General features: G+C 42.7%; 1 protein-coding gene across 1 annotated transcript; it reads left to right on the top strand.

Annotated features, from left to right (window-relative positions):
* The first annotated feature begins 24229 nt into the window (after nucleotides 1-24229).
* On the top strand, nucleotides 24230-67192 carry LOC148507444 (galactose-3-O-sulfotransferase 4-like). Its single transcript, XM_088446102.1, has 3 exons — nucleotides 24230-24252; nucleotides 24741-25035; nucleotides 66344-67192. The coding sequence occupies exons 1-3, from the start codon at nucleotides 24230-24232 to the stop codon at nucleotides 67190-67192; spliced, it is 1167 nt and encodes a 388-aa protein (XP_088302228.1).
* Nucleotides 67193-72089: the final 4897 nt, after the last annotated feature.

Below are 72089 nucleotides of genomic sequence, written 5' to 3'. Positions count from 1 at the left end.
GAACAGCTCCTCGATCCCTTGCACTGGGAGATGAGTCACTGCACCATGCGGGAGCCGAGGGAGGCAGAGCTCACAGCAGGGTTGTGGATAGATCCCCTTCTGTAGATGTGCCTACTGAAGGGGATCTATATACACAACCCTCACAGCAGCAAGTGAGGACAGCCAGGTGCGCCGCTGATATACACCGCAGCGGGCACCCGGCAAACAAAACTTGTAGCAGCGGCCGGGTCAGCATTCTGCGCTCAGTGTGGCTGTGGCCACCCGCACCCTACCTACCTATCCTTTCCAGTGGGTGCCCAGCAAACCATAACCTGTCTGTCCACAGCACTGCAAAGTGCATGTATTGCTATGTTGGCACTGCCAGTTGGTGCCCCCTGGCGGCCGGTGCCTCTGGCAAGTGCCATCCTGGCCAAAGTATAGATACGCCCCTGACGCTGCCCTGCTATGCAGAGCAGCATGTATGCAGAGGTAGAATAGACGCTGTGCGCATGCGCACAGCTTCTATTCTGAGTATGGGGGGAAGCCCCATTAGTGACATAAACGGGGGCGTGTCACCTGAACACCCTCCTTTAGGATTAGGCCACACCCCTTTTGGACACGCGGGTCCCAAATCCCTCCCACCAGATGTTGGGAGGTATGCCTCCTCTACCCTAGTGGGCTTTTGTTAGGAAGTTTAATAAGAATAAAAATATACAAAAATACAAATATGATCAATATTATAACATATTGATATAATTGTAGCTTTCTATATAGTTAAGTTTCACCATCATAATGGATATCAGTATGGACATATAGATTTATTGATTTGAATATACTCTTATATGGATATTATACTCTACTTCTTAATTGTGAAACCTATTACCATCAAAGTGATTATTGTTATGTAAAGAATATTAATAAATATTAATTATCCAATCATGTGATAACAAAACTCTTGTCACACAATCGGAACGTGGAGTTCTGGGTACCGTAGTCTTTTTAATAGATATTTAATCAAATTGGCTGATAGCCATGTGACACTAGTATCACATGACATGGAGTGACGACTGCCGGTAATTGTAGTTTATATTACATCCCTCGTGAGACCTATCACCAGCTTCCATGTGGTCAGGTGATCTGAACACACCGAGCCATGTGTGGAAGGTCAAACACATGACCGGCAGTGATTGCCAACATACTGCGGCGTGCCTGGAGATTCCGGTTTATCACATCCAGTTAATACCGCGGTGTCACATGATAGAAGGTCATGTGACACCATTGGGATTCTTTCTGTTCCCCATAGCCAATTAGATAACAGAATAAGGTCACATGACATCCGGACTCCACGTAAATATACCATTTCTCCATAAAGATTGTAGAATTGTTCTAAACGTGTTATTAATAATAACATTTTTTGTGTTGAGGATTAATAGGATTGTGTTCTTCTCACTATATATAAGCTTTTTAATCATGTTTGATGGACAGTTTTTCTATTAACATGTATCACATCGGTTACCAATCAACCAATTACCCTAGGGTATTTAAAGCACTTTTTGCTACATAGATCCTATACTCCTGAAGAAGCTGGGTGTACACTTACCCAGTGAACCGCATAGAGACCACTTATTGAATATTCCTGTCTAAACATTGGACTATCATTTGGACTTCCTCATCCTTATCTAACTGAGCGTGGCATTTGAGACTAATACAGGTGGATTACAATATATACAGCCTTATCTTTTGCTCTTTGGATACTATAGACTGTGTTGAAACCTATGCTCATGTTCTCATTGCTGCTCATTCAATCTCACTAATTGGATACAGTGGAAGGAGTCCTAAGTCCCATTTATACCATTATTATACAGGAACAGAAACTTTATTTAATTTATCTTGCTAAGGATCTACCCCTTTGGAATGTACTATTACTTATCATTTGGTATAATATATACCTATTTTGATATATTTTATCTACTTCCTGTTTTTTATTAATAAATGTTATTTTATTGTCTAAATATCACCGTCCATCATTTTACTTAATTTAATTTATTTTATTTTGTTTCAAGCACTGGGTTTTTGTATTTATTGTTAGCTGGGGCTGCAGTACATAAAGGGGGGATGCTGTGTTGTCCTGTCCATCAAGGGGCTAGGACTGCAGTACATCAAGGGGTGCTGTGTCATCCTGGGGTTCTCTGTCAAACCAGGGGTGCTCTTCCCCAGTGTTAAAAAAATAAAAGTTAAATAAAATTATCATTCCACAAAAAAAATGGATCTGTATTGATTTTTTTAATAATTGTGCTACTGTAGCTAGTAGCTATGCTATTATTGTTTGGTGACACTGCCGACCAGACCCCAGTTTATAATCCACAATATTTGTGACTCTGCAGGTGACTCTGCAGGTGGTCCATCTGCACTCCTCAGGGGTGCTTTGTTGTCTATAAAGGGGTTCTGCGTTGTTCATCAAGGGGCTGCTTCCAGGTTGGGAATTGCTTATCTAGTGAAGTGGAATTTAGATGGGATTTGGTAGCGGGGACACAGGACCTCGATTAACTGTCTAAAACTCACTGCATTATTGGCAGATATTGAACGCACATCTGATACCAGCATATATGTTATGGTGTCAGTGATCCACTGTGTGATTGCCGCCATACTTGCTCCCCCTTGTAAATGATTGTTTAACAGTCAATTGTTTTTAAAGTGCTACTAGCAGTCTTCCTGGTCCCCTTCTGAGATGAAAATCCACTCCCAGCAGCAGCAGGCATAGCTGTGAGAAAGCTACTAGGTAGCGAAACGCGTGTCAGCAGTTATGCTGGTGTCTAACATGTATTAACAAGACAGGAGTATAAATTATGTCACAAGATCATATCGCTATCTGTGTACCCTAGAATAATACACTGTGTGTACAGACTGAGTGACTTAAAAACATTGAAACACTGAATAACTAACTGAATGTGTTATCCATCATAGCAGTAAGGAAGCGCTGTGATCAGTGTATCACTGTTTGCATACAGGGTGAATATCACACTGGGGAAATACTGTTATACATGGATAATATGAATGCAGATCAGAAAGTTGTATTTATAGACGTCAGAGAGGAGATAAAATAGGATGAAATGTCTATGATGTAGAGAGATATCTCTGTGTCCTGTTATGGTTAAACAAGTCACACAAATAAGCCTGTGTAAAATGTGTTAATCACTTGTGCAATAAACTGATTTACAAACAGCAAACTAGTAATATATATGTGTAAAGGTGCATCAGATAGCGATATAAACACTGATAAGAAGGTTGGCACACACGGCTAACGTGTACATAACAACTACACACTGTATACATGATATCTGTGGAATATCTAAATGATGTATTAAATGCTATTAGAAGATAGATCTGCAGTGGTCTTTGTACACTGGAATCAGGAGAGGAACTCCATATGTAGTTCAGACAATATATCAACATTGTACTGGAAATTACAGTTAGAAGTTTACAATCACTATAAAAGACTAAAAGCTGCAACATTATATGCAACATTTGTATCTCTTTTAGCATTGATGTGGTTAACCAGTTAGATACGTTTTTACGGCTAACACATTATACTGAATTGAATATATATATATATATATATATATATATATATATAGAATATAATTTCCTTCTCTTCTTTGTGCTTAAAGAGGATTAATACTTCTTGAACTAAATGATGAAATACTATAAACAATATGTGGCATATAACTTACAATTTACAATTATAAATAATAGGACACCAGCTAACAAAGTTTTTAAAACACATCTTTATTTTCATGTATACTCTATTTTTATATTTATTTCACTTGCTTCTCATATGCATCTGTATTAGACCGGAAACTAATTTTTTATGTAGTGATTTATTAAAAGTTACATTGTAGATTATATATTTATATTATTACCTGAGTGCACCAGTATTAATAAAAATCCACTCCCAGCAGCTGCAGCAACAGCAGCAGGCATAGCGCTCAAGGATTCTTCAGGGGCAAGGACTGATGTAAATGATTTAAATATTTTTTGTAAATGCCTCCCCTCCCCCCTCATAAATTTGCTTTGGAATAAAAATAAATTAAATTAACTACTAATCAAATCTTCATTTCCCCTCCTTCAACTGCATACATACTCCAACTCCCTCAGGCCTTTTGAATAATAAAAACATTTGTTTCCTTATGTGCCATGTGGGAAGTTGAACTGCCACAGCTGCTGCAATCTTTGACATGTGGTTGCTGAATACCAAAAATGTTTATGGCCACAGCATCTCCTGCATGTCCCTTTAATTTAAAAAATATTCTGAATCACTAAGTTGATTTTGTGGGCAAAACATGGGACATATTGTTCACCCATGCTCTCACCTCCTCCCTCATAAATTTGCTTCTGAGTAAACAAATTTAATTTAATTTACTACCAATCAACCCTTCATTCCCTGCCATCAACTATATACATATGAAAACATATGTTTCCTCATGTGCCATGTTGGAAGTTAAACTGCCACGTGTTTGTGCCACCCACTGCTGCCACTTAGCTTAGTCAGCCAGCTAGCTTGGCGCAAATTTGGGGCCTAAACTGGATGAAAACAATATTATGAGCTCTGAGGTGGTCAAAATTCACTGGAAACTAGTAGAAATGTATTTTATTGAGGTTAATAATACTGTAGGAACCAAAAAAAAAACAAATTATGTGATTTTAGCAATTTTTATCAACTTTTGAAAAAAAATACAGATGCAAAACACGCAAGGGCGGTTTTGGCAAAACCAAATGCAGATCCAACACACAAAGGAGATACAGTTACAAAACCAAAACACGGGGGTTGGCGCACATCCCTAGTTTTTGAACATGGTTCCAACCAATTTCAGACCCCGTTTACACTGCACCTTCGATCTGGGTGATTCCTGGGTCAGCTCCATTTACACTGAACCTGGGTCTGCCCTGCTAAACTTGTGAAATCATAAAAAGTGAAAGGTGACTACTCCACAGCCACCAATCAGCTCATTTTAGGCATGACCCAGGTCGGGTAACCCAGGTCATGCTATTTACACTGCACCGTTACCCAGGTTCATCCTGGGTCCAACCCTAGTAGCTTTTTTCAGAGACCTTTTTCTACTGACCAGGTTATTTTTCAGAGACCTTTTTCCACTATGCCGCTACCCGGGAAATCCCAGCAATAAACTGGGTAATTGCAACAGTGGAAAAGGGGTATAAGTGACTGTGAATAAAGGATTTTTTTTTCTTGAGACCCAAATAAGGCCTTATTACTTGTTTTTAATCAGAATGCTTTCAAAATCAATCCCCTGAACTAATAAGTGTTTTTTATAAATGAGAAATTGGCTGCTGGCTGCATACTAACAATTAATGCATGATTAACATGTTGTGAAAAGGAATTAACAACCATTGCGCTTTATTTTTATGGAAGTTTTTTCATTAAGATAATTCTCACTACCTGACAGGAACAACACAATTTTATTGCCAATTTACAATTTCCTCATTTCAATTTGCATAAATATTAGAGATGTGCGCTGACCCCCGTGTTTTGGTTTTGGATCTGTATCTCCTCTGGTTTTGGATCTGGATTGGTTTTGCCAAAACCGCCCTTGCGTGTTTTGTTGTTTTGGTTTAGGTTTTGGATCTGTATTTTTTCTAAAAAAAATTATAAACACAGCTAAAATCACATAAAATGGGCCTGTTTTTGTTCCTACAGTATTATTAACCTCAATAACATTTATTTAAAGTCATTTCCAGTCAATTCTCCCGACCTCACAATGTAGTTTTTTCATCTAGTTTAGGGCCAAAAGGTTGCATCCAGCTAGCTGGCTGACTAAGCTAAGCGGCAGCAGTGGGCAGCACTAACATGTGGCAGTTCAGCTTCCAAATTCCAAAACGGATATAGGCCCTCATTCAGAGGCGGTCGCAAGAAGCGATCGCTCTCTCTGAATGAGGGCAGCCGCTTGATTTTTTAAGTGCGGCCTCTTGGTCGCTAGCTAAGCTGTGGGTTAACATAACACCCACAGCTTAGCGACCGACCAGGGTGATGGTCACAATGGTCAAGACCATCGTGACCATAGGGGCTTGCGATGAGACCGTAAGGTTGGGTCTCGGCAACCACTAGCCCCAGGGAGCATCCTGCTCTGATCAAGCAGGAAGCTCCCCACTGACATCACTGCTGATGTCAGTGTGGCCGCCCACAAAATGGCAGGCTTTCCTTAAGGAACGCCTCCATTTGTGAAACCACCACCCCATCCCACCTACAAAATGGGCCGACATGTCGATCAACATCGACAGCTGGCCCTTTTGTAGTGAGCTCCGGAGCAAGGGCCTTAACATCGACCCGGTTGCGAGCGTTCAGCGCTTGCGACCGGGTCTGAATGAGACTCATAGTGTGTTATACAGTGTGGGTTGAATACAACAATAGTGCACTTACTGTGACAGCAGTGTTGGCAGTGCAGGGATGCCCTCGGTGTGGGAGTAGCGGCAGTTTGGGGTCGCTGACGGCATCCTCAATATGTGGCGCAGTAGTGCGGGTTGCTGGCAGTGTCCTTAGTGCAGGGTGCCAGTAGTGTCAGCAGAGCGGCAGTGCCAGTGGTGTCCTAAGTGCACTAGTGCTGGCAGTGTCAGCTGTGTGAGGATGCCCTCAGTGTGGGGTCGCTGATGGCATTCTCAATTCTGTACATGGGGAAGTAGTGCGGGGGTGCTGGAAGTGTCCTTAGTACAGGGTGCCGATGGTGACAGCATAGCAGGGATGCCAGCAGTGTCCTCAGTGCATGTGTGCAGACAGTGTCGGTAGTGCAATTGTGCCGGTGGTGATCCTCAGTGTGGGGGTACCGGCAGTGTTGGCAGTGTGTAATCACTGACGGCGGTCTCAGTACGTGGGGCTGCAGTGCAGGGGTGCTGGCAGTGTCCTCAGTGCAGGGTGCTGGCGGTGTCAGCAGAGTGGGGGTGCCAGCGGTGTCCTCAGTGTGGGGGTCCTGATGGTGTCAGCAGTGCATGGCTGCCAGTGGTGTCCTCAATGCAGGGTGCCAGCAGTGTCAGCAGTGGGGGTGTCAGCAGTAGGGAATGCTGCCAGTGGGAGTTCAGCAGCAGGGGTTGCCAGCGGTGTCAGGTAGTGGGGGATGGGCAGACGGCATCTTCCTTACTTACTCCTATGCCCACATTCCTTGGGCTTAACGCTGATTGGCTGAAAGCCGTGACAGATGGCTCTCTCAGTCAATAAGCGTTAAGCCTGCTCAATGCAAAACCTCAGAGAGGGATCCGTGGCTCGGATCGCCCTGAATCCCCGAAATTCATGTGGGTTCGGTTCTCTGAGAACCAGACCCGCTCATCTCTAATAAATATATTACACTTTCAGATTCAGGTTATTTAAATGATATGTTTTATGGCTACCTGTGCAAACATTTTGCACCGGTTTGATCAATTTCAACATTAAGTAATATACTGTTTCATTTGAGTTAAGAAGTAAGATTAAAACTATTAACATCGACTATTATCTCAACTATTATCTCTTACAATATACTAGTGTATGTCAAGCATTAGCAAAACTCTATTGTGCAATGTCAAAATAGATGCTGCTATGATTGAAATATAAAAACTATAATCTTTCCTAAAGCTGTTTATAAGTATTTCTCCTTGCGGGATGTAGTCATTAGACTAGCGGACTAAATGCCACTGGTCTACAGTATATCCCGACTGTGGAAGCCCAAAATGGGACTTAAGATAGGCGTACAAATACCGATGCCTATCTTAATCCCGATGCCTGATTGCTGAAGGATGCTGGGCCGAACGAGGTAAGTCCAGACATCCTTAGCAGTTAGCTGCGGGGGAGAGGGTTAGGTTTAGGCACCCCCAGGGCGACTTAGGGTTAGGCACCCCCCGATGAGGGTAGAGGTTAGGCTAGGGGAAGGGGGGTTAGGATTAGGTGACACAGGGGGAGTTTAGGATTAGTCACTCCCCCTGGAGGGTTAGGTTTAGGGTGCAAGGAGGGGGATTAGGTTTCGGCTCCCCTGGGGGGACTTAGGGTTAGGCACCACCACAGGAGTTTTAGGGTTATGTACCCCCAAGGGAGGGTTAATGTTAAGAGGGGGAGTAGGGTAGGGTTAGGTGACTTACCTACGCCATCAGGATTCTCCTTCTTTTGGGCTTCCACTATCAATATTTCACCCGACAGCTATTAAGTGGCTGGGATTTCATATCAAACCCCTCCTTGCTATGGTCACATGTTTCCTAGATGAACACTACACTCACACCCACACACACTCCAAAATACCTGTTTATAAGTTTAAACCAGGGACCTCTATAAACAGGGCCATAGAGAGTTGGCTCAGGTGAAGAGGGCATGGCCTTATCGTGGTAGGCGTGGCCATGTCCCTTTAGAAAAAAAAGCTATTTGCTGTGCCACACGCTGGGGAGGGGGTGCTGTGAACCCCTCACCCAGGGCCGTAGCTAGGGTAGAGCAGCCGGTGCCATCGCACAGGGTACCATAGGTCGGGGGTGCTGTTTAGGCCAGTCAAATTTCTGTTTATTATCATGCTTACTTGTAGCTTCCTCTAATTTCATCCCCAGCATCTCCTGGCCTCCCATATCTCTTTCCTGGCCCTTCCCCATGAGTCCATTCCCATTTTTGGGTGCATTATGTCCCTTTGAAAAATGAGGGGGGCGCTAATGCTCTTTCTGGCACAGGGCACCAAAAAGTCTAGTTACGGCTCTGCCCTCAGCCCAGCGCTAAATCCAGGGGGGCATGATCAGTTGGAGTATTCCCCTATAGGTAGAGATCAGCATAGAGTACAACTGTATTAACCCTATAGGATAAATAGTGTCTAGACATAAAATCCATCTAGTCTCCAGTGAAAGCTGTTTTCCAGCACGGTCGCCAACTCATACTGTTTGAGGGACAAAGTCAGTTATCTTATATTGTGAAGATGCCAATGTATGGCAATGTATGGCCATGCTGTTTAAAATGGCGTGCTACTGGCTGTTCAGAGTCACTGCCTTAGAAAGCCATGTGGATAGTAGAACACTGCCATGCTCTCTTTATAGCTCTTAGTTGTCTGTCCTACATAATATAGTCTACAGGGGCATATAATAATTAGAGATGAGCAGTTCGGTTTTAGCTCGGTTAAGGTCAAATCTGAAGAAGGAATCATATTGGCTATCATGTGTTTTGCATAGCCAATAAGAGAAATCTTAACTTAAGCTAATTTGGCAAAAAGAAACAAAAAGCTCATCTCTTATAATAATGCACACTACAAAATGTGACCACATGTGGTTTTCCATGCCTGCAGTTCGTAGGCGATCACAGTCACCCCTATGGGAGCAATTCAATTAAGATAAAGTTGAAAAATATCGGGAAGTTGGTCTTGGAGCTATTCAATTCACCTCGCAGTTTAGTCCAACTAGTCTGACTTAAGTCGGAGAATGCTAGTTCTCGGAATTAACCACCACAGGTCCCTCTGTACGTTCTGGAGGCTCGTCTTTCTGGAAGAGTGGATAATTCATTTTGATGATTATCATCTTATCCACATTTTGTGGAAGCAACCTCCTACCCCTTTCACTGACAAGGTTGCACTAAATACTCTTTCGGAGGACACACTGGAGGGGGGGCAACTTAAGTAAAATAGAGCCAGTTTAAACAATGGCCTCCAAATTGCCTGTTTTTCCTGCCAGTACATGTACGGACTGTCTGACATGCCTACTTGGATGCTGTCACCGATGTAATCCTCCACCATTCTTTCAATGGTGACAGCATCATATACAGTGACAGTAGACATGTCAGAAATTGTTGGTAGATCCTTCAGTCTGGACCAGATGTCCAAACTTGGTCCTGCCTGCCCTACATCACCGCCAGCAGGTTCGTTAGGATATCTAAGTTGTATCCTGGCAGCTCCAGTTGCGGGAGAAAATGAAGTAGGAGCTGTTGCCGTGTCACGTTCCGCTTCAGCTGACAGTGTTTTCACCAGCATGTCTTTGTACCTCTGCAAGCTTGTGTCCGCCGAAAAGAGAGACACCATGTAGGCTTTAAACCTAGGATCGAGCATGATGGCTAAAATGTAGTGGTCTGATTGCAACAGATTGACCACCCTCGAATCTTGGGAAAGCGAATGAAGGGCTTCATCCACAAGTCCCACGTACCAAGCAGAATCGCTCCGTCTTAGCTCCTCCTTCACTTTCTCAAACTGCTTCTGCAAAGCCTGATGAGGGGAATGACCTGACTCAAGCTGGCAGTGTCTGAACTGACTTCACGTGTGGCAAGTTCAAAGGGCTGGAGAGTCAGGTGCATACTCAGAATGTAAGCTTTCATGAGCAGGGATCTCTTACCTCATGTGCTTCTCTTTACATTTTCTTCTACTCTTTACTCCCCATGAGGGCACCTAGCACGTGACTGCAAACTCCCAGCTGCTTATTGTGAGTGTTTTAATCGCTATTGCAGCAATGTATATAAATCGTGTCCTTGTCCTGCACTGTAATGTACTGCAAGTTACTTGTTTCTTGTTCACTTACTAATTCTATGTACTATGTAAGGTGCTGCTGAACACTTGTGGCACCATATAAATAAAGGATAATAATAATAATAATAATAATAATAATAATAATAATAATAATAATAATACCCCCTCCTTTGCCTATGTCAAAGGTGGATGAATAGGCTTGAATGGCCTTTTGCTGCTCCTCCATCCTCTGAAGCATATGGAGAGTTGAGTTGAGTTCCACCGCATTACAACCTCTTGCTTCAGGTGATGGCAGGGCAGATTCAAGAGTGTTTGCTGGCACTCCAGTCTTCGGCACGCAGTCGCTGAATGGTGAAAGTGGCCCAAAATTTTTCGGCCCACCCAAAGCGTCTCCTGCACGTCGGTGTCATTTTTTAAAACATTCTGCACCACCAAATTTATTGTGTGAGCAAAACATGGAACATGCTGGAATTTGCCCAGATGTAATGCCCACACAATATTGGTGGTATTGTCAGATATCACAAATCTCCAGGAGAGCCTAAGTGGGGTAAGCCATTGGGCAATGATTTCCCTCAGTTTCTCTAGAGGTTGTGCCTCTTAGAGAAACCGGTAATACACAGAATAGCCTGCCTTGGAAAGAGCTGGCATTTCTGAGATGTTGCTACTGGTGACACTGCTGTTGTTGCTGTGTAAGGTGATACATCTACCCAGTGAGCTGTCATAGTCATATAGTCCTTAATCTGCCCTGTTCCACTTGTCTACATGTCCGTGGTTAAGTGGATATTGGGTACAAGCGCATTTTTTAGGACACTGAGGACACTTTTTCTGACGTCTCTGTACATTCTCGGTATTGCCTGCCTAGTGAAGTGGAATCTAGATGGGGTTTTGTACCGGGGGCACACTACCTCCATCAATTGTCTAAATACCACTGCACTAATGGCAGATACCGGATGCACGTCTAACACCAACATAGCTGTCAAGGCCTCAGTTAATCGCTTTGCAACTTGATGACTGCTGTCATACTTCATCCTTCTCGCAAAGGACTGTTAGATAGTTAATTACTTATTAAAAGATGGTGTTCCAACTTCCTCTCTGGGATGATGAATGACTCCCAGCAGCAGCGGCAGCAATGCAGGATTCTCCGGAGGAATCCTGGATAGTAGATGAGTTAGTAATGCCAGTGACATGGCCTGCAGGACTAATTCTGATCCTGATTGAGGAGGAAATTGATGAGGAGATAGTTGCTGGTGTGGTTTGCAGGCGCTTGGATACAACAGGACCAAGGGATTTAGGTGTCCCTGGACTGCTTACGGTCGTAGCCACAGTTTCTGAACTTGACAGTAACTTTTTGTGAATGCACTGCTGGTGACGTATAAGGGAAGATGTTCCTAGGTGTTAAACTTCCTTACTCCTTCTTATTACACCTTTACATAAGCAACATATGGCAAGACAGTTGTTGTCCGGCTTTGGAGAGAAATATTTCCAGACCAAAGAGGTGGAATATTTGGTCTTCTGCCCTGGCATGACCATGATGGGCTTACGTTTCTCCTCAGATGATTTAAATTTATTTTTTAAGGTCATTTTACTGAACATTGGCTTTTTGGATTTTACATGCCCTCTACTATGACATTGGACATCGGCCTTGGAAGACAACATTGATGGCATTTCATCATCTATGCCATGACTAGTGGCAGCAGCTTTAGCACTAGGAGGAAGTGGTTCTTGATCTTTCCCTATTTTATCCTCCAATTTTTTGGCCTCCATTATTTTTATGGGGTGCATTATTTTTATGAAGTAAATAACCCCTGTAGAAATGATTTGTATGAGCGTACCCCTATAGCAGACAGGGCAGCCCCTGTAAAAATTATTTGTATGAGAGTACCCCTACAGCAGACAGGACAGCCCCTGTGAAATTATGTGTATGATCCTACCCCTACAGCAAACAGGGCACCCCCTGGACAACACAGCACTACTGCCAGCCAGCCCCTATGGACAGAACAACAGCCAGCCAATATATGGACAAGGACAACAGTAGCCAGCCAGACCCTATGTATATGGACAACAGTAGCCAGGCAGCCAGCCTAGCATTTCACACAGCACTACAGCCTGACAGTCAGACCCTATGGACAGGAGAACAGCCAGCCCCTATTTGGACAAGGACAACAGTAGCCAGCCAGCCCCTATGTATTGTCAGGGCCAGATTAATAATTGGGCGGGTGGAGCTACAGCTATCGCCCAATGGCTTACCCCACTTAGACTCTCCTGGAGATTTGTGATATCTGACAACACCACCAATATTGTGTGGGCACTTGAAGGATCCGGAGCACCGATCATTCACCATCCCCCCTCCCCACATCGGCCTTCCGAAGCTACACCCCAGACCGTCTGAAGCTCCATCCCATGGTCATGCATGCAGTCTCTGCATGCAATCCGAAGCCCTGCCCCCATGACGATGAAGCCCCGCCCCCATGTAGTGCTAAAGCGTCCCTGTGTGTTCCCTAGAAGCTCTGGTCCCTGAGTCATCCCCCAGTGCCCCTACCTGCCTCCCTCAGCAACTGAGTTCTGGGCACAGACATGATGAGAAAAGTCAGCCCTGCAGGTGAAGCGCAGAGGCTGAGCTGCTACCACCACCAGCCATAAAAAAAAACCAGCATGCATGCACACCCAAAGTACCTTCCCACAGGTTGGTGTGTAAAGTCTGGCACATATGTATGTGTGTAGTTGTGTATGTATGTGTGCGTGTATATATATATATATATAATATACTGTATACATGTGTGTATGTGTACTGTATGTATTAGTGTGTGTGTATATATATGTATATACAGTATATATGTGTGTGTATTTGCATATATATATATATATATATATATATACAAACACACTGTATATGTGTGTATGTATGTATGTGTATGCATGTATGTATGTGTGTGTGTATATGTATGCATTGCTTGTCCGTAATAACAGGGTGACTCTCAAAATGTTGGAAACCCAATAAACGACCATTTTAAATTTATTTGAAAATGACTTGAATGCCTCCTGATTTTTATCTATCTATCCATGTATGTGTGTGTCTATATATATATATATATATATATATATATATATATATATGGGGATGTAGTCGGCATCTCGGCGTGCGGGATGCCGACGGTCTTAGTACTGGTGCCGAAATCCCAAAAGGTGGGGATCCCGGCACCAGTATCCCGACCGTCGGCATCCCAAAGTTAAGTATTGGTGTGTAGTGGGAGGGTTAGGCACTAGGGAGAGGGTTAGGGTTAGGCCCCGGGGAGAGAGGGTTAGGATTAGGGTGCGGGGAGGAGTAGGTTAGGTTTAGGCACTAGAGGAGGAGGTTAGGTTTAGGCACTGGGGAGGGGGTGTTAGGTTTAAGGTGCAGGGAAGGGGAGGTTAGGTTTAGGCACTAGAGGAGGAGGTTAGGGTTAGGCCCCAGGGTGGGAGGGTTATAATTAGGGTGCGTGGAGGGGGAGGTTAGGTTTAGGCACTAGGGTAGGAGGTTAGGTTTAGGCACTGGGGAGGGGGTGTTAGGTTTAAGGTGCAGGGAAGGGGAGGTTAGGTTTAGGCATTAGAGGAGGAGGTTAGGGGTAGGCCCCAGGGAGGGAGGGTTAGGATTAGGGTGCGGGGAGGGGGAGGTTAGGTTTAGGCACTAGAGTAGGAGACTAGGGTTAGGCCCTGGGGAGGGAGGGTTAGCATTAGGGTGCGGGGAGGGGGAAGGTTAGGGTTAGGCACTAGGGGGAGGGTTAGGTTTTGGCACTGGGGAGGGAGGGTTAGGATTAGGGTGCGGGGAGGGGGAGGTTAGGATTATGCTCTAGGGTAGGAGGTTAGGTTTAGGCACTGGGGAGGAGGTGTTAGGTTTAGGGTGCGGGAAGGGGGAGGTTAGGTTTAGGCACCGGGGAGGGTGGGTTAGGGTAAGGGATAGAAAACTACTCACTGTTAGCCTTTATGGGTATTGGGATTCTGGCTGTCGGGCTGCTGCTGTCGGTATTCTGACCAGCGGCATGCCGACAGCCGGGATATCATACCCAACACTATATATGTGTTGGATATGATATCCCGGCTGTTTTTTATATATATATATATATATATATATATATATATATATACAGTCAGGTGCATAAATATTGGGACATTGACAGAATTTTCATATTTTGGCCTATATTCACCACCACAATGGCTTTGAAATGAAACAAACAAGATGTGCTTTAACTGCAGACTTTCAGATTTAATTTGAGGGTAATTACATCCAAATCAGGTGAACGGTGTAGGAATAACAATGGTTTCTATATGTGCCTCCCACTTTTTAAGGGGCCAAAAGTAATGGGAATATCACACATTGGCTGCGGTACAAACAGTATGGAGGGAAGCGGGAGTGAAGGATGGAGGAGTTAGGCGGAGACAGGGCTTTGCTGCATTATACAGATCTGCCAGCAGCTAGCTATCTGATTTATCCCATTTCAGGGACCATAGTGTATGGCTATAATGTCCTCTGTATTTTGTGTTGGTCGTTGGTGCACTCTGTATTATATGGCACTCATGGCAATGTTCTTTGTAGTGTAAGGTGGTCGATTGGACGCTTAGGGGCATATCCAATTAGACGCGGGGTTTCACCCGCGTTTAATTGCCGGGCAAAAGTCCCGCGATGCTGGGATTAGCTATTCAATGAAATAGCTTTTTCCCCACGTCATTAAAACGGGAGTCAAGCGTGAGAACTGCGGAATCAGTGTGTTATACCCTCTCGCACGAGGCCGAATAGGCCGGCTTCACACGGATTTTACCTCGCACTACATGAGGTGCGAGGTAAAGTCTCACAGCGGAGATCTAGGGGACACCTGCGTGTGGAATCCCCGCTAATTGAATCCCGACTAACGCGATAATTAGCCGTGGGTGATACCCCACGGCTAAATGGATATGCCCCTTAGTGTATTATATGATGGGCAATGATGCACTGTATTATATGGCACTCACCGCGATGCTCTCTGTTTTATATGGTGGTCTACTGTAATGCTCTGTATTATATGGTGGTCACTGTGATGCTCTGTATTATATGGCTGTCACTGTGATATTCATTGTAACAGAGGCCTTGAGTTATGAGTTATGACCGATCTGTGTGTAGTTTATATGTCCCCCATTTTCGTTTGTATGGGTTTCGCCATAGCACTTGTCACCCCCTGCAACGGCACACAATAGGCCCTCCTAAATTTCAGCTCCAGGCCCATGTGGACCTTAATCTGGCACTGTGTATTGTATATGGACAACAGTAGCCAGCCAACCAGCCCCTATTGTCAGCATCAGCAACAGCTCCCATCTCCCTCCCTCTTCACAGTAGCCAGTCAGCAGTACATTATTATTTTTTTATTTTTATAACTAACACACAACACTGAGCTCCCAGCTCCCTTACACTGCAAAATCCACAGCCGGAATTAAAAATGGCGGTGATTACGGGACCTTTATGGAATCTAAAACCTGCGAGAATCCAACAGCGGGATGATGACGTTTTGCCTCGTTCCAGGAACCAAGCAGGTTCCAGGCTCGGATCAGGGGTGCTCGGGGGGGTTTGGATTTTGGAAATCTGAATTTGCTCATCCCTAGTCCAGGTTATAAATATATACGTTACGCAGCCTAACCAGCGATAACATCCCCATGGTTTTTGAGCCATTTGCACTTCAGCTCTTTCCCAAAGTTGGAGATATCTGTTCTCACCATGTGCGAAACAGTCACTGTGACTGGGAATCGTGCACTCGTACAGTAGCACAAAGACTGAGCGCTACTTTGAGTGACAGATAGTGCCATATGTGGGTGGTAACATGGGAAGGTGCTTGTGAATGGGGGAGTGGTTCTGCGAATGCAGGCATGTCTGGGCGTCAAAACTGCGTTTTATGGGTGTGCATAGTTTGCATGGAAGCATCATTGTATGCTTCAATTGGTTGTATTTCAGCCTGCAGTGATTGCAGTGCTTGCGGTGGGGTAGGGTCTACAGTACCTCAAGTGCTGCATGCTGCTCCGATGGTTCTCGATGGTTCTGATTAATCATACACTTCCTGGAGATGACATGTGCAAAGAGAGAAAATTATATACCGGCGTGCTTTATACCGGCATGCTTTCACTCTGCCATCGCTCTCTAAGACATAGAGGGCATCCTTACACCACAGTGTGATCACGGAATTTGCATACCCGGCCCCTATTGGATGCGAGAGATTGTGGCTTAGCGTCCGGGTCTTAATTGCCCCCACAGGCAGAGATGCAGCTGGATATGGAGAAGGGAGCAACAGATCGAGCCGAGGAGGACCTGCTCATGCTGAAAGCAGGTAAGTGTAATCCACTATATGCCACCTGAGAGTGGCCTATAATAACACCATCAAATTCTGAAAATACATAATTTTCGGAATTTGATGAACAGCATAATTTCCATATCCCCATACTAATGTACTAATGTATGGGGAGTGTGGAAATTAACGCAGACGGACTTAGCCAGAAGATATCAGTGATATCTCCTGTGTTATTTATCTTCATGAATACTAAAATAATGGTAATTAAGGAAAATGTTCTTAGAACCGTTATTTTAGTGTTAATGAAAAGACCCCTATAAGAGAACTGTTCCTTTTGTGGAAATTGCATATAAAGTGTAGGCTTGTTTATTTTAAATAATATTGGTCAGTCTGTGGCTTACCAGCTTATAGCTGTATCTGGGTGACTTGAGGGTGGAAGGGGTAGGACTGCTGATGCTTGATCCCTTCCTCCTCTGTCTGCCACTAGTAACTTTGGCTGTACCTGGACTGGGGACTTTGTAGATGGAATAGAAGTCTGATCTTTTTCTATGCTGCCAGAGGTCCAGTAAGGGTTGATCTTCTTGGTGGGTTGTGGATCCATGATCCTGTGCTCACTCTGGAACTTGGTGGATCACAGACCTTGGAATGCAACACCCGACTTGTGGATTCCCAGAGTACTCCTCTTCCGGTCACTAATGATTCTTCATTTAGCAAGGTGTTACCTACGCATTTCACTCCAAGGAGCTTCGACAGGGATGAGTTGATATTATTTTATATAGATAATGACCAATTTTGATTGGTTAAATCTTTAAAAAGGATACAGTATAATAGTCTGGCTATTGATCCAAATAACTAATGGATGCTATATGAACACTTTTAAAGTGTAAAGGCTATTGGAAACTAAGATCCGTATATAAACAGTGGATAAAATTAAGCAAGAAGCATATAAATAAGAAATCAAAATATATAGGAATATATATAAAATTAGAATAACAAATAAAATGGGATTTTGGTACCTACCGGTAAATCCTTTTCTCTGATTCCACAGGGGACACTGGAGGTGCTTACACTGGGGTATAGAGTCGTTGATAACTGGAGCTGGCACTTTAAATAATTTAGAAGTGTGAAGCTCCTCCCCCTCTATGCCCCATCAGCCCTCAGTTTAGAAAATGAAGACCGAGAGGAGATGGCGAACAAGCGGAGTAAAAAGGGAGGGAACACACAATAATCAAAACATACAACATATGGAACAAACCTAACAGGCAGGCTAAGGGCGCAGAGGAGGGCATCCAGTGTCCCCTGTGGAATCAGAGAAAAGGATTTACCGGTAGGTACCAAAATCCCATTTTCTCTTTCATCCACTAAGGGACACTGGAGGTGCTTACGCTGGGAATGTCCCAAAGTTTTCCCCACGGGCGGAAGCGCTCTGCGGGGTCTGCAGAACAAGATGGCCAAAACGGGATGCCAAAACCGCGAACGTATCAAATTTGTAAAACTTGACAAACGTGTGCACAGAAGACCAAGTGGCCGCATGGCACAACTGTGACGTGGAGGCTCCTCTACCGTCCGCCCAGGATGCACCCACAGAACATGTGGAATGAGCCGAAATGGACGAAGGAGGCAGGCGTTCGGCACTAACATAAGCCTGATGAATAGTCAATCGGATCCAACGTGCCAAAGTCTGCTTAGACACTGGCCAACCCCTCCGAACCGCATCATAGAGGACAAAAAGTGATTCAGACTTATGGAGGGAAGCAGTCCTGTCAAAATAGATGCGGAGAGCTCTAACCACATCCAAGGTAGAAGAACCACCAGAGTCCTCCACCAAAGACGGTACCACAATAGGCTGATTAATATGAAAAGCCGACACTACCTTGGGAAGGAAGGCGGCTACCATCCGGAGTTCCGCCCTATCAGCATGAAACACAAGGTAAGGTGGCTTATAGGACACAGCACCCAATTCCGAAACTCTACGAGCCGAAGCTAGAGCCAAGAGAAGGACCGTCTTCCTAGACAAGTACTTAATATCAACCTCTTCCAAAGGTTCAAACATGGATGACTGAAGAAACAAAAGCACTAAGGCCCTGATTCAGAGCCGGACGCTCTGACCAGAGCGCTCGCTCTGAATCAGGGCCCACCTCCATTAATATGGAGCGTCCTCCTGGACACTCGTATAGCTGTGGGTCACCACCCACAGCATATACGAGTGTGCAGGATGATGGTTGCGATGGTCTTGACCATCGTGACCATCGAAACTGCGAGCAGAAGCCTGCGGTTGAATTTTTCAACCGCAAGGCCAGGAGTGATTTTGGCTCTATCAGAGCCAAAATCACTCCCACTGACATCACTAGTGATGTCAGTGGGGCCGGCTTCAGACGGTAGGAAGTCCCTTGGGAACGCCTCCGTATGGCAGGCACGCCCCCGGCACGCCCACCAAAGGGGGCGTGCTGTCAGTCAACATCGACAGCACGCCCCCTTTGATGAGACACTCCGAGCGAAGGAAAGTCCTTCGCTCGTAGGGTCTCGCGCATGCGCATGACGGAGCTCCCTCCATCGTGCGCATGCGCAGTGCGGACCATCGACCCACTTGCGAGTGGACAGCCACTCGCGAGTGGCTCTGAATCAGGGCCTAAGTTCAAGTCCCAGGGAGCAAGCGGAGGTACAAAAGGAGGCTGCACCCGCAAGACCCCCTGAAGAAACGTCTGCACCTCAGGAATGAGGGCCAATTTCCGTTGAAATAAAATGGAAATGGTAGAAACCTGCACCTTTAAAGTTCCAAGACGAAGGCCTGAATCCAGACCCGTCTGAAGGAAAAACAGGAACCAGGACAACCGAAAAGTCCTAGATGGAAGATCCCAACTGGAACACCACGAGATATAAGAACGCCAGATGTGGTGATAATGTGCAGCAGAGACTGGTTTCCTGGCGCGTAGCATGGTGGGAATGACAGAGTCTGGGATTCCTCTGCATCTTAGGATATTGGCTTCAAGAGCCACCCCGTTAAACGCAGTTGCGCTAGGTTGGGGTGTACTAAAGGACCCTGCTGTAGCAGATCCGGGCACAGAGGAAGGGGCCACGGATCGTCTGACAATAGGGACCGAAGGTCCGCGAACCAACTTCTCCGAGACCAGTTCGGAGCCACGAGAATGACAGAGGCTGACTCATGTTTTATCCTTTTTAGCAGTCGAAGAAGAAAGGGAATCAGAGGAAAGAGGTAAACCAAGTCGTAGTTCCATGGAACTGTGAGAGCGTCTACTGTCACTGCCTGTGGATTTCGAGTTCTTGACACATATACCGGGAGCTGACGATTCAATCTTGACGCCATGAGGTCCACCAGAGGACATCCCCATCAACGTATCAGCGCATTGAACACGTCTGGAAGAAGCTTCCATTCCCCAGGGTGGATATCCTGTCGGCTTAGGTAATCTGCTTCCCAGTTGTCCACACCCTGGATGAATACCACCGACAGGATTACTGCCTGGCTCTCGGCCCACCTGAGAATCTGAGTTACTTCTCGCATGGCCATGCGACTCCGAGTCCCTCCTTGGCGGTTGATGTATGCGACGGTCGTCACGTTGTCGGACTGAACTCTTACCGGACGAGTTCTTAGAAACTCTGTCGCTTCTATCAGAGCATTGTAGATCGCTCTGAGTTCCAACACATTTATGGGCCACTTTTGTTCTAGAGGGGACCATCTACCCTGTAAATGATAATCGAGTACTACAGCTCCCCATCCTCGAAAGCTGGCATCCATTGTTATGATGATCCAGTCCCACACTCCGAATCTCCGGCCTGCAAGAAGATTGTTGGATTGTGTCCACCAGAGAAGGGCCACTCTGGTAGCTGGGCTCAGACGGATCTGGTGATGTAGGAGCAGATGAGACCCTGACCCCTGTGTTAGTAGGTCCAGCTGAAACACCCTGGAGTGAAACCGCCCGAACTGTATTGCCTCGAAGGCCGCTACCATCTTCCCCAGGAGACACAGACAAAGAAGGAGGGACACCCTCTTTGGTCTGAGGACCAGCTGAACTAACAACCGGATATCCTGGGCCTTGTCTACTGGAAGGAAGATCCTCTATGATGCCGTATCTAAGATCATGCCCAGAAACAGGAGCTTCTGGGACGGATTGAGATTGGATTTCTTGAAGTTTATTATCCAACCGTGTTGGATTAGAGTCTGATATGTCAGTAAGGCATGACTTGTAAGAAGAGATACCGACTGCGCCTTGAGTAACAGGTCATCCAAATAAGGGATTATGTTCACTCCCGATGACCGAAGGAGAGCAATCATGACTGACATAAGTTTGGTGAAGATGCGGGGAGCCGAGGATAACACGAACGGCAATGCCTGAAACTGATAATGATCCTTCAATATGGCGAAACGCAGAAAGGCTTGGTGTGGTTCCCAAATGGGAACGTGGAGATAAGCATCCTTGATATTCATGGATAATAGGAACTCTCCTGGTTCCAAGCTCGCAATAACAGACTGCAGAGACTCCATTTTGAACCGATACATCTTCAGATACAGGTTCAAAGACTTGAGGTTCAAGATGGACCTGACCGATCCATCCGGTTTGGGTACTACAAACAGGTTTGAGTAAAACCCCATACCTCGTTGATGTTCTGGAACCGGGACTAGCACAGATGATACTACTAGAGACTGGATAGCCTCCTGTAGAACCCTGGCCTTGTCTGCAGGTATTGGCAGACTTGTAATGAAGAACCGATGTGGAGGGGGGACCTCGAACTCTATTTGGTACCCCAGGGAAATTAGTCTGCGGATCCATGGCTCTGGAGATGTCTGGTTCCAAACTTGTTGAAATCTTTGCAGGCGGCCTCCCACTGTAGGTGGTCCCAGGTGGGACGGAAGACCGTCATGCCACCTGTTTTTCAGCTGGCTTAGGCTCCTGTCTATGTGCAACTGAGTGTGGGCGACCTCTACCTCTGCCACCTCTTGCTTGGGAGGGAGCACCTCTGGCTCTACCACGAAAGGAATGTGGCACACAAAAGGAATGAAAGGAAGGTCCAGTGTAAGATCGTCTGGGAGCCGGTGCAGTTGACGGGAGGAAGGAAGATTTACCCCCCGTGGCCTGGTATATCCATTTGTCTAATTCCGGGCCAAACAGCATGTCACCATTGAATGGTAAACCCTCCACCGCACGCTTGGATTCTGCGTCCGCATGCCAGGCGCGCAACCAGAGGGCTCTACGGCCCGAAATAGCAGAAGCAAATATGCGAGCACTAATCTGACTGATATCTTTTGACGCTTCTCCCAAGTAAACTGCAGACTCGCGGATATGTTCAGCTAGTAAGCATAACTCTGCTCTAGAAGTACCTGAGTCCAAACCTGTAATGAACTGGTCAGCCCAGCAAACCACCGCTTTGTTAACCCAAGCAGTAACAAGGGTGGGCCTAAGTTGAGCACCCACTGTGGTATAAATAGATCTTAGCATTGTCTCCAATTTACGATCCGAAGGATCTTTTAGTACTGTAGCTCCAGGTACAGGGAGTGCTGTTTTTTTAGAAAGACGGGAGATGGACGCATCTACTGGAGGAGCTGTTTCCCACTTCTCCATTATGGATGATGGAAAAGGGTAGCTAGAAGGAAACCGGCGCATAATTTGGAACCGTTTATCCAGTTGCTCCCAGGCCACTGAGAGCTGTTGTTGAAGATGCAGTGAGAACGGAAAAACCGCCGAACTCTTTGGTTGTTCATGAAATAATTCACACTCCTGGGTGGGTTACAGATTTTTCTGACCGCCAAAATTAGAGATTCCACCCCGGGAGAGGTGGACTCTAATTCTAGAGGGGTATCGTGTAATGCTTCCTCCAATTCCCCTTCCTCAGTATCCTCCGTAGTGAGAAATTCCTCGTCAGACTCTTCTGACTGGAGAACAGTCGATAAAGGATGCTTTTGTGTCGGCCCTTGTAGGGAAGTGGAGGGTGCAGACACAGCTGTACCCATAACTTGTACCAGGGTGTCAAGAGACTTGGTTAGCCCAGCAACCCAGGGAGGCTGAGACTTCCGTGCCTCAGCTAACTCAGACGTTAAATCCGTCATTACTCCTACAATGTCAGCGGCCCATGTAGGTGCAGGTGAGGTAGTATTAGCCACAGGTGGATCAATTGCTATACAAGCATCACATAACGTGGACCCAGCAGCATGCGGTTTGGATAGTTTGTTGTTACACCTAGAACAAACAAACATCTTTTGAGATGCCTTTGTTCTGTTTGACATGGATACACACAGTCGCCACACACAGAGGGACAGAGTATATACAGAAGTAAAGAAAAGCAGAAGGCTGACTTGGGACACAGAGGAGGAGATACACCCCACTCCCTCCCACAGATCAGATTCCCTGCACCCCCAGTGTATTAAGCACCAGAGCCTTCTGTGCTTAATTTGTATCTGCACCCTGTAGCCAGGTTGGGGAGCAAGAGAATTCAGCCTCTGCAGATCTGCTGCACACTTCCTGTATAAGGGAGAGATGCAGGCATGTATTAGTTGAAAAACGGCAGCCACGCTGTTTAACACAGCCGCTTGCCGCGCATAGAAGAGAGAGCCCACGCTGATCAGGCTCCGCCCCCTTCTTTATGCCCTAAGGGCTCCATAATAGCTGCTTGGCCGTTGCCTCCCCCTCCGCGCTACATCGCGTGTATCAGCGGGGAGAGGGGAGAAGCAGGGAGCCGCGTGTAGCGCTGTGTACATGCAGCTTCCCTAACACAGCAATTCCCCTTCTGCAAGGCAGCGCCGACAGTGGGACATTGCCAGCGCTGTCTAACAGCGCTATGCACACCTGACACAGCGCAGCATGCTGTGTCAGCATCGGGCAGCGGGGGCAGGAGCTGGGGGATGCGCAGCTTGTTACTCACTCGTGTCTCCAGAGGCTTCTCTCAGCAGGTCAGCAGTCTTCTCTTCTTGTTGTGAAGACTTGCTGTGAAGGTAAGGAGCTGTCAGGAGCTCTTGTACCCGGACCCCACCTTTTAGATAGGTGGCGAAGGGTACCTATAGGAGTGTAAAAGATGCATATAAATAAATAAATAAATAAAAATTCAATGTATTTGCTGGACCACAGCATGTAGTGACCAGCTCCTAGAGGCACATTTTCTAAACTGAGGGCTGATGTGGCATAGAGGGGGAGGAGCTTCACACTTCTAAATTATTTAAAGTGCCATCTCCAGTTATCCACGCCTCTATACCCCAGCGTAAGCACCACCAGTGTCCCCTAGTGGATGAAAGAGAAATAGAAAATATAAAAACATAAAAAAAACCATAAAACTATATATATTAAAAATAATGTATCAGAAAATGATAATAGAAAGGACAATTGTCTGAGTTTATTTTGGTGCTACATGTATTCAATTATTGTCTGTTTTTGGTTGAAATAAATTTTTTCAAATTAGTTTTTTATTAACAAAACTGATAATTTTGTGTTGATCAGTGTTAAAAAGTCTCAATTGTGCTAATTGATTCCATTATGACAACAAATAAAACTAAATACTTCTGCTAGGACCATGATTCAGTTATGTGCGGTCAGGTGAGGCAGGTGAGACAGAGGCTTCCCTGCCATATTTCAGTATACTCCAGATCTTTAACTATAAAAATTATAAGAAAAATGTAAAGAAAATATTATAAATATCTTCTTTGCATTGTTCTAATCATTTTTATAGTCAATACCCTGGAGTAAAAAGTGTATGGGAGGTGAGACACTGCCTCCACTGTCTACCTTTTCCACACATCCCTGAACAAAACACAACAAAATTCCAGCACTATATACTGCTGCACCTTTGTATAATGCCCACATGAACCCTCGGGTTCATATATGTATTTGTAAATTTGGCTCTGATACTAGCCAGTGCCTCCCCAGCCATTTACCTCACCGCATGATACTAGCCAGTGCCTCCACCGCCATTTACCTCACCGCACGTCACTGTCATGCATATGTTTATGTTAGTGAGTCTGAGTAAATATACAGTCTGTGCTGAACTGTGTAATGAGATGTAAATGTCTGTAATACATTGTCAGGTCCCCTCAGACAGCTGATCTGCACCTGGTTATTGCTGAGCCTCCATCGTCTCCTCGGACATGCCAGGCTAAAAGACACATAATGTTTCTAAAGATGCACAAAACTGCTTCGAGCACCGTATTGAACATACTGCACCGTTATGGAGACAGGAATGAATTAGTCTTTGCTTTACCTTTAAGAAGTCGATTCAGTTATCCCAATCTCTTCCACTCTAACATGGTAAAGGGGTTCAATTCCTCCATGAGCCCGAAGTATGACATAATGTGTCACCACATGCGCTTCAACCTGCCAGAGGTAATGCCACAGTTTTGTGTTCTACTATAACTATTTGTCAGCATGTAACCTGTGCTAAACATAAAGGGGATCATTCGGAGCAAAGACAAGCAAGCTACAACTTTAAACCTTGGCAAAACCAAGTTAGGGAGATTTAAAATATGCAGACAGGTTTAGATTTGGGAGGGACAGTGTAACATAAAGATGTCTGACATCAGTGGGTTACATGCAAAAGCAGCCAGTATTTCCCCTTCATGCAACAAGCTGCTTTCCTATACAATGACTCCCTTACTTCTGCTCTTGACTCTGTTGCTCCGGCAATAACTACTCACCCTCACAGATCCACACCTCAACCCTGGCTTTCCAGATGCACCACATACCTGCAAAAGTGTTCACTAACCGCCAGGTGACAGTGGAGAAGATCACGCTCTAAGGCAGATTTTCTCCATTTCTAATTTATGCTCTCATCCTAGAGTGCTGCCCTTCCCTCTCTAAACAATCATATTTCAAGCACCTCATCTCCTTCCAATCCTCAAATCCTCAGCATCTATTCACCACCTTGAACTCCGTCCTCTGCCCAACCCCTCTTTGCCTTCCCCCTTACTCTCTGCCCTTGACTTTGCTACCTACTTTACATCTAAAATTGACTCCATATGTCTGGACATCATATCCCACCAGTCCCCCAGCACTACACCTCTTCCTTTCCCGGTCCATCCCTCCCTAAACATTTTACCTACTCTGACATCTTTCTCCCCTGTATCTGGAGAGGAAATCATGGCCCTCATCCGGTCCTCCCACCCTTCAACCTCCCCCTTGACACTATCCCTTCTAGTCTCCATTGCTACCGAACTCCTTGTGCCTATTCCTATCTTGCACACCTCCTCAATCTCTTCCTCTCATGTGGCACTTTCCCTTCTGCATTGAAACATGCCCTTGTCTCCCCATTCTTAAAAACACTACCCTTGCTCCTAACACTCTCGCCAACTACCGACCCATCTATCTCCTCCCTTTTGCCTCCAAACTCCTTTAGCATATTGTTTACAACTGCCTTACCACCTTTCTTTCCTCCAACTTCCTCCTTGATCCTTTTCAGTCTAGCTTCCATCCTCTCCACTCCACTGGAACTGCCCTCACGAATGTCAGCAATGACCTCCCAGCTGTCAAATCCAAAGGCCACTACTCTCTGCCCATTTGCTTGACCTCTCTGCTGCTTTCGACACTGTTGACCACCATTTCCTGCTGCAAATCCTTCACTCCCTTGGTCTATGTGACACTGCCCTCTCCTGGCTATCCTCCTACCTCTCTGACCAATCCTTCTCTGTTTCCTCTAATGACTGCTCTTTCCCCCTTTATCCTCTTACAGTAGGTGTTCCCCAAGGTTCTGTTCTTGGACCACTCCTATTCTCCGTCTATATGTCCTCTCTAGGTGAACTCATCAGCTCTTTTGACCTCCATTATCATCTCCATGCTTATGATACTCAGATATACCTTTCCTCCCCGGACCTTTCTCCCTCTCTCCTCACTCGTATCTCCAACTGCCTCTCTGATTTATCTTCCTGGATGTCCCAGCAATTTCATAAACATAATATGTCTAAAACTGAGATGATCATCTTCCCACCCTCCCACATAACCTCACTTCCCAGTATTTCTCTATCAATTGATGGCACAACTATCTCCTCTAGCCCCAAAGTGCACTGTCTTGGAGTTATCCTGGACTCCTACTCTCCTTCAAACCACATATCCAGAACCTCTCACAGTCCTGTCATTTCCATCTCAAAAATACTTCCAGGATCAGACCCTTTCTCACCTAGGATCCTACTAAGACCCTAATACACTCATTGGTCATCTCCAGATAGGACTACTGTAACCTCCTCCTTTCTGGCCTACCCAACTCCCATCTCTCTCCTCCCCAGTCTGTCCTCAATGCTGCTGATTGACTCATCTTTCTCTCCAAATGCTCTACATCTGCCTCCGCTCTCCTACAAACCTTCCACTGGCTCCCCTTCCCCTTTAGAACCCAATTCAAGGTTTTCACACTCGCTTACAAAGCCCTCACACATTCCTCTTCCACTTCCATCTCTGACCACATCTTGCTTCACTCTCCTGCCCACCCTCTTCATTCAACAAATGCACACCACCTCTCATGCCAACTGATTACTTCCTCCCACTCCCACCTCCAAGATTTTGCCGGTGCTGCTCCCCACCTTTGGAACTCTCTCCTTCTCCCTATCTGACTCTCTACCATCCTTCAAATGGGCTCTCAAGACCCAATACTTCATCAAAGCCTTCCAGCTCTCATCCTAACCCGCTACTCCATGCTCCCTTCTCCCTGTCTACCCCATCTGTGTCACGCCTGTTTATCTGTACCTCCCCTTTAGAATGTAAGCTCTTGTGAGCATGGCTCTCTACCTTCTTGTGCTTCTCCTTACTTTATTTTCATCTACTTCTTACTCCCCACTAGGGCACCTAACACTTGGCTGCTTTGCTCTGTTGCTTATTTGGGTGTTATGGTCACCAATGTAGCAATGTATATAATGTCCTTATCCTACATTGTATTTGTATTTTACTGTTAGTCACTTTTTTGGTTATGTACTTTGTAAGGCACTGCGGAACACTTGTGGCGCCATATAAATAAACAATAATAATAATAATAATAATAATAATAATAATAATAAATAAATACAGAAATATATAAATATTGTCAATCAGCCTTTATGTTGAGAAGTTTCCCAAAATCTCCCTAACCATAAAAACAGCATTTCATAGCTGCGGGTCAGAAACAGTGTCGGTCGAATACAGTGCATGTTACAGTACGGGTTGGATACCATGCAGGTCAGATACAGTACAGGTAATATACAGTTCAGGATACAGTGCGGATTAAATATGGTGCAGATTGGATACGGTGCAGGCAGTGGCGTAACTTCATCCCAGTTGCCCGGAGGCAAGATAAATGTTGGTGCTCCCCCTCCTATGCCAACTCTTGGACTTTGTAAACCTGACATATGGTTATGCAAAAGGACTACTTGGTCCATCTAGTCTGCCCTGAAATAACACATGTAGCAAGCACAGAAAGATTACAAATGTCTCACTTTACTTCCTGAGTTGGGAGATAACTATCGCAGTTATGACTTTTTTCAGTTGGATTTCAAAATGACAGATCCCATCTTTTTTAGTTTTTATTTTGACAAATAATAATGTGATAATTAGATACACCACCAGTACTATGGAAAAAAAATATATATACATAAATATATATACGGTATAATATATATATATATATATATATATATATATATATTCAAACAAATTACTAATGGGGCGCTTTAGCTTCTCAATCCAGCTGCTACAATCAATCAATTGTAGCAGCTGGATTGAGAAGCACAAGCACATGCATAGTTTTCATGTTTTTATGAACCAACTACTAGAGGGTCAACCATAAATCACGGATATAGGCATATGTATTCCAATTCTGAGGTTCTACAACATCTGATTCAGATAAACCATACAACAAATTTTTGGTATCACATTGAATACAAGTGTGTAATTGGAGATTTACCCCTGAGGAAGTCTCATAAAGAGACGAAACGCGTTGGGTTTTAAATGAAAGGTGGACACTACATCTAAACAATTTTGGAAGGTGATTAATTATCCTTCTTTAAAGATCGATGGGTGTCCAATATTATTAACATGTAAGAAATTTATTGTATTGTTGGTTTTTTAATAAAGAAAGAATATGATCATTTTAGAAATTTTATTATTTCCTAATTTGAATATTAATACTGGCCTTGGGCCAATTGTCTGGGTGTTTTTGGTATGAGGGTATCATTTTATAGAACCTCAAGGAGGATTTGAAGCAAGCTCATTTTCTGGACTAACTGACTTGAATCGAAAATCTAATAGGAACAGACAGTGAAATTGTCTCCTTAAAGAAAATAGAAGATATACATTTTAAAAGTTGTGTTATAATAAGAAGCACCCCATTAGTAATTTGTTTGTCTATTTGTAAATTAGTCCATCTAACAGAGGACTTACTGAAGGGTGCTGCTGTTTTTTATTTATTTTAATAGCGCAGTTTAGGATTTTTTTGTGTGAAATATATATATATATATATTATATATATATATATATACCACCTTGTCCCTGGCACTCTGGTACCGCAGTTAAGGATATTCACTCCTGTGCCTTCCTTTAAAGTATGCACCCCCTAATATATACAAAGGAAAGTAAGCGGTACTCAGAGGCTTTTATATGGTGAAAAAACTACACACAGGGTGCTTTAATCAAAATCTATGTTTTTGGGAACATATCCCCTACCTCAGGACAAACATATATATATATATATATATATATATATATATATAGTATAAATATACATAATGTATTTATTTTGGTAGTAATGGAGGTGTATTTAATGGAATATGTTTGGCATTTTGGCGGTCCAGATGCCAATGCTTGCCAGAATTCTGGCACCAAGATATCAAAGGTGAGTAGCGGGGTTGGGGGGAGGGTTAGGTGTTAGAGATAGGCACTAGGGGTAGGGTTAAGGGGAGGGGAGGGGGAGGTTAGGTTTAGGTACTAGCAGGGGAGGTCAGGATCAGGACCAAGGGAGGGAGGGTTAGGGTAGGGGGAGGGTTAGCATACCGACCAACAAGTTTCAGTATACTAACCCTGTAGGCATGATATACTCTTTAAATATATGACTCTTTAATGACAAATTGTAAAAAATAAGATAGTGTAAAGAAGGAGTAATAATGTCTTTATGATAGATTAGATACAGTATATATATATACAGTCAGGTCCATAAATATTGGGACATTGACAGAATTTTCATATTTTGTCCTCTATTCACCACCACAATGGCTTTGAAATGAAACAAACAAGATGTGATTTAACTGCAGACTTTCAGATTTAATTTGAGGGTAATTATCCAAATCAGGTGAACGGTGTAGGAATTACAACGGTTTCTTTATGTGCCTCCCACTTTTTAAGGGGCCAAAAGTAATGGGACAAACTAAACAATCCTAAATCTATCTTTCAATTTTTAATACTTTGTTGCAAATCCTTTGCAGGCAATTACAGCCTGAAGTCTGGAACGCATAGACATCACCAGACGCTGGGTTTCATCCCTGGTGATGCTCTGCCAGGCCTCTACTGCAAATGTCTTCAGTTCCTGCTTGTTCTTGGGGCATTTTCCCTTTAGTTTGTCTTCATCAAGTGAAATGCATGCTCAATCAGATTCAGGTCAGGGGATTGACTTGGCCATTGCATAACATTCCACTTTTTAGCCTTAAAAAACTCTTTGGTTGCTTTTGCAGTATGCTTCGGGTCATTGTCCATCTGCACTGTGAAACGCTGTCCAATAAGTTCTGAAGCATTTGACTGAATATGAGCATATAATATTGCCCGAAACACTTCAGAATTCATTCTGCTGCTTTTGTCAGCAGTCACATCATCAATAAATACAAGGGAACCAGTTCCATTGGCAGCCATACATGCCCACGCCATGACACTACCACCACCATGCTTCACTGATGAGGTGGTATGTTTTGGATAATGAGCAGTTCCTTTCCTTCTCTTCTCTTCCCATCACTCTGGTACAAGTTGATCTTTGTCTCATCTGTCAATAGGATGTTGTTCCAGAACTGTAATGGCTTTTTTAGATGTTGTTTGGCAAACTCTAATCTGGTCTTCCTGTTTTTGTGGCTCACCAATGGTTTGCATCTTGTGGTGAACTCTCTATATTCACTCTTGTGAAGTCTTCTCTTGATTGTTGACTTTGACACATATACATCTACCTCCTGGAGAGTGTTCTTGATTTGGCCGACTGTTGTGAAGGGGTTTTTCTTCACCAGGGAAATAATTCTTTTGTCATCCACCACAGCTGTTTCCCGTGGTCTTCCGGGTCTTTTGGTGTTGCTGAGCTCTCCGGTGCATTCTTTCTTTTAAAGAATGTTCCAAACAGTTGATTTGGCCACACCTAATGTTTTTGCTATCTCTCTGATGGGTTTGTTTTGATTGTTCAGCCTAATGATTGATTGCTTCACTGATAGTGACAGCTCTTTGGATCTCATATTGAGAGTTGACAGCAACTGATTCCAAATGCAAATGTCACACCTAGAATCAACTCCAGACCTTTTACCTGCTTAATTGATAATGAAATAACGAGGGAATAGCCCACACCTGTCCATGAAATAGCTTTTGAGTTGATAGTCCCATTACTTTTGGCCCCTTAAAAAGTGGGAGGCACATATTGAAACTGTTGTAATTCCTACACCGTTTACCCGATTTGGATGTAATTACCCTCAAATTAAATCTGAAAGTCTGCAGTTAAAGCACATCTTGTTTGTTTCATTTCAAAACCATTGTGGTGGTGAATAGAGGCCAAAATCTGAAAATTCTGTCTATGTCCCAATATTTATGGACCTGACTGTATATATATATATATATATATATATATATATATATATTTTTTTTTTTGTAATAAAGTTTATTGAGTTTTACAGGGTGAATTACAATAAGATAGGAAAGGTAACCTACACTTCGTAAGGTGGAAGGTAAGACTGAGAAAATGTATCTCAAATAACTAACAACAATAAAATAAACAACACTTTGTCCAAAATCATTTACAGAAATTATGTCATTCATAGATTTTACATTGAACAGCCACTTTCTTTTGAAATCATTCAAAATTGTTATAGTGAGATATCAGAATGAAAAGAGGATATCTATTGCAATTAACTGAGCAATAATCCAATAAGAAGTAACAGATTATTTATAATAAGTGAATGTAATAAAGTACGAGACAAGACAGGGGAAGGGATGAACACCAAGGGAAAAGACATACATTTGGTGAAGAAAGAATAAAGGAGTGCTAGTGAAAAGTATTTATCTAACTTGTCTTTTAGAATAGAATCAGACTTGACACATATATATATATATATATATATGTCCATGTGCATGCATATATATTTCTGAATACACTTACAAATACCTAGTCAAACAAGTCTATACATAGATAGATATCAATATTCGGTATTGAGTAGCCAAGTGGTAATATAAGAGGACCTAGGGGAGAAGTGAAATTGGGATTATTCATGTCGAAGAGGAAATACGCCTAAGAAGGTACCAGTCAGTATTTTCAAAGAGCTTCATGACATGAGCTTGAGAAGTTATTTCTAAACTATTAATAAAAAGCTCCCATTTTTGATAAAATTTGTCTACTCCTTTATTGATGTCAGGAATAGTTGAGCGGTGATCATAATATAATATTTCTAGCATTTTGATTTTAACTTCAGAGAGGGATGGCGAAGATTTCTTAATCCAATGAGTGAGCATTACCTTCTTTGCTATAGTAAGAAGAGTTACTATTAGTCGAATTTTGGCTGCTTTTTCCAAACCTAAATTCCAACATTTAAAATTACCACAGAGACAAGCTAATGGATTGGGGGTTAGATGAAGAGAGAGCATATTATTTAAGTATTGCATTACTTTACACCAGAATTTTTTTTTTCTACACCCCCAAATGCAATGAAAAAATGTGGCATTGGACATCTGACACTTCGGGCATATTCCCTGTTCTGAGTCTGTCATGTGCTTCCACTGGGCTGGGGAAATATAGGCCCTATGAATTGTGCATATATGTACCTCTTGCAGGTAGGCGGATTGTAAATATTTGAGAGTAGAGTCAAAATGACTAAGAATATCTGATATATCGCTTAATGACGGAATGTCTATTTTCCACTTATCAACTAGAGAAGTCCAAGAGGCTGTGGTATTATCACTTATTAGATGAGTATATAACATATTAATCTTATAGGTAACTATAGATGCTTGTTTTATAAGTGTATGGAGTATGTTAGGGTTCGTTCCCTCTGATATAATATTGCGTGTAGCAGATATATAATGCCTGGTCTGAAGATACATATAAAAGTGTTGTTTCGGTAACTGGTATACCTGTTGCAACTTATCAAATGTTAGGAATAATCCTCCAGGATCAAATACTTTTGAAGCTATATTCAAGCCTTTTACTTTCCAACGACAATAAGTACAGTTTGTTACCGATGGAGGAAAAGCTGGATTTCCCCATAAGGGTACAAAGGGAGTGTAGCAAGGGTTGCTATGAAGTTTACGATTAACCAAAATCCATGCATAGTATGTGTCTCTAAAAATAACATTAGTTAAGATAGCTTAGAGGGATATCGGCACTAGGCGAAAAAGGGGCAAACAAAGCCAAATCCACAGGATGATCAGTGTAAGAATTTGATTCTAATAGCCAGTCAATGACATAGCGAAAAAAATGGTTAAAGAGTAAGAAAGTAGATCCGGAAAACCTAGTCCACCATTGTTCCTGGATGTTTTCATTTTGCTAATCGCGTGGTCTTTTCCCCTACCATATGAAGCAGGAAAAGCAAGTAGAAATATATTTGATGTCTTTGTTAGTAAGACTAATTGGAAGCAATTGCATAGAGTAAAAAATGTTTGGAAATATTATGCATTTTATCACAGCTAGACGTCTCAACAGTGATAAAGGAAGAGATTTCCAATTATCTAACATAGGCCCTCATTCAGAGCCGTACGCTCTGAGCAGAGCGCACGCTCTGAATGAGGGCCGGGCTCCATTTTCATGGAGCGTCCTCCTGGACGCTCGTATAGCTGTGGGTCACCACCCACAGGCTATACGAGCGTGCTTTTTGATGGCCGCGATGGTCGAGACCATCGCGACCACGCCCCCGTCAGGGATGCACGCCCCCGGCACGCCCACCAAAGGGGGCGTGCTGTCAATCAACATTGACAGCACGCCCCCTTTGATCGGACACAACGAGCGAAGGACTTTCCTTCGCTCGTCGCGTCTGGCGCATGCGCACGACGGAGCTCCCTCCGTCGTGCGCATGCTCAGTGCATAACATCGACCCACTTGCGAGCGGACAGCCGCTCGCGAGTGGGTCTGAATCAGGCCCATAGTTGCTATTTTGGTAATAATTGGTGTAAAATTGGATGAATAGAGTTGGGCCAAATCTCCAGTAATATGGACTCCTAAATATTGTATTGAATTATTAGCTACACGGAAGGGACTAAGGGCTGGTAGTGATTTGCAATATGCTATTGGGATATTAATAGGGAGAATTTCGGATTTTTCTAAATTGACATTATATCCTGATATTGCTCCAAAAAAGGATATGATATCTAAAACTGCCGGCAAGGAATCATTCGGATTTGAAAAAAAAAGGAGCATATCATCTGCAAAGAGTGCAATTTTTAAAAGTACATTGCCTATTGTAATTCCTTCAACTTTTGGTGAAGCACGTAGAGTTATTGCAAGTGGTTCTTTGGCCAAGGCAAATAGTAGAGGTGAAAGAGGACACCCCTGTCTTGTCCCTCTACATATTGGAAAAGGTGATGTAATATATCCGTTACATGAAATTTGTGAAAGGGGATTAGTATATAATGTTTTTAAAATGTCTATAAACATTACTGGGAAACCGAAATACTCGAGTGTTCGGTAAAGGTGAGACCAAATTACCATATCGAATGCCTTTTCGGCGTCAAAGGAAACTATTACTCTAGGGGTGAGGCAATTAGAAGAATGTGTGTGTTGAATAGCCACTAAGACTCTTCGGACATTAACTACAGAATGTCGATTCATAATAAAGCCCGTCTGATCTGTATGAATAAGCTGCGGTAGAAAAAGCTTCAATCTATCTGCATATACTTTTGTCAAAATCTTGTAATCTAAATTGAGTAACGAAATTGGGCGATATGATCCTGGAAGCGTTAAGTCTTTTCCTGACTTAGGAAGAAGTTTAATAATCGCCGAATTAAAGTGCAAGGGAATTGTTTTAGTCATTATAATATGATTATAAAAGGAAACCAAAGATTCACCTATTCGAGGGAGAAGGATTTTATAAAATTCAGCAGTTAAGCCGTCTGGGCCAGGGGCTTTAGAGGGTTTTAATTGTTGTATTACTCTGGTGACTTCCGCAATGTTTATAGGTTCTATCAAAATGTTAGCTGCATTATCTGATATTTGTGGGAAAGAAGCACAGTGTAATAATTTAGCGAAATCATCAGTAGTAGGGGTGGTATCAGAGTTAACTGAATATAGAGTGGTATAAAAGTCTATCATTATGTCAGTGATTTGGCCACTGGATTTAGTCATAGAGCCATCGTTGGTACGTAAAGGATGAACGACCATTGGCGGTTGAGATCCTCTTAATAGATTTGTCAAAAGCTTGCCACTTTTATTGCCAAATTTATGGAATTTAAACTTCACAGAAAAAAGGTATCGTTCCCCTCTAATCTTAAGGTATTCATCGAAATGTGTCTTAGCAGTGAGATATGCTTGTCTAGTGTGGGGTGACGGATTAGATTTGAACAACTGGAAAGTATTTGTAAGTTTGGTTTGAAGGTCTAGATAAGTATTAATTGCCTTTTTATTTTCAGCAGAGACATGTGAAATAATGTTTCCACGGAGAACAGCTTTACCTGCCTGCCAAAATATTGAAGGGTTGGATTCCGCAATAGATGAGTTAGTGTGTAAATACTCCATCCAAGCTGTTTCTAATACATTACGAAAAGAAATAGATTTGTTTAAATGTGTAGGAAATCTCCAGCAACGAAAGGTACTCTTATCTATATCAGTCTGGAGTGCCATCCAGACCAGAGCGTGGTCGGATAATGCTATAGGTTCTATTGTTGAGTCTAGAACTCTTGGAAATTGAGATTGGGCCAATAAAATATAATCAATCCGTGACAAGGATTGATGGGCAGAGGATAGACACATAAAATCTTTATCTATGGGATGAATGGATCTCCATACGTCTATGAGTTGTAACCTAGAAGCTAACATAGGAACACCTAGTTTGGGGAGCGAGGAAATATTTGACGAATTATTAGAACGGTCTAGTGTCAGTGACGATACGAGATTAAAGTCTCCACAAATGATTAATGATTCTGAGCTATGGTATTAACAATTTAGTTAATAGATGAGTGAAAAATGATTTCTTATAAATGTTAGGTGCATATACATTGCAGATAACAAATTTAGAATTATTAATTCGTACCTCAGTTATAACGTAACGGCCGTCCAGATCTGCATCTATAGAATTCACGAATATGGGAATAGTATGTCGGGCTAATATAGCAACACCACGGGACTTGGAGTTATAAGGAGCAGCTGCAATCAAAGACCAGTTAAACATTTGTAATTTTTTGTTTCTAATGCTGTTAAGTGCGTTTCTTGAATGCACACCAGGTCTATCTGTTGTTTGGATAAATATAATAGTATTTTGCATCTTTTAATGGGTGAATTGATTCCCCCTACATTCCAAGTTCCTATTTTTAAAGCCATTATTTTATAAGATACATAGAATAACATACAATTACCTGTGACGAGTCAGATTGCATTACCTTAAATACTTTAAAGAAAAGGGGGGGAAAAAACATGAGGATAGGAAAACAGATAGACAAAGACATGGGCTAAGTAGAAATATCCAAACAATCAGAACAATAAAGTGTTGATAAACACATTGCTTGATACATATACCAAGAAAAATTATACATACAACATGTTAGAAATATAAAAATATAAAGAAATGAAAAAGAGAACTATGTGTCAGGAGACATAATAGAGCCTCACACTATAACCCTTGATATAATTAACATAGTAAGGTGAGCAGAAAATCATTACCTAACTTTGAGAAACCATTTGGTATATAAATGAGTTTCAGTTTGAGACAATAGCGATGCTAACACCATATATTTCCGAACAACAATCAAACAGATAGGAATGTTAGTACTATGAAAACAGACTTAGAAAATATTCGACAAATAAGTATAATGAAATAATTGGCTAGTGCCGAAATAGGAGTATGGAAAACAAATGGTTGACCTTGTCAATAGATTTTGACTGAAGTATTCTAGAATTATGCATTCGGAGAAGTATCTGAGATATCATGTGCAGATGCAGCTGCAGCTTTCTCTTCACTTATGAAGGCTTCCGCATCGGCTAGGTTGGTAAAGTCCTTATAAGAAGTTCCATCGAAGATCCTGAGTTTGGCCGGGTAGATAAGTGCGAATTTGCGTTTATCTTCAATTAACTGGGTGCAGATTGGGTGAAAATGCTTTGCGAGCTCTGGATAGTTCAACAGAGTAATCTTGGGAGATATACAACTTTGAGCCTTCCCATAGTAATGATTTTATGCATCTAGACGATGCCCAAAAAGCTTGCTTATGTAGATAGTTGAGACAGCGGAAGAGGACAACTCTAGGACGGGCCGGTATGGTACGTGGGAATTGTCCAATTTTGTGAACTCTCTCTACCACTAGATCTGTACAGTCCGATTCAATCTTAAGTAACAAAGGTAATGTATTCCGGACAAAATGAGCTAAAGCAGGACCTTTGACCGTTTCTGGAAGTCCTACTAGTCGGACATTGTTCCTTCGGGATCTATTCTCGAGATCATCGAGTTTGTTCCATAAGTGATAATTGTCCCGTTCTAATTTTTGAACGGTGGTTTTTAGGTGAAACACATCCTGAAATAATTCACCAACCTTGTTTTCTGTGTCCGAGACACGATGAGTAAGCTGTTGTATTTGAGAAGTTATGTCAGATACGGCTTGAGATAAAAGAGGTGTCATAGTCGATTTGATGGCTTCCACAACATCATTATATGTAATATATGAATCATGCGGAGTTGCAACTTTTTTAGCAGCAGGGGTTGAGACTTCTGCGTCCTTTTCCGGTGCCATAGTAGGATCAGCGCGCCGTTTCTCTTGCCTCTGTGGCTGTGATTTTGGGGTGGTGGAAGGGTAGTATTTCTCAATAAAAGTAAACGATGGTTAGGATAAATAAAGTAATTGTAGTACAGTAAAATTACTTAGGTAGATGATTTCCCGTGGAGTATAAGATGATAAGTAAGGGTTATCAGTGAGGCTCCATATAAAATTTAAAATTACATACAGGTAATATCCGTAGATTTTATTATGAATTTCGATACCTCGTGGAGAGAATAAGGATATAAAATGTGGAGATTGATTCAGAGCTTTTATGTGTTTAATGATGTTGTAAAACACTGAATGACCTGTCCTGCAGATTCAATAAACTCACATTACACAAAGAAATATCCACAGATGACAGTTATGAAGAAATAATTCAATCCACTGGTGTGTGGGGGATAAAGGATGTATGATGGTAATACATAGGGCAGCTGCCAACTGTGCAGACTGATAATGATCCAAGTCACCTAGATATGCTGGGTATGTTGGAGATTCTAGCGTTGAAGAGCCATTTTTTTTTCCCCTTATATAAAGCTTTTCTTTAAGGGTACAACAGAAATAGAATATTGGTTGTATGTATATGTTGTTGGTGAGTGTCCCAAAATGGCGACCTGCTTCTAACTGAAATTTGTCTGGAGTGACAGTAAAGTCCACTTTTCAGCGTTCTTTATAACTATTGTTATAGTCTCCTCTTTTAGATGTAAAATATTTAGGGTAAAAAGCGTTACCTGTGTAGTCGTCAGACTTAATTTTGCAGGAGACAGGGAGAAAAACACAACAGTGTTTGCTTTGACCTCCGCGCGTGTCCAGACCGGAAGTGCAGGATTTTTCAGTAATTGAGGCCGCAGCTCCGGTACAGATACAAGGCCCCAATGTCAGTGCCGCTCTCAACTCTCCCAGCAAGTCACAGATGTCGGCAATCAAAGCTGGGTAGTAGCAGGGATGAAAATTGCCCAAATGTAGCGGGATTAGGTGGTGAAATGCAGGTATATCCGTGCCCTGAAGTCAGAGCTCTCCAGATCAGCATCTAGCTCAGTTGGCTGCCAAGCCACGCCCCCCTATATATATATATATATATATTTATATACGTAGTGGGCGGACCAGCACTCTGCTAAACAAACGGTTACTTTGGTGCTCCTGTGCCTTCCAGTGAATAAAATATGGAAAAAATGGCAGCGGCACTTGGAGACTGTCACAAAAATATTAATGTGATCTCTCACATAACTCCTCTCCTTATGTGAGAGATCACTTTAAAGTTTTTGTGACAGTCTCCAAGTGCCGCTGCCATATTTTCCATATATATATAGATATATATATATATATATATACTTGGTAGCACTGGAGGTGTATGTAATCTATATTAAATACATTAATGGACCATAATTACACTATCTTGCTCTTTAAATGTATAATGATGACAGAGTGATATACTTTGCTCTTTAACTATATCACTCTTCAAAAGTAACTGCCCAGCCCACTGCTACTTATCTGCTGATCTTCCGCTGCACACCATGACAGCTGCACTGTCCACCTCTCTGTATGCCCGCACTCACAGTCTCCCGGCACCTCCATTCCACTTAGTGACAGCTGCACCATCCTCCCTGCACACTCGCCCAGTCTCCTGCAGTCCATGACTGTCAGTGATAGCCGTGCTGTCTTCCCTGCATGCCCGCACTGTCTCCCGGCTCCCACGGGCCATTCCACTTTGTGATAGCAGTGCCGTCCTCCTCCCTACACACCCACACCTCCTGGCTAAGTCAGCTCAGGGTCGCAGACATATTTTACGTGAACGAGTAACGAGTAAACACAATGGGTCTAATAGTTAGCTCTGACGCATTTCGGACCACAGCATGTGGGCAGCATGGACTCTTTGAAAAAGCCCCCATGCTGCAGTGCGAAATGCGTCAGAACTAACTATTGGACCCATTGTGTTTACTCGTTGAGTACTTACCATTTGCTGTGGAGCCACGGAGAATCAGATGCTGTTTTGCGTGGCTGGATGCACTGCTGTTGGTGGAAGCTGGGTGTAATAGGAGATCCACAGGACTGTGCACACTCAACTACCATGGAGCTTTGGAGACATAGACATACTACACAGCTGATACACTGTTGCGATTAAGGTTGAGGCTGGGCCAACATGTGAGTTACAGGACTGCATTAATTTGAAAGATAGTTGATGCCTGATACCTCCACATTGGAGAAGTGCCCCCTCTGTCTCCCCCTGTCCACATATATATATTGTGTGCACACCATATGATTCATATCTCAGAGCCAGCACCGCTATTACGGTTTTCCACAGAACTGTTTGAGCTACGGGACTCTAAAAATATATTGCATCAATTGATGTGAAATTTAATCCATGAGTATCACACATTAAATATTTTTATACTGGTAATGCCAGGTTTTTTTTTTAGGATACACCTACTTTTGGTTTTAATATATATTGTAGTTTAACATTGATATAGCTGTTCTTTATAAATCTCTTGCAGACATTAATATTGTATTATATGTGATATTTATTATGTGACCGGTCATATTGTTGTTTTAGGATATTACATTTCCTTTTATCTTTGATAAAATGCATTGTGGTTTATTTTCAGTCAAGTCTTCTTTATTTCAAATTAGCGCAGACAATATCAACAATAGTAATATATATATTGGTCTCAGAGCCTGATTGAGCAAGGAACGCATGCACCCGAGTGCTGTGAGAATATGCTAATCAATGCATGCGCACGGAGACCACAGCACAAGATGCAGACGCCCAGCCCCATATTAAGCCACCCATCTCCCCTTACTCAAGCCTGCTCGGATAGCATAAACACCGGTAACATCGAGAACCATCGACCACATTTGCATAGTAGAGGTTGACCAGACCTCGTGCAGGTTCTTGGAAAGAGGGAAAAGGGAAATGGAAAAGAATGGTTGCACAGGAATGTCCATTTGTGAGGAAACCTAAGTATAAATACTAAGATATACACACTTCTAGTGTTATATCAAAATAGGAGGTGCATCCCAGGAGTATTAATATTGGTACAAAAAGGGGGGAAAGAGAGAAAAAAGGACTCCTATCAGGGCACACTCCTGTAATATGATATTCCTTCTACAGATTAATTGGTTTAATGTCTCTGTGACTAAAGGATTAGCAAACGGATACCACCTATGAGGACATCACTATCACATATTTGATTGCAATTCTCTATTTCTGTTGGCAGGAAATTAACATCATCATAGCCTATATATTAGTATTGTATGGTCGAATTGACTATAAGTTAGGTAGTACATTAAAACTAAATTTTATTAATTTGTTAAAATGGGTAAGTGGACATACAATTCCTCCTACATATACATGACAGCACAAAACATGCATTAATCTTTATTTATAATACACTATAATTGTTATCAATGGTCCACTGTATCATTTATTCATGGTGCTAGAAGCATGGATATGAATATTTATGACACTAGTATGCATATATTTTGAACCAGTCCGTACATCAATATATCACCATAGACCAGGGTCCTTTTTTGACAATAATACAGTACACTAGTGGATATTAAGAAGTGAATGTTAACTGCTGCCAGTGCTTCTGGCTCTGTATATACACTATAGATGTACATAGGATGAAATATTTTGCTAACAACCAATGGATCACCCTGTGTAGATGGTAAATGTGCCCAAATACAATATCTTGGTTGTCATAACACCCAATAGTGTATTAAATATGGTAAGACAGTCCCTCAATATCCTACTGGGATCAGTAGGCTTGAATAAATCATAAGACTGGGACAGTCCCAATGCTCTAACACAATTTATGCCTTAGAATTGTATTAACCTTAAGGTGTTCTAATAGTTAGTGGAACCACCTATTCGATAGGTATATAATTAACACATTATTTAAAAAGACATGTATCACAGAGTTATTGCATACAAATGCACAAACAAAAGGCGAAATAATAAACATATACAAAAATACTTAACAAAGGTATAAAAATACCTCAATTGAAAAAGCTGAACACCACTATCTATAAGATGGTGGATTGTAGAGGCGTCCCTCAATTTCTATCAGGGAGAGTATGTATAGTACTAAACAATTTCCTGGTATAGATACAGGTATAGAGTTGTGCACTTATATACCCTGGATCTGCTGTTGCCCATCTTAAATATTTAGAGGACAGGGAATGACAGTCCCGGGTACTGGCACACTGAAATTAGAAAGCTGCTTCTACTTTTACAACCCAGTCTCATCTGTATCCCTGTTGCCTTGCGGCAGCGCAGAGGAACCAGGCAGCTGGTTGTAATGAGAGAGTAGGAATAGAGTGGAAGAAAGTACCTGTCAATAGTCTCTCCCTTCTATATATTCATCCGTGGTGTAGGGGTCCAAAGTGCGCACTATGGAGCCCACCAACATGCTGTCCAACGTGCGTTTTGCCTGGGCTTTTTCAAAGGAAGCATAATGCTGTCTTGTACCTGCCGGGTATATATAGAGCCGGCTCAATGCTAATAGGCTAATATCTTTAATTGACAGAAACATCCACCAACGAGCTTGCCGCATTGAGTAAGGGGGTGAGATCAGTATACACAGTCCAGCTGATCTTGTCTTTGTCTAATCACGGAGCTGGTCAGGCATGTCAGCTGTGTCTGCAGATTGCCAAGCTGTGACATGCTGTTTATTCTATGGCTATTTGGGAGAGATTGAATCCATTGGCTAATATGGTCTATTATCTTAAAACATGTCATTTATATTAAACCTCTTTGTTATCATAATCTGCCTAAACTAGTTATTTACATAGTATATAATATATTATGAAACAAATCCAGCCCTACATTAACACATGTCAGACACATACATACAGCAATTGATTTTCTCCAATCAATAATTTGATCCAATTTTGTAATAGTATATAAAGGTATCTTTATTATTATACTATATTAGTTATAAATAGAAGAACCTAATGCCACTAATCAAGTGAACCCCCATCCATCTACTTCATTCACTTCTTTTTTAGACCAAAACCGAGATTCAGAACACCCAGAGAAAACTGATTAGGAGGGGGAAGAAGAGCAAGGGAAGAAAAAATATACTCCAATGCCACTAAGGCAATCTCAGAGAATCAACAGGAGGTAATAGAGGAACTTAATAAATTGCAAGTAATCAATATATCCAGTATACAACTTACAAGAGAACACATTTCTGTATTACAAAAAGGCGTATCATTTTCACCCACTATTTCCTTTGATCGGTTTCAATGGGAAAAAGATCTACATCTGTTCTGTAGGAAACTCCTCTTAACAAAATTATTTTCTAATAACAAAGAAGAAAACCAGGAAGTGACTACAGGTAATAGTGCCTTGACTCAAATGCACTCTAATGATAATGATGAGCCAACAGAAATTGATGAATGGCTAATCCAAAATTCTACCAATAGTGACATACCCTTCTTCACTACTCCAGAAGAAATTGCAGCTCTGACAATCTTGGAAGAACTAGAAACCTCTAGAAACACTCAAGAAGGATCTCAAGTTTCTGCAAGAGTGAGACCGATCTGTAAAAGGAAATCTTCCTTCTACCCTCAGAATACAAATTGCCCAGAAATAAATGTGTTTTCAGATCTGGTATCACGAGACCTGGATGATCTCTTTTTGAATAAAAATAAAGAACCCCAGTTTGGGGGAAAAAATCTTAATGCTGAAGAATTACAAGCATTAAATGAAATCAGAAAATGGCCCAATGTCCTTATCAAACCATCCGATTAAAGCGGAAATGTTGTGATTTGGCCTACAGATCTATACCTCAAAGAGGCACACAGGCAATTAGGGGACAAAGGATGTTATAAACATGTAACGTTTAATCCAACTGACAATTTTTGTATTCTATACAATAGAATCATTGATAAGGCTAAAATGATGGGTACTATCTCAAGATATGAACATGATTTTCTGAAAGTCTCTCATCCTAAAGTACCAACGTTCTATTTAGTACCAAAGGTACATAAGAACCAACAGGAACCCCCGGGAAGACCTATGGTGTCAGGCATAGGAGGGCTGTCTGAGCAAGCCAGTATTTTTGTCGATAGACATCTATGACACCATGTGACCTCACTGCCCTCCTATGCTCAAGACACACGAGATGTTTTAAGGAAGATTGATGGTATTAGACTGGAAAAAGGGCAGATGCTAGTTAGCATCGATGTAGAATCCCTGTATACTAGCTTCCATCATCTGTAAGGCATAGAAGCAACAAAATTTTACTTGGACATGGAAAGTCCCTCAGAACTCCATACACTACTGATAGAACTTCTTGAGTTTGTATTATACCACAACTACTTTGTGTTTGACAACAAGTTCTATCTGCAAATACGGGGTACTGCGATGGGAGCAGCGTGTGCTCCCACATATGCTAATCTCTTTTTGGGGTGGTGGGAGCACACGCATGTCTTTTGTGAAGAGAAATAGGAATATACGTTGTGTGTGCCTTTATGGATTAGGTACATTGACGATATTCTCGTGATCTGGGATGGCACGGCAGATAAATTTCATGAGTTCATGGTTAAGCTAAATGAGAACAAGCTTAACATGAAATTTACATATGAAATCAGTCAAGAAACCATCATGTTCCTGGATCTCAGATTATGGATTGACCCAGAGGGAAACCTCATGTCAGATCTTTTCAGAAAACCAACTTCAACCAACAGCCTTCTACATCATAAGAGCTGTCATTTTCCACCAACTATCTCAAATATCGCGAAGGGTGAATTTATGAGGCTAAGGAGAAATTTTTCTAACGATCACCAATTTAACATGAAAAGTGACATTTTGGCACAAAGACTTGTATGTAGAGGATACAGCAAAAAATCAATTAAAACAGCGCGACATACGGTATCAAGAATCAACAGAGATACCTTAATCTTTTCAACCAACAAGCAAGAAGATTCAGAAAAAGGATTGAACAAAATACGCTTCATAGGAAATTACTGTAAGGAATGGAAACTGTTGAGAACCATTCTACAAAGACACTGGGACATACTGATGAATGATCCAGATCTCAATAAACATCTGGACCCCAAAGTCCAAATAAGTTGGCGTAGGGTACAAAATCTGAAAGACATGCTTGTTCACAGTCATTTTACCTCTGAGTATAGGAAGAAACCCAGTATAAGTGGGTTTTTCCCATGTGGTCAGTGTAAGGCCTGTCCCAATATGGCAAAGAGGAATGAGGTTCTTGATCGTTTCGGAAAGAAACACCAGATCAGACAATATATAAACTGCAACACTAATGCAGTAATATACTGTCTTGAATGCACTTGTAAAAAACATTATATTGGTATGACAACAAGGCCACTGAAACAAAGGATATTAGAGCATATAGGAAATATTAAACACGCCTCAACCGATTTACAAAAATTAAAAAAAATTACTGTGGTAGCTCGACATTTTCACTCACAACATCATGGATCACTTAAGGACCTGAAAGCATTTGGTCTTGAGAAGATATCAATGAATATTAGAAAAGGAGATCTCACTAGAGAATTATTAAAGAAAGAATGTGAATGGACTTTCCGTATGGGCTCAGTCAATCCCTTTGGGTTGAATGAAACCATTAAATATAGCCCCTTTCTTGATATCTAAGTAATCTTTTACACAATTTGAAATCTTCACTTGTGATCTTGATATCTATTGATATTAATAATTATGGCTTGTTTGGAGTTTAACTACTGAACATAGGGTTTTGACTTTATTTATTTTTATGATAAACCAGAAGACTATCACAGATATAGGGCATTTTCACTATGGCATTATAAATTATCAAACTATCATTACATTATTCAGCACTTAGGTTTAGGATATTTTCACCATAGTATTACAATTCCCCATTAATAAATAATACATATATAAAAGATCAATTTTACACTTCAATTCCATACAATTAATTCACTTCTTCACGTTTGTATAATGCTTGTTTTTTATATAAATCACAGTTTTTTATATCACTTTTAGTTTTTCTTTCAATATCAATATTATTATCACCACATTTTCACATAAATAAAATACTGTACTAAGAATATTACACTATATAAATATATATCACCTTGTGAATCAAAACACTCACATCATTATTTTAGCACATATAGCTCATATTATTCATTACGTCGATTTTCACTTATTTTGCACTAAGAATAATATACATGAGATGGTATCCCGCTGAATTTCCACAATATGGTATCAACATTTAAATGCGGATTTTCAGGAATAATAACCATATAAAATAATTTAAAAATAATAAAAAATGTTGTAAATGGCATGTTTTCTACAATAATGTGGCATATATGATCGCATTAGCAATAATTGATTTTCCTTATATTTAAGGATCATTATTGCTGTAAAATTTGAATACCGTATATTGAGCTGATAGTTTATCCATATCTATATTAATCAATGTAAGTCTACAGGTGGATATCTTTACATACTCCAGACAGTCAATTACCAGTATATATGAGGTGTACAACAACATTTTGCTATATTCATAGTCAACTATAGAATCAATATCACAAAAAGTAGATAAGGTTTATTACTAATATAGTATAATAATAATGATACCTTTATATACTATTACAAAATTGGATCAAATTATTGATTGGAGAAAATCAATTGCTGTATGTATGTGTCTGACATGTGTTAATGTAGGGCTGGATTTGTTTCATAATATATTATATATTATGTAAATAACTAGTTTAGGCAGATTATGATAACAAAGAGGTTTAATATAAATGACATGTTTTAAGATAATAGACCATAATAGCCAATGGATTCAATCTCTCCCAAATAGCCATAGAATAAACAGTATGTCACAGCTTGGCAATCTGCAGTCACAGCTGACAAGCCGGACCAGCTCCATGATTAGACAAAGACGAGATCAGCCGGACTGTGTATACTGATCTCACCCCCTTACTCAATGCGGCAAGCTCGTTGGTGGATGTTTCTGTCAATTAAAGATATTAGCCTATTAGCACTGAGCCGGCGCTATATATACCCGGCAGGTACAAGACAGCATTGTGCTTCCTTTGAAAAAGCCCCGGCGAAATGTGCGTCGCGCAGCTTGCTGGTGGGCTCCATAGTGCGCACTTTGGACCCCTACACCACGGATGAATATATAGAAGGGAGAGACTATTGACTGGTACTTTTTTCCACTTTTTCCTGCTCTCTCATTACAACCAGCTGCCTGGTTTCCCTGCGCTGCCACAAGGCAACAGGGATACAGATGAGACTGGGTTGTAAAAGTAGAAGCAGATTTCTAATTTCAATGTGCCAGTACCCGGGACTGTCATTCCCTGTCCTCTAAATATTTAAGATGGACAACAGCAGATCCAGGGTATATAAGTGCACAAATCTATACCTGTATCTATACCAGGAAATTGTTTAGTACTATACGTACTCTCCCTGATAGAAATTGAGGGATGCCTCTACAAACCACCATCTTATAGATAGAGGTGGTATCCGTGGTGTTCAGCTTTTTAAATTGAGGTATTTTTATACCTTTGTTAAGTTTTTTTGTATATGTTTATTATTTCGCCTTTTGTTTGTGCATTTGTATGCAATAACTCTGTGATACATGTCTTTTTATATAATGTGTTAATTATATACCTATCAAATAGGTGGTTCCACTAACTATTAGAACACCTTAAGGTTAATACAATTCTAAGGCATAAATTGTGTTAGAGCATTGGGACAGTCCCAGTCTTATGATTTATTCAAGCCTACTGGTCCCAGTAGGATATTGAGGGACTGTCTTACCATATTTAATACACTATTGGGTGTTATGACAACCAAGATATTGTATTTGGGTATATTTACCATCTACACAGGGTGATCCATTGGTTGTTAGCAAAATATTTCATCCTATGTACATCTATAGTGTATATACAGAGCCAGAAGCACTGGCAGCAGTTAACATTCACTTCTTAATATCCACTAGTGTACTGTATTATTGTCAAGAAAGGACCCTGGTCTATGGTGATATATTGATGTATGGACTGGTTCAAAATATATGCATACTAGTGTCATAAATATTCATATCCATGCTTCTAGCACCATGAATAAATGATACAGTGGACCATTGATAACAATTATAGTGTATTATAAATAAAGATTAATGCATGTTTTGTGCTGTCATGTATATGTTGGAGGAATTGTATGTCCACTTACCCATTTTAACAAATTAATAAAATTTAGTTTTAATGTACTACCTAGCTTAGAGTCAATTAGACCATACAATACTAATATATAGGCTATGATGATGTTAATTTCCTGCCAACAGAAATAGAGAATTGCAATCAAATGTGTGATATTGATGTCCTCATAGGTGGTATCCGTTTGCTAATCCTTTAGTCACAGAGACATTAAACCAATTAATCTGTAGAAGGAATATCATATTACAGGAGTGTGCTCTGATAGGAGTCCTTTTTTCTCTCTTTCCCCCCTCGTGCAGGTTCTTGCCAACTTCCTGTGTACATGGAGTCTCACCACTGTGTCCGTCACTGCACTGGCTTAATTATGGATGCCCCAAAAATGGCGTCCCAATGCACAGGCACTCCTGCGTTTGTCCGGCCACCCCTCGTCACCACCCACAAATGGCACTTGCGTACACGCTACATGTAGTCTGTGTACGCTTACCAGATCACACTGGGTCGTTCACGTATGCGCAGTGCAATGCATACACATGCAGAGTACAGAAACATCGGCCAAGTGCATGCGTTCTCTACTGTGCATTCCTTGCTGAATCAGGCCCTGTGCCCGTAGCCAGCAATGAATACCCTTTCCTTATTTTAATGATTCTGCTCCTCAAGGAGCATAATGTTTCCCCCTAGCAACCTGGACTGTCACCAGCGGCGTAATCAGAACTAAAAGTGGCCCTAGAAAAATTTGTAGAAGTGGCCTCACGTGGGCGGCACCAAATCAACTGTAGGTGGAGCCAACACTAAAGTGTCCCTATCCACATATCTTAAAAAGAGAGTGACAGAGCACATACTACTCAGACCCCCTCAAGTGTCTCCAAATGTAACTCCAATCACCCCACCTGCTTCCAAATAACAAACGTACTCCTCTGACCATTCCACCTGCTACCACATACCACAACACTCCACTTTGACAACCCCCCACGCCACTCTGACCAGCCCACGTGCCTGCACAAGCTAAAACACATGCCAGTCTGACCACCACACATGCCACTCTGACCAGCCCACATGCTACCACATACCACAACATGCCAATCTGACCACCACACATGCCACTCTGACCAGCCAACCTGCTACCATATACCACAACATGCCACTCTGATCATTGCACCTGCTTCCAAATAACACACTTACCCTGCTGACTATCCCACCTGCTACCACATACCACACCACGCCAATCTGACCACCACACATGCCACTCTGACCAGCCAACCTGCTACCATATACCACAACACGCCACTCTGCTCATTGCACCTGCTTCCAAATAACATACTTACCCTACTGACTATACCACCTGCTACCACATACCACACCACGCCAATCTGACCACCACACTTGCCACTTTGACCAGCCCACATGCTACCACATACCACAACATGCAAATCTGACCACCACACATGCCACTCTGACCAGCACACCTGCTACCACATACCACAACATATCACTCTGACCATTGCACCTTCTTCCAAATAACACACTTACCCCACTGACTATCCCATCTGCTACCACATACCACTCTGACCAGCCCACATGCTACCACATACCACACCACACCACTCTGACCATCCCACCTGCTACCACATAACACACCACACCCCTCTGACCTTCCCACCTGCTACCACATACTACACGCCACTCTGACCATCCCACCTGCTACCACATACCACACCACACCTCTCGGATCATCCCACCTGCTACCACATACCACCTGCCACTCTGGCCATCCCACTTGCTACCACTTAACACAACACGCCACTCTGACCATCTCACCTGCTACCACATACCACAACACACCACTCTGACCATCCCACCTGCTACCACATACCACAACACACCACTCTGACCATCCCACCTGCTACCACATACCACAACACACCACTCTGACCATCCCACCTGCTACCACATACCAAAACATGGCACTTTGACCATCCCACCTGCTACCACATACCACATGCCACTCTGATCATCCCACCTGCTACCACATACCACACGCCACTCTGATCATCCCACCTGCTACCACATACCACAACACACCACTCTGACTATCCCACCTGCTACCACATACCACAACACGCCACTCTGACCATCCCACCAGCTACCACACCCCTCTAATCCTAACCCAATCCTCATTACAGACACCCTTACTGTAGCCTAATCCTAACCCTACCCTAACTACAGCCTAACCCTCACTGCAACCTCAGCCTAATCCTAACCCAATCCTCATTACAGATTTACCCTTCCTGTAGCCTACTCCTAACCCTACCCTAACTACAGCCTAACCCTAATCACAGCTAATCCTAACCCTACCCTAACTACAGCCTAACCCTAATCACAGCTAATCCAAACCTCACCCTAACTTCATCCTAACTGCAGCCTAATCCTAATGGTGCATACACATGGGTCGATCATCAACGATAATGATATTGTTGAACCGCGGGTGTGCTAGACGATCGATATCAATCATCCAGCACACAACCAACCCACCAACGACGGCTAGTGACCCGCGATCAATGATAGCAATTCCCTATAGTAACCTGGTCGATATCGACCAGGTTTGCCTGCATTCATGGTTGATGATTGAGATCTTTATCGTCCATATGGGCCTGCGCATGACAGGTCATTGGTGGGTTGGAGGCATTGAAAAATGTACGATATGAACGATAATGATATGATCAATATTGTTATCATTCATATCGTGCATTTTATTCGTACCGTGTGTATGCACCATAACCCTACCCTAACTATAGTCTAACCTTAACTGCAGCCTAACCCTAGCCACAGCCTAATCATAACATAACTACAGTCTAACCCTAACTGCAGCCTAATGCCGGGCACAAGCTTAACGTTATGCTCCATGAGCGATATAATTAAGTATTTTCCCCTGCACTGCCAGGCTCAATGTTGTTAACAATATCGTTCAGTGACATCACCGGCTACGTCCCCGAACTTGCAGGAGCTGACGATATCATCAGATTGTCCTGCAAATTCAGCTGATGAAAGATACAATATAGCACACATCGTCAACGATGTCTTGCATACACACTGGATGATATGAACGCATATGAATGACAATGATATTGTTCAAAAAATTGTCTAGTGTGTACATGGCTTAATTCTAACCCTACCCTAACTGTAGCCTAACCCTACCCTAACTACAGGATAACTATAAATGCAGCCTAACCCTTACTGCAGCCAAATCATAACCACACTCATCTACAGGATAAAATATATAGTAGGTGGCGCTTGTTAATCAAAACAGAGGATTTAATTAAATTATTTTTTAATAATATAGTATAATATAATCTTATGTAAATTGTCAACAATATATGCTCAACTTTTATTAAACTCCAGGGAGTGGTATTTATTAATACAACATTATTAGGAGCATATATTCATTCATCAAGCAAAAGGCACATATAAAAATAGCTAATATGAGGACTTCTGGAGGCGGGGCATCCAAGATGGCCTCATCTTATTGAGGCTCTTCTCTGTCCTCTTGAAATCTGCTGCCATCCTGCTGATAAATATACCAAAATCGAACAGAAAAGGCAGATTTGGATGTTGAAATCCTGCAGGATCAGGAAAATATATATATTGGGAGGAGAGGAGCCTATTATTTTATCCCCGGAGTCCTGCTGTGTTTGGGCACAAAATTTTGTCACCATGGCTGATCTAAGGGAGTCCTACGCCCTAACTACAACTGCTGCTCTGGAGCCCAAGTGGAGTCTCTTACCGGAGGAACACTACTTAACAAGGATAGTGGCGAGGGCGTATCTATAATGGGTGCAGAGTGTGCAGGGCACACGGGTCCCCGGGTCCAGGGTGGCCTACTCCACACATGCACCCATAGGTAATTATACTTACCTCTCCACTGATTCCCGAAGTGCTGCTCTGCAGCACCAGACCAGCGCTGTAAACTAGCAAACACTCACTGGGAAAATGGTGGTGGCCATTTTCCCAGTGTTCTGTGCATGCGCAGAAAAGTTCCCCCGGGGAAAGTAGGTGCGGGTGCGAATTCCACGGAGACTCGCGCATGCACTGTAGATTCTGGCATGAAGCCAGAATCTACAGCTCTCAGAGCCGCTGAGCTGCCATCAGAGAGGAGGGGGCTGAACGTAGGCTGCACACGGGCCCCCTCCTCTCTTAAAATGCCCCTTGCTATTGGACTGACCTGCTTACCTTCCCTGTGGCGGTGATATCTGGGAAAGTTGTGCCGCCCATCCCGCTGCTTGCGGCCGTTTGCATGGAGGCGGTGTCCTTCACAACCCTGTGCTGCTGAGGATCTCTGGGCTGCTGTGAGGTCTGGTGGTTGACTCCTGCTGTGATTCTGTGTGAAGCTGTGCCGCGCCTTCCACTGTCTGCTATCGACTGCACGGAGGCGGTGTACTCCATAGCCCTGTGCGGCTGAAGACTTCTGGGCTGCCGCGGGATCTGGCGGATGACTCCTGCCATGACTGGACTCCTCCTCCACTGACTACAGGCTGCCCGAGCTGAATCTCCCCTGCCTGATGCTGGCAGGTCTGCATTGGGCCCCCCTCGAGGATAGACAGGTATGGTCGTTCTCCCAGTTCAGAGGTAACCAGCGGCTGCCTCCCTCCATGTCTATCTACAGTATACTGCCTTCTTACCACACCTCATGCTCACTGAAAGCAGTCTATTCTGACCTAAAGAAGAAATGCTGATCCCTGGAGTTGTTTAACTGCCTGTGCCTCTGTCCACTAGTACAAAAGTGGATCCGTGTTTACACTGTCCCTGATTTAACTTGGATAAGTGCCGAAGACATCGAGACCTGTGGCATTGCTGATCTACAGTCATATTCCCGGTACTAACCTTGTTTGTGACAACCCATTTTCCCTCCTTTATTAATACCTCACTCATCTGTCCCTTACTTTCATACCTATTCTTTCATGAATCCGTTCCCCCTAGTGTTTGTCCCATTCCCCCTATCATTACCCACCTACACCATTCCCAGTCACTTTACCTTTTCCCTTCTTGCCCCCCTCTCCTTATGATCACACAGGCACACCTTGATTGACAGGAGTGTATTGGGACTTTGTAAAACAATATAATTAATGTGAGATAATTATGTCTTATCTGAAAAAAAAACAGCCTTTCTACCCATTTTGAACTTTCCATGGATCTCTAATTGGGACACTCATTAATAGGTATATACAGGCTTTGGGACTGCTGAGCTGTCTGTATCTCAACTGGGTGTAGTCATTATAGCCTGATCTGTACCTGCATATATGTCTTGCTGTTAATTAATACTATTTTTGTAGAGGTTTTTCATTAAATACCATCTTATATATAACTGCTTAATCTCTAGCTGGATTCTCATAGCTTCACATTGTAGAACATTCATGTGTATTGTTTTTGCTAATACACAGTTACCACTTAAGGTGCGTACACACACAACGATGTAGTAATGAACGATTTTCGTTGAATGATTTTCGTTCAATTTTTCCCTTGAAAAAGTGAATGAAAAATCGTTCTACAAAGTTGTTGGTTTTACTTTACATAATAAAAGATTTTCTGTGTGTTGAAGGAAAAAGTTGCAACTTCTATTGAAAATCGTTCAGTTGGCCAGTCCGACTGAACTACAAACTACAAACTACAATCGACAAACGTGATCGTGCATGAATGATAATCTTTCATCGTTTATCGTTTTACACTGAACGATTTTTTGAACGATAACGACGTTGTTATAGTTAAATCATTCAAGAAATTGTTGTGTGTGTATGCACCTTTAGTGGTTAATCTTTGTACCTAAATTGTTTCCAGGCTGATAACTTTACCCACCTATACTGCAGTATTCAACTAATTCAGTGTTTTGACATAGTACTGTTCTACTAGAGTTTGCATTAAGACTAACCCCACTTGCTAAAACTTCTAGCTGATTTCTAAGAATTCCAGTTTATGTTATATAAATTTCTGCTGTTATATTCATATAATGCTACCACCTAGTGGTTGTTTTCTATATTCAAGATTTTCTCTGACAGAATATTTTCACTGGTTGATTTTTGTTGGTATATGTGATTGTTTTTGATGTGCGAGGGGACCTAGCTGCAGGTTTTCATTGCATACATTTTTATTGGTTGTATCTTACTAGTATAATATTGCATATTGAGATACCCATTACTATTTTTCTGTGAGCCTTTTCCTGTTTTGACCGTCAGGTAATGGACAGATTTTTGGTTAGGTCATCACAATCGGGTGATCCTTCACAATCCACTCCTTATAAGATGGTAAGAAATAGACCAATGGGCAACAAGTCCACACATCACATGGGCCCCCAGAGATCTCATTGGGCCCATTGGACATCTCTTGTCCCAAACAGGGAGTCATAATGGCCCAGATGTCTATTATAGATATGGTTGAGGCAATTTCCAGGACACTTCTACCCCAGATTGATAAAAAAATTTACGTCATACAGACATCTCTTGACTCAGCTCTGGCGAAAATAAATGCCAACACCTCCCTTATTTCTGGACTGGAGCAAAGGCTGAGCAATGCGGAAGACACAATTCATTCCTTGCAAGTTAGCTTAGATGCATGTTCTCATTCCTCGGGGGTACTGGTGGAGAAATTAGATGATCTCGAGAACAAAAAGACAAAATAACATACTATTTATCAGAGTTCCTGAAGCGGTGAAGGGTCAACGTCTGATGGAAAATCTTTCTATCACTCTGCCACGGGCTCTTGAACTATCTCCTGATATGCCCTCACCACAAATAGAATGGGCTCACAGGATTGGACCGGAGAGAGATAATGCTGAATGTCGACCAAGGCCGGTCATTGCTTGGTTTCTGGACTTTAGGGCCAAAGAACAGATCCTCATGGCCTATCGAAAGTCTCCTCAATTACAAGTTGATGATACTAGAATTTTGATTTTCCAGGACTTTTCTGCTTCTGTGGCTCAAAAATGAAAAGCCTTCTCTCCAGTATGCAGCTTCATGGTGGAGAATAATCAATGCGTCATCCTCATGTTTCCTACTAAGCTGCGAGTAGAAGTGGATGGCTTGTATTATTTTCTTTGATGACCCTGACAAGGCCAATGCTCATTTTCTCAATAGGCGCTCTCCTCCGAGGTCTCCAAATCAAAAACCTTAAAGCGTATATAGGGTATACTGTGCCCATGATTGTTTGGTTTCCCTGAGTTCGCTGACTATTGCTGGTGCTCCTTATTGGTTCACAGATATAGTGTCAAATTTTATTATTGGTAACTCTCATATCTATTGCAATTTTTTCCTGTACTTCTCCCTTTATCAGGGGACATACAGATGGTTTTGGATGGAAAAAAGGAAAAAGTAATGAAGCGCATATATTTAATTTATTTTTAATTAAAGTGTACCGTAATTCTTTTGATGTTTTGCTTGTATTAAATGTAATGTATCTTTTCAAATGTTTAGCCTGCCATGTGGATGACCCCCATCGGTGATATCTCCTCGAAGGCTGGGTCAGGGAGATGTTTTTTCTTTTTACTATGTCTCTTTTGGTTGTTTTCCCTCCTGAGGGTATTAGTTAATGACGTCAGCTCTGCTTTCACCTCCTCGGGCAGATAACACATTAATGGTAATCTCTTGGAATGTGGGAGGCCTAAATACACCCATTAAAAGAAGGAGGGTCACTACATTTCTTAAAAAACTTAAATCTTCTATAGTATTTTTGCAGGAGATGCATTGGAGAGCTGGGGGATTCCACATTGAGGGATTCCTGGATTGGTGAGTGCATATCTGCTCTTTTAGAAATAAATCATGAGGGGTGGCTATATTACTGCACAGCACCTTACAATATGTTATTCTAGATAAATACTTGGACTCAGAGGGGCATTTCATTCTTCTAGACATCTCTATTTCTAACACTAAATATACCCTACTGAATCTTTATGCGCGTAATAACCCAGCTGATTTTATAACTGATCTCTCTCAGTTCCTCATGACAAGAGACGCTCCGAATCTGATAGTGGGAGGTGATTTCAATACAGTTGCTGATGCTGTATTGGATAGATCTACTCCCTGTCACGACCCTGTCTAGTTGTCACCTTTTTGCCTTGGGACTTACCCCTGTCAGCTTCCCCATGGAGTTGTGTGTGTAATTTGCCTGGAGGATTTGTTCTGATTATTGCACCTGGCCTCTCCTCTGTCTGTGAGCACTGCTAGCCCTGATTGGAATCACAGGTGTGGTTCTGATTCTCAGAGCTGCAGAGATGAATACTCCCTCTGCATGTTGTGCCTTCCACCACTCAGAATGCTACTACCAGACCACCTGTCCGTATCCACCAATTGCTGCCAGACCCATGATATATATATCCTCTCCTGAACATCTCGTCTTCCCGTGGTGTATGGTTCATGCATTCAAGTCTGTCCCTGAAACCTGCTACAGCAATCCCTGGCGCTATCCAGAAAACCTGTTTCAGCTGTACCTGGCAATCCAGTAAATCTGCTGGCAGCAACCCCCCGGTGCTTCCAGAAAACTTGTTACAGCCAAACCTGGCAATCCAGTAAGCCTGCTGACAGCAACCTCTGGTGCATCCCGAAAACCTGCTACAGTAATACCTGGCATCCAGACATCCTGTTACAGCAATACCTGGCCTGTGCTCTGCTGCTAGTCCTACTCCTGGTTGGTCCCTGGAACTCTGTAAACCTGCATCATGTTACCCTGCCTTGCTTCCTGCTGTGGATCAACTCCTGCCCCTGTTACCTACCTATTCCCTCCCTGAACCTAAAATTCCCAAACCTACCCATTCCTTCCTGAAACCAGTTATTTCCAATTATCCTGTCCAGCCTGAAAATTCCCAAACCTACCCATTCCTTCCTGAAACCTGTTATTTCCAATTATCCTGTCCAGCCTGCAAATTCCCAAACCTACCCAATCCTTCCTGAAACCTGTCATTTCCAATTATCCTGTCCAGCCTGCACCTGAGTTCTAGCCTTTGTCATAGTAATTCCAGATTACCCTGTTTAGCCCTCGTCTCAGCATTACCTGACTTCCCTTCAGCCATTGTCACATTCCAGTCCTGAGTCAAGTTCCAAGCTCATCAGTTCAGTCCACGTTTTTCCAGTCCAGAGTCAAGTTCCAAGCTCATCAGTTCAGTCCACATTGCTCCAGTCCAGAGTCAAGTTCCAAGCTCATCAGTTCAGTCCACGTTGTTCCATTCCAGAGTCAAGTTCTTAGTTCATCAGTTCAATTCAACAAGTCTTCCTGCCAGTCCCAGTCCGGTCCCTCCAGTTCCTGTCATTGATCATCAAAGGCAGCTTTCACTGCTACCCAAGTCTTGTAAATAGAGCTATTTACATTATCTGTGATTCCAGTCATGCCGGCCTTCGTTGAAACCCGATCACCACCTGAGACACGTAACTCGCACACACCAATTGTGACATTCCCCCTGTGAGACCTCACTCAGTTTATTGGCAACATTTGGCACAATTTTAGTCTCTCCACCATCTAGTTGATCCGTGGAGGATCTTAAATCCCACTGATAGGTCATACACATCTATTGGCAGTACACAGAACCTTTTCCCGTATTGACCATTTTTTTTTTTAAATTGAGGTTATTTATAAAACTTTTTTTTTTCCACAGCAAAACACAATACAAGAACATAATCCCCCAACCCCTAAGCAATCCCAAACATAAAAATAAGTAAATAAAATAAAAAAATAATAATAAACAGCCATTAACATATAGTCTCATTAGTACTATTACACATTCAGATCTGATATATAAATAATACAGAACAAAAATATCTGCACAGAATAAATCTCAGCCATTGAAAATAGCAGAGAAATCATAAACAAAAAACTCAGAACATCAATACATTATTGTGCCGTCTCGCTGGTCACAAACCCATCAGCATCTGAAATCCCCCCCACCTCCAGTTACATAATGGGAAGATGAGATCCATGGGCCCCAGATACGCTCATATTTGAGAATACAATTACGTTTAGTATATAGAAACCATTCATGCCCCAACACTTCATTCATCAACCCACACCATTCAGCAAAAGTAGGGCCCCTAGATGCCATCCAAGTACGGGCAATACAAACCTTTGCCAGAGTCATTGCATTAATCACATATTGGACCGTCAAATGATTAGTACTGTCCAAAAGACCCAATCCAAAGATACACATTTTAGGAGACAAAATGGGGATACCACGTTCCGTGTTGGTGATACAGTTAGTGACTTGAGACCAAAACACCTGGACAGCAGAACACTCCCAGAGGAGATGCCAAAATGAGCACTGGGGAGTAAAGCATTTAGGACACTTGTCTGAAGCTCCAGATCCAAATCTATTCAATAATAAGGGGGTAAGATACACCCTGTGTAATAGTATCGACTATATTTCAGTGGCAGATTCATTATTTTCAAAGATACAAAATGTAAGCTTGGGTGATATAGTTATTTCTGATCATGCCCCAATTAGTATATCTCTGAATGATATGTCTCTGGGAACTGCCTCCCATCTTTGGCGCTTCCCCACATACTTATCCATATCAGAAGATTTTCGTAATTTTTAGCAATCAAATGGAATGAATATCTTGATGACAACATTGATCATTGGGATGATCCTGTCCTCTTCCTGGAGGTGTCAAAGGCTGTGATGCGAGGGCCACATTGTTAATTATGTTTCTAGAAAATGGAAAGAAGCCAATACTCAATATAACTCTCTATAAGCAGCTATGACCTCGGCTTTCCAATTGTATGCTTCCAATCCGGCCAGAGAATCTTTCGAGGTTTAAAAACAGACTTGGTAAATTGATGGAATCTTTCTTACTTTCCCAAACCTAATGTAAACTGGATTACGCCAAAAATAAATATTTCCACTGGGGAAATAGGCCAGGAAAATTGTTAGCTACAATGTCCAAGGCTAAAGAAAGGAGGAATTTTATCTACATGATTAGGGATCCTACCTCCGGGACTTCATATTCTGAGACAAATTTAATCTCTGAACAATTTAAGAAATATTATGAAAATCTCTATGAGGATAGACCTATTGATTTGGATCTTCAAGATACACTACTGACTGACGTGCACCTTCCTAGACTGACCATAGAGCAGAGAGATAGGTTGGACAGGGACATTTCTCCTACTGAGATAAACGACACTATTTTAAATCTTAAAACTCACAAGTTTTGGCACAAAGAGCTTTTAGCCAGGACTTCATAGATTTTATTAGTTATTTTTATGCATCTCCTAAGACTTCCTTACTATTGAATGGGATGCGGGGGACGGGACGGTGGAGATGATTAGAGGTACCCGGTAGGGTTGTCTCCTGTGTCCTCTTCTCTTTAATCTATCTCTTGATCCGTTACTATGGCTCATTCAACAGTCACCAGCTATTCAGGGTATTTCAATAGGCACCCGAGAATTGAAGATTACTGCTTTTGCAGATGACATATTATTATATATCTCTAGACCCTCTTCCTCTTTACGACACCTATTAAATTTGCTTCAAGATTTTGGAGCCGTCTTGGGTCTGCAGATTAATCCAGAAAAATCAATTGCTTTATGTCTTCAGCCGGGATACATGCGCCCCTATTGGCATGCTAGCACTCCTTTTGTATCGGCAAGAAAGAGGTTTGTGTATTTGGGAGTCCAAATTACTAAAAATCCTGCATCTCTATACCGTATGACTATTGCTAGAGTCCTGACGGAGCTTCGCAGATAATTAGGGGGATGGGGTTGTCTCCAGTCTCTCTTACTTGGGCAGAGCTAGTCTGCTAAAATGGTGTAATTTACTAGGATAATGTATCTCCTGCAATCCCTTCCTCTCTCGCTGTCTATACCAAAATGATAAATAAAGAGTTTGTAAATTTTATTTGGAACCATGGGCGTCGTAAAATAGACCTTGTTTGCTTACAGCAATTTAAATCAAAAGGAGGAATAAACTTTCCTAATGTTACTCGATACAACCATGCGGCTATCTTACGCCATCTTTGAGACTGGCTACATGGCTCAAACACATATACTAATTCTGCCTTAGAGGGTGGTTTTCTCTCTGATTGTAGTTTGGTGTTTTTTCTACATATGTCAGACCACGATATTCCCCCTAATTTGAAAGAAAATCCTCTCCTATGGAGTACACGCAAATTGTGGTGTATATTAAGACACAAGTCAAAACGAAATACTAATAGGTCAATTTTTAACTCTTTTGTGCTGAATCCCGAGTTTCAACAGGGTCAGGCTACTCATCCATTTACCTCATGGGTGACAAGGGGAGTTGTATCGGTCGGGTGTTTGTTGGATAATAACACGAAGAGGCCTCTTGCATTCCAACAGGCGGAGGAGAAATATGATTTTCTCTCATCTTCCCCATTTGCATACTACCAGGCTCAAAATTATGTTAGTGAAACTATTAAATTTTTCTGCACAGGATTCGTCCAACTTTCTGGATCCCTTATTAGCCAACACCCCACCCATAACTGAGGCCATCTCTATCCATTACAATTTTTTACGAGTAAAGCTTGAATACGAGGGTATTCTAACAGGGTTGTCTCGCTGGTTGTATCACTTTCCAGAATTGACAGTAGATAATTTACTTACTGCTTTAGAAAAATCCTGTTATCTCATACCAGCTAGTTCCTACAAATAATTATTTTTAAATATATTTCACAGAACATATATAAGTCCTTGCAAAAGTTTTTTAATGTCATCTTCTTCTTTGCATAGATGTTATAGATGCCAAGAAGAAAATGCAGACATATTTCATTGTCTCTGGGCCTGTCACCTAGTGAGAGCTTTCTGGTTGGGTGTTAGGAAATGTGCAACTGATCATTTAGTGAATTTCTTACCCTTCACTGCGGAGTGGGCCATTTTGGGCATACTGCCAATAGACCAAAGGGCATCTACTATAAAGGAGGGTGGAAATTGCTTTTAGCTATAAGCGCAGAAGCAAGGAAAACTATCCTTCATGGTGTGGATCCAACCGGAAATCCCTCCTTTTCTCTATTTCAGGAAAAATTGTTCTTTCTTTTCAGGATGGACTGGTTGGAGGCATCCTTGGAGAGGGAGACCAGAGTTGGTACATTTTTTGAGATGTGGGAAAGCTATGTGTCCACTCTGCGAATGAGAACAAGGCAGTTGCTCCACAAGTGTTTCTCTCCTACATCATGGTTCGAACTACGAATGGTGGATAATGACCTGCCGATATTGATGTAGAAGGGGGGCTTATATCCGCATGGTGGCAAGGTTAAAATACTGAAACTTTATGTGCAATTTTGAGTTTCTGCATGGAAAGTGATATGTATAATATATTGTTGGTTACTTGTATGGCATCAATATTATATTATGTATTGTATGCTGATATGTTATATTTTAATGTGCAAAAGTATTTGTTACTCTTTTTTATGTGCTAAAGAGTCCTAATAAAAATATGTAAAAAAAAAATAGCTAATACGTGACAAACATCAAGATGGTATAACCTGTCAATATGAATAGAGTTTCACTGTCCCTTTGAGTCTCCAGTAATAATATTAATCACATAAGCTGATCCTTTTGTTGTTAATGCATCCATATAGTTCAAGCAGATGCCTGTATAAAATTTGTCTCCGATAGCCGGATAGAAGTTAACAATTTTGTAACAATATGTTGTGGCTTCAATAGTTCTCAACAGGCAACCGAGAGCCTCAGCTCTCTAAGTACTCACAGTGTCTCAGTATGTACTGTGGATAATACTTGGCTCATACAGAGTGTCAGTGAGTCATCCATAAGCATGATTATTCCTCCCAATGCAGAAGCACGGCATCTCTCTCCACAGGACTCACAAGCCAGAGTCCTTATAAATTATAAGTGTAACATGTACAGTAAGTGACTTACCTTCAAGGTAGAGGAACAGGATTCAGTGGTATTGAAGCTCCCACCCAGGGTGAGGCTGTCAGTGCCTGTAAGGTCAGAATGACTTTTGGCTCTGCTCTAAGGGGAGAGAGTGCAGAAGAGGGAGTCTGTGTTTGGAAGGGGGATCAGGGGTGCTGCAGATGGGGAGGGTTTGGAGTTGTGAGGGGAGAGCAAGTAGGAGAGGGTAACCTGTGTGAGGAGGGGGGCGTGAATGCCACAGATGGGAGAAGTTTGGAGCTGTGAGGAGAAACAGAGCAGAAGAGAGGAACCTGTGTGGGGGAAGGAGAGGTGTGCCGAGGATGAGGGATGTGTTGGATCTGTGATGGGAGATTTAGCAGAAGAGAGGAACCTGTGTGGGGGAAGGTGGGTGCTGCAGATGGGGGGTTTGGATCTGTGATGGGAGAGAGCAGAAGAGGGGAATATGTGTGGGGGAGGGGATAAATCTATGAGGAGAGAGAGCAGAGAAGTGAGAGCTGAAGAGAACCTGTGTGGGGAAAGGGGGGCTGGTGTGGATGGGGGAGGGTTTGAATCCATGAGGGGAGGGAAGTGGGAGAGAGATCTAAAGAGGAGAACCTGTGTGGGGGAAGGGGGGGCAACTACAGATAGAGGAGGGGCTGGACCAGTGAGGGAAGAGCTGAAGAGTATAACCTGTGTGGGGGTAGGAAGGGGGGTTGGGGGGTGCCGTGGATGGGGGAGGGGTTGGATCAATCAGGGGAGAAAGAGCTGAAGAGGAGAACCTGTTTTATGGCATGGGGGTTATGGGGTACTGCGGATGAAAGAGGGGTTGCATCTGTGAGGACAGAGAGAGCATAGCTGTGAAGGAAGCGAGAGCTGAAGAGAACCTGTGAGGGAAGGGGGGCTAGTGTGGATGGGGAGGGGTTGGATCCATGAGGGGAGGGAAGTCGGAAAGAGCTCTAGAGAGGAGAACCTGTGTGGGGGAAGTGGGGGCACCACGGATGGAGGAGGTATTGGATCAGTGAGGGAAGAGAGAGAGGAGAACCTGTGTGGGGAACAGAGGCAGGGTCGGGGGATGCCGCGGATGGGGGAGGGGTTGGATCTATCAGGGGAGAGAGAGCTGAAGAGGAGAACCTGTTTGATGGTGGGGGGTGGAGTTGGGGGGTACTGTGGATGAAAGAGGGGTTGGATCTATGAGGGTAGAGAGAGCTGAAGAGAACCTGTGTGGGGGAAGGGGTGGGGAGGGGTCGGGGGGTGCCATGGATGGGGGAAGGGTTGGATCTATGAGGGGATAGAGAGCTGAAGAGGAGAACCTGTGTGGGGGAAGGGGGTCGGGGGGTACCGCAGATGGGGGAGGGGTTAGATCTGTGAGGGGAGAAAGAGCTGAAGAGGAGAACCTGTATGGAGGAAAGGGGGGTCTGGAGGTGCCACGGAAGGGGGACGGGTGTTGAGGGGAGAGAGAGCAAAGCTACAGTGTGGGGGTGCTGGCGGTGCCCTCAGTACATGGTCAGTGTACTCTGCATGCACAGGTCTCTGGGAACAAGGCACCAATAGTCATGTTTCTGGTGACTTCTCTATTGCACATGTGTAAATCTCTGGGAAAATTAACACTGCGCCATTTTCCCAGTGATTCCTGTTGCCTGGCAGCACCAGCTGAGTTGGCACTCTGGAGAGGTAAGATGGTCCATCAACATCATTTCCTTTACCTGACACTCAGACAACTATTCCCCTTATATATTCTCCACTTCCAAGCTTGCTGCCTCACACTCTCCTTTACCACAAATATCCAGACAATTAACAAACTGTGCTGCTTCAGTTTGAGTGTAAATTATTGGGTATCCATATAAAATATTGTCAATAAAAAGTGTCAGTGCACCTGGGGGAGGGTTAAGGTTAGTCAGCCAGAGGGTATGGTTAGGGTTAGGCACTAGAGGGAGTATTAGGGTTATGTTTAAGCAGTAGTGGAGGGTTAGGTTTAGGCACTAGGGGTGGTATTCAATTGTTTTTGTGGTCCGGATCTCCCATCTAAAGTGACGGCAGAGAGCGGGACACTATTCAATTGTTACAACTTTTTGCGCTGATCGCGCACAAAGTGGTCAGGTTTAGCCATGTAAAATGGCTTTCCCTGACCAAAGTGCCTACTGCGATCGCAAAAATTTACGTTTGGGCACCCAAACAGGTCACTTTTTGCCCATTTCAGCTCGCATCCCCCTGGGGCTGAAGCTGAAATGGAGCATTGGCAGCTGATCGTGCCCAACAAGAGCAACAATTGAATAGCTCCATCGGGTATGAAAGGGGCTGGAGACAATTGAATTCCGCCCTAGGTGTAAGGTTAGGGTTAGGTACCAGGGGAATGGTTAGGGTTGAAATAATTATAATTAAGAATATGTGTTGACAATTTTTGTGTTGACCATTTGAACCTGTTGACCTTTATGCCAGTCAACCTTTTGTACCTGTGAACCTTTTGTCCCTGTTGACCTATTGCATGTTGACCATTTGGTGCCTACCTATTAACTGTCGACCTTTTTTACATTTTTAATTGATTAGTAGCTGGAGTACTCGGTGTTGCCTGGGCTTTTAAGAATGTTTGTTTACAAAAATCTATTTAAATATTAAACACACTGTATAAATAACATAGTATAAAAATCATGTGAAATGTTATAACGATGTTTGTTTACATACAACCTCTGATTGTGAAGTGTAATTTGGTATAGCCAGCAGTGATTTTGCTGTGCAACAAAATATGTGAGTCCCAGGGACCCACAACTTTAAAAAAATTGGATCCTACTTCACCCTTTCTGGGTCCCATCATAAGTTATGCTTTAGAGATCCCCATATGTCCCTTAGACCTCCCCACATGCCCTGAGAATACCCATCTGATACTGCCAACAGCATCAGACATCCCCACATGCCCCTTAAATGAGTCCCCCTATGCATTGCCCCCATGTGTCCCCTTATGCATTGCCCCCAGGAGACCCCCTATGTATTGCCCCCAGGAGTAATCCCCCCTATGCGGTGCCCCCCATTAGTGACCCACCTAGTTGCCCTTAAGTGACCTGTGCCTAATGCTCAGGTCACTCACAACTATTTGGGGGGAATATACCTTCAATTGGGCCTAATGCCCCTATGTTGCCAAAGCCTTGTGTCTGCCTGTATAACCACAGGCCTATTGCTTGAATTTATCCCACGGGCCCAGTGCCAGACAACCCTGGTGATGTAGGGAGGGGTTAAATACCAGTGGCACAAGGCTGCCTACCAGTACGGTGGAAGAAGATTTGGGGGGAGCTTCGTTAGTGCTTTTTCTTTCCACCCCCGCATTCCTCTCCAGTCTTCAGCTTCACTCTTCATTCGTCAAGGGCAGACATGCTGGCACCTGTAGTCCACTGTAAAATACAATAGTTTACTTATATTTATAACTTTATTACCCCTGTACCCACAGCCCAGGGGTACAGGGAAGAGTCCCGGGCTTCAGACTAAGGCTGGGGTTTTGGGGGGATACCCCTTCTTGGGGGGTCCCCACTTCCCCTGAGATCCCCAGCTTGGCCTGAGAGTCTTGGGCTGATAATGCTTTGGCCATGGAGCCCCGGTAATAGGGTCTCCAGGCTGTGGCATTACAGCCCATCCGTTTTGGGTCTGGTGCTGGTTTTAATTATAGGGTGACCCCTATGCAATTTTTTTCCCCCTATAAGTAAAACCAGGACTGGCCCTGCAGCCTGGTGTTGGTTTCTAACATACGTTGAAACCCTACTCATTTTGTTCCCGGTAATTTTAGGAACCAGAACAGGCTGTCAAGTCGGGGCTGGTTAAGCTTTAGGGGGGGACCCTATGTCTTTTTTACTAACATTTTACCCATTTTTTAATTGCCTAGAACACAAGCAGCTTACACATAATGCACTAATATGTGCAGGCTGCTTGCTCGCAAGAGTTTTGCAGAGAGAAGACACTGCACTCTTGGGTAAGTAATCTGCAAAACGTGCAAGTGAAAAAGTAAAAATCTGGCAAAAAGCTTATTCCGCACAAGTAAAATACCATGCATAGTGATACCACTGGCTCTATTATTATTTACCCTGTGACTTTTATATTTCATGTACTTTCTGCTAGTCAGTGGCTGCAGGTCTGCAACTCCTCCAGTAAAATCTACCACCCCAGTGACGGCCTAGCTGTGGCTGTGGCCATTGTAAGCACTCCTTGCTAATCATATGATGGACAGGCAGTCCCAAGGGAAGTATTTACTCCCCCTGGGACTGCCAGTCTGGACTATGATAGCAGAGAATATTTCCCATGGGAAGTCACTCCCTCGCTATCATAGCAGCCCTTACTGGCTACCAGGGGCTGCAGCTGATGCAGTCCCTAGAATTTGGCTGACTTGTTAATTTGTGCACTGTGTGGGATAGCAATTCTGCCCATGCACACATTTACAGATCTCCCGGCTGGCATAGACAGGAGCCATGGCTGTTGCTAGTCACTGTGCACATACAGTAAGCAATGGAATAATTACGCTGAAATGTAAATAAAACATAGTTTGTATATGTTTCAGGTACGGAAGGTCATGCCATCAGACTCCTTCTACTTCACAATTCTTCGGGATCCAGCTACATTGGCAGAGTCCTCCTTCTCCTACAATCATTTTTTAGCACCTGTGTTCATGAAGGCCGATAATTTTAGTGCATTTATTTCCAATCCATCACACTACTATAAACAAGGAGAAAAAAACAATCATCTTGCACTCAACTTATTGTGGTTTGATCTAGGATTTAACCCAGAATCCCCATTTACAGAAGATCTGGCAAGTACAGGTGTCCAAGCAGTGGAGAGGATTTTTGACTTGGTCCTTCTAGCTGAGCACTTTGATGAATCCATGATCCTCCTGAAAAAGGAGCTGTGTTGGGAGCTTGATGATGTTGTGACCTTTAAACTTAACATGCGTGAGGCCTCAATTCCACTGGAACAAAAAGAAGTAGAGAAATCGAGGGCTTGGAATGCTCTGGACTGGTACCTCTATTCCCACTTTAACCGTACATTCTGGGAGAAGGTGGAACATTTTGGGAGGGCAAAGATGGACAATGATGTGAGGATATTGAGAGAAAGGAGACAGCAGTTGGCTGAACTTTGTCTTGAGGGTTTGCAGCCTGTTAAACCAGAAGACATTAAAGAAAAAGGTTTGAAGCCCTATCAATCTGGACAGCATAGGATTCTAGGGTGGGATGTTAGGACAAACATTCCGCTGCAAGACTATTTACATTGTGTTAAAATGGTGACCCCATCACTGCAATACCTGGAACTCTTACATGCAGAGGCATCACCAGGTCTGATGACACCCAGTGCGCACTCCATATCTCCCTCACGCAGCAGAGCCACACGTGTCCGAAAGGAAGGTGAGGCCTAACATAAAGGGGGCATGGTCTCATGGGAAAACACTCTGGGGGCATATACAGCATCCCTGGTCATCCTGGGCTGCCCCCGGAGGCTAGTGACTGCACTGTTGGCTCCTCCTCTGTGACAGGAGCCGAGTGCTGGAGGAGAATGTCATACACTGCAGCACCCTGCTCCTGTCACTGAGGAGGAGCCAGCATTTTTTTGTCACCATTTTCGAGGGTGACACCCGGTACGGACCGCAACCCCATAGCAACGCCTCTACTTACATGCGCATCATTTTCTAATAGGGGCACAAAATAATAATAATCTAACAAGGCCTACAGTTCAGTGAGAGGACTAGATAAACAATATAAGCAACATACTCTTGGGGCATAGCATAAGACCAATTTAGTTGGATATTTCACCTACAGTAATGTATTAGTAAAATATCAAGTCTGATTAAATAAAAAATAACAAAAAGAGTGAGTATTCCTACAAGGGGCACTCACAGATATAATCAATATAACAATATTCTCATCTAAAATAGAGATTCTCTAGTGTGTTTACCCAAGAAAATAACTAAAATATAACCTTTATTTCATTAATTTAAAATATTAAATGCCTGCGAAATATAAAGTGAGAAAGTGTGATTAATGAAACAGATGTGAATAAATAAAAGAAAAGAAAATATTGTGTGGACTCTCAGTTGCCTGTATTTTATTTAAACACATTAATACATTCCATGGTGGCAGGGTTTTTTATTTGACGAAATACATATGCCACACAAAGACTGAACTGTATGGAGACAAGAATCCTGAACCACTATAGGAATTGTTTGGAACAGGTAGAGCAACCAGGACAAAATATTCTTTTTAACTGAGTTGATTTTACCAGTCCAGGATTTGCAGAAGGGAATCCACCTACAGTAGCTAAGTCCTCTTTTATACATTGTAATAGAGGAACAAAATTGGATTTATATAACTTATCATATGTCTTCGTAATTTCGACTCCAAAATATTTAATTGATTTTGGACACCAAATATATTCAAAATTATTCTCCAAGAGCTTCAATGTGCCGCTACCTTATGTCCTGAAAATCGACCATACCATAGGTAGTCAGTTCAGCTTGTTAAGAAGTGATCTTAATGGGGATGTTTTTCTTAGTAACTCATCATCTGCAAATAGTAATAACTCGTATTGTGAATATACAGTAACAAGGAAAAAAAAGGGCACCCTCAGGTTCCACTGCCCAGACTGAATAACGATGATTAATAACAAATAGAGTGAATATTGTTAGTACTTCAATAGGTATTGATGCTGCATGGGGATACAGGAATGGTCTCAAAACACTCCAATAAACACTGATATAGAAAAAGAAATGGTGTAACCCCCTTGCACACCACAAATGGGAAAATAATCTAATAGGAAATGTTCCACACACAGGGCCTGATTCAGAGCTGCTCGTAAGCGGCCGCTCGTTCGCTCTGAGCGATGTTCGCACATCTGCGCATGCGTATGGGTTTTAGTATGCATGCGCGAACCAGTCATTGCGGTTGAAAATCGTGTGCTCGCAAAATTGCGAATGCCTGCTAATTTGAGTGACAGGATGAGGCGTTTGTGGGTGGTAACAGGGGAAGGTGCTTGAAAACGGGGAATGGAGATCCGAACGCAGGCGTGCCAAACGGTCAAAACGGGCGTTTTAAGGGTGTGCATAATTAACAAAGCAGCGTCATTGACCACGTCACTTGGTTGTCTTTTAGCCTGAACTGGTCGCATGATTGTGGTAGGAAAATCCAACCACAAGCACTGTGAGCAGTTCATACGCCTTTCGATGTACTCGATTAATAAAATAAATAGCGGAGATGACGTATGATGCGAGCGGCCAGGGGGCATTTTTTCCAAAATAGTGAGCGCATGTTTCGTTCGCTCATTCAGACATAGAGGCGTCAACAGACCGCAAAGAGCAAGCGCTTCATTTAAATAGCCAGCCCCTTTTTCTGAACGAGCGGCTGCAAATAGCGTCCGGCTCTGAATCAGGCCCACAGTCCAGAATATCAAAGTGAGTTTTTCCAATATTTCATTCACAGAGATTGCTTCTTATCCTCTCCTTCTCCTTTCACCTTTCCTTGTCATTGGTAGGAATACCAGGTTCAAAAACCACATAAAAGGGAAGAGACAAATAAAGCCTCTAATAGTGAAAAGTACCATTTTAATTTCAATAAAAACACATAACATAAAACTTAAAAAGTTCCTCCACCATACACAGAATATATTAGGGAAGGCATACCAGATGCCAAGGGTGCAGTTTCCCGACACCCATAAGCGCATAGTTCTTATATGTACAAAAGTCTCCCGGGATATGTTCAGACCAATGACTACATGGAGATCCAGTCAACAGGTTCATTGACTACCCCTCTGTCAAAGTGCTGCCTCCCTACACCAATGAATATCTACTCACTTGGAGTCTTTATCAAGGTGTGTAAATGGTGGTGTCCAGGATGGGTTTAAACACCCTATAATTCAATCCTATTGGTCTGACTTACAAACTCTCCCATATGTCTCCATATCTCTGTATTTATATTGGTAATGCAATCATCTGAACATACATATTATATTACATGATTCCCCGGATATTTTAGACATATAATTTATGAATTCAGTATTAAAACAATTGGATTCCATAGGTGTTGCCTATGTATGATGTGTAAAAATTAGGGGTGTGCACCGGCCACTTTTCGTGTTTTGTGTTTTGGTTTTGGATCTGGATCTTTCTTCGTGTTTTGGATCTGGATTGGTTTTGCCAAAACCACCCTTCCATGTTTTGGGTTCTGGGTTTTGTGTTTTGGATCTGTATTTTTTTGAAAAAAAGCATAAAAACAGCTAAAATCACAGAATTTGAAGGTTTTCTGCTCCTATGCTATTATTAACCTCAATAACCTTAATTTCTACTCATTTCCAGTCTATTCTGAACACCTCACACCTCACAATAGTGTTTTTATGTCCAAAAGGTTGCACCGAGGTAGCTGGATGACTATGCTAAGCGACACAAGTGGGCGGCACAAACACGTGACCCATCTAGGCGTGAAACTGCAGTGGCAGACAGGATGGCAGTTTGAAAAACTAGGCCCCAAACTGTACATAATGCAAAGAAAAAAAAGAGGTGCAAGATGGAATTGTCCTTGGGACCTCCCACTCACCCTTATGTTGTATAAACAGGACATGCACACTGTAACAAACCAATCATTTCAGCGCCAGGGTCTGCCACACAACTGTGGCTGAAATGATTGGTTCGTTTGGGCCCCAACAAAACAAGCTGGCAATTAATGTGTCCCTGCACAAACTGGCTCTACGGAGGCAAGATGTCATCCTCATCCTCCTCATCCACCGATTCCTCACCCTCTTCAGTGTGTACATCCTCATCCTCACAGAGTATTAATTCGTCCCCGCTGGAACCACAGGTCCCTCTGTACGTTCTGGAGGCTGCTCTCCCTGGAAGAGTTGATAATTCATTTTATGAACATCATCTTCTCCACATTTTGTGGAAGCAACCTCCTACGCCTTTCGCTGACAAGGTTCCTGGCTGCACTAAACACTCTTTCGGAGTACACACTGGAGGGGGGGCAACTCAGGTAAAATAGAGCCAGTTTGCACAGGGACCTCCAAATTGCATCTTTTTCCTGCCAGTACAGGTACGGACTGTCTGACATGCCTACTTGGATGCTGTCACCGATGTAATCATTTAACAGACAGACGCACGCTTGTCGCTGCTGCTTTGAGGATGCAAGTGCAGCTACAGCCCACACAATTCACAAAGACAGAAAAAAAAAAGAATATTTTTATTGTTTGTGGATCGCACTTTGAGGGTTACACCACCCTTTAACAGACAGACGCACGCTTGTCGCTGCTGCTTTGAGGATGCAAGTGCGGCTACAGCCCACACAATTCACAAAGACAGAAAAAAGAAGAATATTTTTATTGTTTGTGTAGCACACTTTGAGGGTGTCACCACGCTTTAACAGACAGACGTACGCTTGTCGCTGCTGCTTTAAGGATGCAGGTGCGGCTACAGCCCACACATTTCACAAAGAGCGAAAAAAAAAGAACAATATTTTAATTGTTTGTGTAGCACACTTTGAGGGTGTCACCACCCTTTAACAGACAGACGTATGCTTGTTGCTGCTGCTTTAAGGATGCAGGTGCGGCTACAGCCCACACATTTCACAAAGACCGAAAAAAAAGAACAATATTTTAATTGTTTGTGTAGCTCACTTTGAGGGTGTCACCACCCTTAAACAGACAGATGCACGCTTGTCGCTGCTGCTTTGAGGGTGCAGGTGGAATCTAGACGGGATTTGGAACCAGGGATACACTACCTCCATCAATTGTCTAAATCCCACTGCACTAATGGCGGATACCGGACGCACGTCTAACACCAACATAGCAGTCAAGGCCTCAGTTATACGTTTTGCTTCAGGATGACTGCTGTCGTACTTCATCCTCATCGCTAGCGACTGTTGGAGGGTCAATTGTTTAGTAAAAGTAGTGATGTTCCTACTTCCTCTCTGGGATTATGAACAACTCCCAGCAGCAGCAATAGCACTTGGAGGAAGTGGTTCTTGATCTTTCCCTATTTTATTTTTATCGGAGAAAGTTTGGTCCTCCATTTATGTTATACTGATATATACGTGCAGCTAAAGCGCACACAAACACAGAAAATATTTTTTTATTTTTGCTGGAGAGTAGTGCACTTTGTGGGTTACACCACCCTTTAAGAAATGAGCCAGCCGGCTCTTTACTTATGGGACACAGGCACACGCTTGGCACTACTTTGTTGATGCACGTGCAGCCACAGTGCACACAAGTCACAAACACAGAAAATATATATTTTTTTGGTTTGGAATGTACTTTGGGGGTTACAGCACCCTTTA

Source organism: Taudactylus pleione, unplaced genomic scaffold (assembly GCF_031769625.1).
Source record: "Taudactylus pleione unplaced genomic scaffold, aTauple2 ptg000393l, whole genome shotgun sequence".
Classification (NCBI taxonomy): Eukaryota; Metazoa; Chordata; class Amphibia; order Anura; family Myobatrachidae; genus Taudactylus; species Taudactylus pleione.
Note: the sequence above shows the minus strand (reverse complement) of the source record. Positions and strands in the feature narration are given on the sequence as shown.

What these genes read in the sequence shown, in the direction of transcription:
- LOC148507444 (XM_088446102.1), top strand. Translation starts at nt 24,230, where the DNA reads ATGATTCAGTTATGTGCGGTCAG. An exon ending in ATTCAGTTATGTGCGGTCAG is followed by an intron (nt 24,253 to 24,740) that starts GTGAGGCAGGTG and finishes ATACATTGTCAG; the next exon opens with GTCCCCTCAGACAGCTGATC. An exon ending in TGCGCTTCAACCTGCCAGAG is followed by an intron (nt 25,036 to 66,343) that starts GTAATGCCACAG and finishes TATATGTTTCAG; the next exon opens with GTACGGAAGGTCATGCCATC.